This window comes from Engystomops pustulosus, chromosome 10 (assembly GCF_040894005.1).
Source record: "Engystomops pustulosus chromosome 10, aEngPut4.maternal, whole genome shotgun sequence".
NCBI classification, from domain to species: domain Eukaryota; kingdom Metazoa; phylum Chordata; class Amphibia; order Anura; family Leptodactylidae; genus Engystomops; species Engystomops pustulosus.
The window spans coordinates 37,769,897-37,834,626 of record NC_092420.1 but is presented as its reverse complement, the minus strand read 5'-3'; the positions used below and the strand labels follow the sequence as shown (position 1 = coordinate 37,834,626).

At 42.9% G+C, this 64,730-nt stretch overlaps 1 protein-coding gene across 3 annotated transcripts; it reads left to right on the top strand.

The window, feature by feature from the left end:
• Window positions 1-5,864: 5,864 nt before the first annotated feature.
• On the top strand, window positions 5,865-60,881 carry HEBP1 (heme binding protein 1). 3 transcript variants are annotated; one of them, XM_072126789.1, is made up of 4 exons: window positions 5,865-6,082; window positions 44,683-44,821; window positions 44,935-45,115; window positions 60,621-60,881. In XM_072126789.1, the coding sequence occupies exons 1-4, from the start codon at window positions 6,005-6,007 to the stop codon at window positions 60,793-60,795; spliced, it is 573 nt and encodes a 190-aa protein (XP_071982890.1). In that variant the 5' UTR covers window positions 5,865-6,004; the 3' UTR covers window positions 60,796-60,881. The 3 variants fall into 3 exon arrangements, with proteins under 3 accessions (XP_071982890.1, XP_071982892.1, XP_071982891.1); XM_072126791.1 differs by lacking the exon at window positions 5,865-6,082 and adding an exon at window positions 22,234-22,334; XM_072126790.1 differs by lacking the exon at window positions 5,865-6,082 and adding an exon at window positions 25,372-25,536.
• The last annotated feature ends 3,849 nt before the right edge of the window (window positions 60,882-64,730 follow it).

Sequence of the window (64,730 nt, the reverse complement as noted above, 5' to 3'; positions counted from 1 at the left end):
TTTATATACTGTTTATATATGTGTATATTTGCTTTATATACTGTTTATATATGTGTATTTGCTGTATGTATACTCAGCATGTGTGAAGATGTTGTACAGTATATACTGTATGTGTGTGAATATATATTTTTATGCAGTACACTACACGGTGGTACGCTGTATGCATTTAACTCTACATGGTGGTACGTCGTATGCATTTTATACTACATGGCCGCACGCTGTATGGATTTTACACTACATGGCGGTACGCTGTATGCATTTTAAACTACATGGCGGTACGCTGTATGCATTTTACACTACATGGCGGTACGCTGTATGCATTTTACACTACATGGTGGCACTCTATATGCATTTTACACTACATGGTGGTATGCTGTATGCATTTAATACTACATGGCGGCACTCTATATGCATTTTATTCTACATAGTGGTACGCTGTATGCATTTAACACTACATTGCGGCACGCTGTATCTGATATATTACATATATGGCAGCAGAAAGGCTTGGTACACCCCTGGGGACAATGACAAATTCTGGAGCTGGCAGCAGCCTGACACAGTGTGGAGGTGACAACAGCAGCAGCATGAGTTCAGAGAGTGGCACAATGACAAATTATGAATGTGGCAGCAACATGGTAGGCCACAGTGTGCAGGGCCGCATCTGCCATGAGGCGAGATGAAAATCTCGCCTCAGGCGGCAGATTGTGGGTCCCTGTACAGGGCGGCGAAATTCGCTGCTCTAAAGTGGGCGATTCGGGCGTCCATTATCGCCCGAATCGCCCACCAGCTAAATAAATCGCGCCTGTCTCTTTAAGACACAGGCGCGATTTATGTGCGGAGCGACGCAGCGCCTTTCTGGCTGCTGCGTCGCTCCGTTCTAATCAGTGACAAAGGCGTCATGACGTCACGACGCCTGTGTCACTGTGCGGAGCCGCGGCTCACAGGAGAGCCGCGTGAAGAACGGAGCCGCGCGCCGAGGGAGCAGCTGCCTGCAGGTGAGTATGATTTTATTATTTTCATGCACTTTCATTAATTCTAATCTGGCTGATAAGGAGGAGTGGGGGCCATAATTGTCATATACTGTGTGTGGAGGGGTGTATACGTTATACGTGGCCATACTTGTTTTATACTGTGGGGGGGGGGCTGTATGCATTATATGGGGCCATAATTGTCATATACTGGGGGGTGCTGTATGCATTATATGTGGCCATACTTGTTTTATACTGTGTGGGGGGTATATATTATATGTGGCCATAATTGTTTTAAACTGTGTGTGTGTGTGTGGGGGGGGGGGGGTTGATATATTATATGGGGCCATAATTGTTTTATACTGTGAGTGGGGGGGGGGAGGTTTGATATATTATATGGGGCCATAATTGTTTTATACTGTCGGGGGGGGGGGGGTGTTTGATATATTATATGGGGCCATAATTGTTTTATACTGTGGGGCGGGGGGGGGGGGTTTGATATATTATATGGGGCCAGAATTGTTTTATACTGTGGGGGTGTAAATATTATATGGGGCCAGAATTGTTTTATACTAGGAGGGATGTAGTATATACTATGTGGGGTCAGAGTCATTTATACTGGGGTGGGGGGTGCTATATATATTATATGGGCCACAATAATTTCATACTGGGGGGGCTATATATATTATACGAGGCCAGATTCTTCTTTTCCTGGGGGTGTTATATATTTATATGGGGCCAGATTTCAGCTTGGGGGTAAACCGTATATTACTAAGCTGGGAGGGAGCTGTATATGGGATTATGGGATACAGTACATTACTAAGCTGGGAGGCTGTATATGGGGTACAGTATAGTACTAAGCTGGGGGCTGTATATATGATATAGTATATTACTAAGCTGGGGGGCCGTATATGGGATACAGTATATTACTAAGCTGGGGGGCTGTATATGGGGTACAGTATATTACTAAGCTGGGGGGATGTATATGGGGTACAGTATATTACTAAGCTGGGGGGATGTATATGGGGTACAGTATATTATTAAGCTGGGGGGATGTATATGGGATACAGTATATTACTAAGCTGGGGGGCTGTATATGGGGTACAGTATATTACTAAGCTGGGGGGGGATGTATATGGGATACAGTATATTACTAAGCTGGGGGGCTGTATATGGGATACAGTATATTACTAAGCTGGGGGTGCTGTATATGGGATACAGTATATTACTAAGCTGGGAGGGGACTGTATATGGGGTACAGTATATTACTAAGCTGGGGGGATGTATATGGGGTACAGTATATTACTAAGCTGGGGGCTGTATATGGGATACAGTATATTACTAAGCTGGGGAGATGTATATGGGATACAGTATATTACTAAGCTGGGAGGCTGTATATGGGATACAGTATATTACTAAGCTGGGGGTGCTGTATATGGGATACAGTATATTACTAAGCTGGGAGGGGACTGTATATGGGGTACAGTATATTTCTAAGCTGGGGGATGTATATGGGGTACAGTATATTACTAAGCTGGGGGGATGTATATGGGATACAGTATATTACTAAGCTGGGGGCTGTATATGGGATACAGTATATTACTAAGCTGGGAGGGGGATGTATATGGGATACAGTATATTACTAAGCTGGGGGGCTGTAAATGGGATACAGTATATTACTAAGCTGGGGGCCTGTATATGGGGTACAGTATATTACTAAGCTGGGGGGATGTATATGGGATACAGTATATTACTAAGCTGGGGGGCTGTATATGGGGTACAGTATATTACTAAGCTGGGGGGATGTATATGGGGTACAGTATATTACTAAGCTGGGAGGATGTATATGGGATACAGTATATTACTAAGCTGGGGGGATGTATATGGGATACAGTATATTACTAAGCTGGGGGGCTGTATATGGGATACAGTATATTACTAAGCTGGGGGGCTGTATATGGGATACAGTATATTACTAAGCTGGGGGAATGTATATGGGGTACAGTATATTACTAAGCTGGGGAGCTGTATATGGGATACAGTATATTACTAAGCTGGGGGGCTGTATATGGGATACAGTATATTACTAAGCTGGGGGGATGTATATGGGGTACAGTATATTACTAAGCTGGGGGGATGTATATGGGGTACAGTATATTACTAAGCTGGGGCTGTATATGGGATACAGTATATTACTAAGCTGGGGGGCTGTATATGGGATACAGTATATTACTAATCTGGGGGGCTGTATATGGGGTACAGTATATTACTAAGCTGGGAGGCTGTATATGGGATACAGTATATTACTAAGCTGGAGGGCTGTATATGGGATACAGTATATTACTAAGCTGGGGGGCTGTATATGGGATACAGTATATTACTAAGCTGGAGGGGGTTGTATAGGATACAGTATATTACTAGGCTGGGGGGCTGTATATGGGGTACAGTATATTACGAAGCTGGGGAGCTGTATATGGGATACAATATATTACTAAGCTGGGGGGCTGTATATGGGATACAGTATATTACTAAGCTGGAGGGGGTTGTATAGGATACAGTATATTACTAGGCTGGGGAGCTGTATATGGGATACAGTATATTACTAAGCTGGAGGGGGTTGTATAGGATACAGTATATTACTAGGCTGGGGAGCTGTATATGGGATACAGTATATTACTAAGCTGGGGGGATGTATATGGGATACAGTATATTACTAAGCTGGGGGGCTGTATATGGGATACAGTATATTACTAAGCTGGGGGGCTGTATATGGGATACAGTATATTACTAAGCTGGAGGGCTGTATATGGGATACAGTATATTATTAAGCTGGGGGCTGTATATGGGGTACAGTATATTACTAAGCTGGGGGGCTGTATATGGGATATAGTATATTACTAAGCTGGAGGGCTGTAAATGGGATACAGTATATTACTAAGCTGGGGGCTGTATATGGGGTACAGTATATTACTAAGCTGGGGGCTGTATATGGGGTACAGTATATTACTAAGCTGGGGGCTGTATATGGGGTACAGTATATTACTAAGCTGGAGGGCTGTATATAGGATACAGTATATTACTAAGCTGGGGGGCTGTATATGGGATACAGTATATTACTAAGCTGGAGGGGGTTGTATAGGATACAGTATATTACTAGGCTGGGGGGCTGTATATGGGGTACAGTATATTACTAAGCTGGGGGGCTGTATATGGGATACAGTATATTACTAAGCTGGAGGGGGTTGTATAGGATACAGTATATTACTAGGCTGGGGAGCTGTATATGGGATACAGTATATTACTAAGCTGGAGGGGCTGTATATGGGATACAGTATATTACTAAGCTGGGGGGCTGTATATGGGATACAGTATATTACTAGGCTGGGGAGCTGTATATGGGATACAGTATATTACTAAGCTGGAGGGGCTGTATATGGGATACAGTATATTACTAAGCTGGGGGGCTGTATATGGGATACAGTATATTACTAAGCTGGGGGGCTGTATATGGGATACAGTATATTACTAAGCTGGAGGGGGTTGTATAGGATACAGTATATTACTAGGCTGGGGGGCTGTATATGGGGTACAGTATATTACTAAGCTGGGGAGCTGTATATGGGATACAGTATATTACTAAGCTGGGGGGCTGTATATGGGATACAGTATATTACTAAGCTGGAGGGGGTTGTATAGGATACAGTATATTACTAGGCTGGGGAGCTGTATATGGGATACAGTATATTACTAAGCTGGAGGGGCTGTATATGGGATACAGTATATTACTAAGCTGGGGGGCTGTATATGGGATACAGTATATTACTAAGCTGGGGGGCTGTATATGGGATACAGTATATTACTAAGCTGGGGGATGTATATGGGATACAGTATATTACTAAGCTGGGGGGATGTATATGGGATACAGTATATTACTAAGCTGGAGGGGCTGTATATGGGGTACAGTATATTACTAAGCTGGGGAGCTGTATATGGGGTACAGTATATTACTAAGCTGGGGGGCTGTATATTAGAGGGTGCTATATATTCACATTGGTCAGGGGAGCACTGTATGTAAAATCATGTAACATAATAACAGGGTGGGATATATTAGTTATAGGATACAATAGATTACTTTGCATAATTTAAGCTAAATGTTAGGGGTCTGTATTAATAAATTGGGGGTGTTGTATATTGATTGGTGTGCAGTGCATGCTATAATTTCAGTAGGATATATATAATGAAGGGATGTGTTATATGTGGGTAGCGTGCGGTCAGTTGTGTTGGGAGGGGTATATATTATTTAGGAGCACAGTGTTGTTATCCAGGAGACTTCATACTGTAAGTGACTGTGGTATTTTTAGGGACGCCGGGTGGAGATGCTGCACGGAGCTGAAGATATCCGGCCGTGAATTCAGCAGTGATACTTCATGGATTGGAGAACCCGGAATAAAGTCCTCCCGATGGAAGAGATTGTCATCTATAAGGTACTAGATGCCAGGGCAAAAGAAGCTAAAAGACCAGTATACCAGTATGTCTGTGTGCTTCTCTTAGAACCCTTCATCCTGGTGGTAGATGTCCTTTAAGCTATAAGCTATCTACGTCCTAAAGGCGTTAATGTTCAAAATAGGCTGTAGTAAAAGCAACAAAGCTATGTTTTCCAAGACTGTTTTGACTTACAGTATGAGGCCCAGGGAGCACAGAGAACATAGTGTAGCTATAAGTGTATATTATTTATATGAGACTGCACTTATATGCACAAAAATTGTCTCCTAAATAATGAGTGCAAGCACAAAATTCTGCTGAGCTCACTACTGGAGTCACGCTATTAGGCATTGCCCTGCCTCTATCTCCACCCAATAATGCACACAGGAAGACAAACAAGAATGCTGCTTTCTCTACTTCCCATTCAGTTCCACAACCCAGAATGGGGAAGGCAGGATAGTTATAGACACTTCAGATATATCAGAAAAGAAAAAAGTACTGAGGTCTGAGAATCAATCTGCTGTCTCTATTGAGATCCTTTACACTGAGCAGAAATGTTTGGTATGATAAAGAACTCACTTTTTGGAGGAGTAGAAGTTAATGATGGGACACTGATTAAGAAACAAGAAAAGGTAAGAAGCTACACACGTCTGTGCATTGTCTTTAATACACCTCTAGCCATTGCAATATCATAGATGACATCTATTCTGCATTATGATTGTGTGAATGCTTATTCACATATGTCACCGCCTGAATGAGATTAGAACTACTGTAGGATTGGGCTGAACCTTTAATGCATTAAATGCTTGCAAAATGGTAATCTTTTTCTAAAGAGGGAATGTTTGTGACAAAGATGTCCCAGTACTATACAGAATATTGCAGCTAAACTGTTGCTTTCATTAACTAGGGGCGCAGACAGGTAGAGAATTTCTTTGACTAGCAAATGAATGTTGTGTATTGTCTGAGTAGCTACACAGAAAGCAATCCCAGTAAAAACAGTGACAAGAATTTACGAGCTGTCTCTTTAAGGACCACAGCCATTCTAATATACTACAGCTGGTTTAGGAACAAAATGATTTAGTAACTACTTGTACAGAATGTATAAGTTTGTAGAACCATTCTCTTTCCGGCACTGTCACCCGATTGTGAATTGACTCAGTTTTGAAACAGAATTAAAGCGATCGGCAACCAGCCCCCAGTGTCTTTCATTTGGGCAATACAAGGCACCGGGGGCAGGTTGCTGATTGCATGCCTTCCCATAGAAATGCATATGCAATCGGCCATGGCACAACCCTGCGCAATCATGTAACGGCACCCTTAGAAGGTTTTGGATTAATAAGAAATTCCCTATAACTTCACGCTGAAAAATGTTCTTAAGAAATATTTTAGTGTGTAGGTGTAACGTAGAAAAGGGAACACAACAGATTGACATCACACAAATTTGTGCAAAATGTGTGTTTCATATCCAGAACATGTGCAATGACCCTCATCGAGACTGAATGTAGTGGCGGCCTTCGACCACCACTTTATTCAACTCCCACCGACTTAAAAATGCAGAATTCATAGTTGGGCACAGTTCACACCTGGGCTTGCCAGACTCTGTTACCCTCTCTGTTATGAATAGGAAGCAGCCAGCATCTTGTTTGCTGATATTGTGATGGACTTGTAATGGAAGGCATCCTTCCATACAGGGGCGTAACTACAGAGGTAGAAGCCATAGCAGCTGCTATGAAGCCCACAGTGTCAGGGGGCCCCGGCATCTGGGGTATTGCATTTGTGCTGTGCTCTAAATGTGTATGCAGATGTGATGTGTATGTACTGTATGTCTGTGTAAATGATGCATGGGTGTATATGGTACTGTATGTATATATGTATATAAGGTGTGCATATACTGTATGTATATTTTTAAGGGGTTTGTGGGGCCCCATTCAGAAGTTTGCTATATGGCCCTGCCTCTCCTAGTTACGCCACTGCTTCCATACATAGAAGTCAATAGGGAACAGAGGCTTTCCATCAATCTTCTATTCCTAGTGTCCATTCCACTCTCCTTAAAACCCCAGACCAGTTATTAATGGAGTCCCATAGAAGTAAACAGAAAGCAGGTTAAGCGTGCACACCTGCTTTTCTTTGTGTCTATAGTATCACAGGGGCAGTGGTAATGTTCAGTTGACTCCAATTCTCCATCTTTAACAGGTTGGATGAGTCAGAAGAATTAGGTGTAAGGTGTACAGGAAGAATCTGAATTGTACAATAGGAAAAATGTGAACTGTGTTTCCAGATATGTGAACATGTAAGGCTAAGGTTCATGTTGTGTCTATGCAAACAGTGAATACACTAAGTAATTATGTCCACATTTGTGTTGTAACTTGGCAAAAGGGCTTTTGTTAGTGTCTTTGTGCAGTTATTATTGTAGCTTGTATATACAATACATACTGTAATGTAAAAATGCTTCATGTACATATACTCTGACCTGTTGTATTACCAGCTGCAGACACTTCAATTGATCTGAAAATATAACAAAATGCAAATGTGCAGTAAAGCTGGTCTCTCCCAAAAATATCTCAATCTGGAATCTATGATTCTAGGAGTCTCTCTACTGAACTACTTATTATAGTATATGACAGTCCAGTACCACAGGGGGGCAGGCTGTTTATGAGACTGCTGGATGTACTGTAGCTTTAAAATTATTTTTTGGTTTTGGGTCTAAACATTTTTGTCTATTAATATGAAATAATTTTAATTGTCATACAGTACAAACTGTAGTACCTAATGCATTGTCTATGCAGAAAGGGAGAGAGAACATTTACTCTATAGAATGTATGCTCTCTAGGCTCCACTTGGCCCCCATTTATTAATATATTTGTGTCTGTTAAATCTCTAATCTATGGTGGGAACCACGTATTTATCAAGTGCACTAGAAATAAGAATCTATTTTTGCATGCGATTATATTAAATAATTGAAATTGCCATAAAGCATGTACTGTATTACCTAATGCGCTGCCTATGCAAAGAATGCAGAAAGGGAGAGGGAACATGTTAACTACAGAATGTGTGCTCTCTAGGCTTTACTTGGCCCATAATCAGTATATTAGTGTTTTTGTTAAATCTCTAATCTATGGTGTGACACACATATTTATCAATGGCACCAAAAATATATTTGTGTCATGCATGCCACTTTCTGAACACTTTCAAGATGGCTTATTTCTTGACTTTTAGCACTGTAAATGTGGATACATTGCAAATTACAATGTTGCCTGCAGAAAAACCTTTTTAAAAACATGGCTATATGCAACCAAGCAAATGCAGTCAGTATAAAGGGAACGTGCATCTGCAAAATACACCCAGCATGTATTTGGAGGTTGTGGTTGTTATCAGGAGATGCCTAGAACGCTGTCACTTAAAGATAATGTTTATTACAAAGTCTGTTATACCAGAGGTCTTGTTTAATACCATTTGTACCACTCACAGTGTTAAATTAAAAGGGTTGGACCCTTTATTTTTTGTGTTTTCTAACGTGTGTATGTGTGGGGGGCACGATATTCGGTAGTTTCCCAATATACTGTCAAAGCTCTGCACTGCTTTCTTGATGTGTAAAGTGAAGCCTCCTGTTCATTACCTGATCTATGAAAAATCTTGGACTCCAGTCACACTGCATAAGTTGCAAGGAAATTTTATTGACACAAACAACATGTGACGTTTCCGGTCAACAATAGACCTTTGTCAAACTCAGTCTGTCTAAGTGATATCAGATGAGGGAGGTTGCTTATAGCAATGAAAGCGCTGCCATGAAGGGATGGCGGCCTGTGCCGCTTAGAGAAGAGTGGCGCGTCACACTTCTCTAAGCGGCACAGACCGCCATCCCTTCATGGCAGCGCTTTCATTGCTATAAGCAACCTCCCTCATCTGATATCACTTATACAGACTGAGTTTGACAAAGGTCTATTGTTGACCGAAAACGTCACATGTTGTTTGTGTCAATAAAATTTCCTTGCAACTTATGCAGTGTGACTGGAGTCCAAGATTTTTCCTACACTATATGGGATTGGGACCCTCTCCGGAGCACCTGCACCGAATATTGATTACAGTGTGCAGCCAAAATCCAATTTTAAATACCTGATCTATGAGACATTCTTGTCCATAAAATGGCCGCAGATGGTGGGTCTTATCCATGAATCTTATATCCATGAATACTATCATAAGGTCATGTTTTAAAATTAGGTCTGGTGATCCCAATCCTCTGTAGACTAAACTGACAAAATACTTACCTCCCGACTTTTGGGCTAGAGAAACCACAGCCATTGTTCTGCCCCTTGCCTCACCCCAAACATAGTCTAATATTGACCTTAATGCCACACACATAGGTTAATGCCTCCTCCTGTGGCCAATCTTCCCACTGAGAACCCATATAATACCCCTTAATGCAACTTGGCAGCATATATATCTCCCCTCATGTTGTGGCCTCCTGTCCTTCATGATCCCCTCATATTGTGGCTCCTGTCCTTCATGATCCCTTCATATTGTGGACTCCTGTCCTCCATGTTCCCCTCATATTGTGGCCTCCTGTCTTCCATCTCTCTCATATTGTGGCCTCCTGTCCTCCATCTCCCTCATATTGTGGCCTCCTGTCTTCCATCTCCCTCATATTGTGGCCTTCTGTCTTCCATCTCTCTCATATTGTGGCCTCCCGTCCCCTGTGATCTCTCTCATATTGTGACCTCCTTTCTTCCATCTCCTCTCAATATATGTAGGACTGCATCTCTCAGTGCTACTTGTCAATTTTTTAGACACTCACTTATGAATTTGTTTTTCAGTTTATAAATACAAATATATAAAAAGTTATGTTTTTAAATCCTCTCTCTGTGAATTCAGTTTTCTTAAAAGACAGCATAGAGCTAAGCTTGGAAATCAATCATAACAATCAAGCATGAAAAATTAGGGACACTTACTTATAGAGCCAGACACTGTGACTGTGGTCATTTTATTATATTTGTTATTTATGGCCTCCTTCCTTCTAAAATCGACTTTTAAAAGTATGCAAATGAGCCTGAGGTGCTGCCCTTGCCCCACTCTAGACCCAAGCACATTTGAGATGCAGTTAAAGATATACACTCACCGGCCACTTTATTAGGTACACCATGCTAGTAACGGGTTGGACCCCCTTTTGCCTTCAGACCTGCCTCAATTCTTTGTGGCATAGATTCAACAAGGTTCTGGAAGCATTCCTCAGAGATTTTGGTCCATATTGACATGATGGCATCACACAGTTGCCGCAGATTTGTCGGCTGCACATCCATGATGCGAATCTCCCGTTCCACCACATCCCAAAGATGCTCTATTGGATTGAAATCTGGTGACTGTGGAGGCCATTTGAGTACAGTGAACAGCCTGAGATGATTTCAGCTTTATGACATGGCGCATTATCCTGCTGAAAGTAGCCATCAGATGTTGGGTACATTGTGGTCATAAAGGGATGGACATGGTCAGCAACAATATTCAGGCAGGCTGTGGCGTTGCAACAATGCTCAGTTGGTACCATGGGGCCCAAAGAGTGCCAAGAAAATATTCCCCACACATGACACCACCACCACCAGCCTGAACCGTTGATACAAGGCAGGATGGATCCATGCTTTCATGTTGTTGACGCCAAATTCTGACCCTACCATCCAAATGTCGCAGCAGAAATCGAGACTCATCAGACCAGGCAAGGTTTTTCCAATCTTCTACTGTCCAATTTCGATGAGCTTGTGCAAATTGTAGCCTCAGTTTCCTGTTCTTAGATGAAAGGAGTGGCACCCAGTGTGGACTTCTGCTGCTGTAGCCCATCTGCCTCATAGTTCGACGTAATGTGCGTTCAGAGATGCTCTTCTGCCTACCTTGGTTGTAACGGGTGGCGATTTGAGTCACTGTTGCCTTTCTATCAGCTTGAACCAGTCTGCCCATTCTCCTCTGACCTCTGGCATCAACAAGGCATTTCCGCCCACAGAACTGCCGCTCACTGGATGTTTTTTCTTTTTCGGACCATTCTCTGTAAACCCTAGAGATGGTTGTGCGTGAAAATCCCAGTAGATCAGCAGTTTCTGAAATACTCAGACCAGCCCTTCTGGCACCAACAACCATGCCACGTTCAAAGGCACTCAAATCATGCTGAAATAAAAGGTTCCCAATAGATACAAACAGGAAAGGTTGGTTTCATCAGCCAGGGAAGGTAAAAGTAATCCAGAAGGATATGAGTTACTGTTGTACAGCATAGTTACATGGGCTGGATTTCTTGGACTGGAGGCAGGAAGGTAGTGGGGGTCTTCCAGTCCACACCTCTAGTCCACTACAGGTGTTTCCCGTAATCCAATGTGTTCTCAGGTGAGGTTTGCTGAGATCATCAGTGGGGAATAAATCCATTGCACAGAATGTCAGTCTGGGGGAGTGAAGCCTAGAAACAGGTCATTGACTAAAAAACTATACAGGCAGTCCCTGGGTTACATACAAGATAGGGTCTGTAGGTTTGTTCTTAAGTTGAATTTGTATGTAAGTCGGAACTGTATATTTTATCATTGTAACCCCAGCCAGAACTTTTTTGCTGTCTTTGACAATTGGATTTTAAAATTGTTGGGTTGTCATAAGAATCAGTATTAAGACTAAAGCTTTATTACAGACACCTGTGATAACTGTTACAGCTGATTATTGTATCCTAGGACTAAAGTACAATAAATTACCAACATCCAGAGGTCCGTTTGTAACTAGGGGTCGTATGTAAGTCGAGTGTTCTTAAGTAGGGGACCGCCTGTATAGTGCAACATGAGGTATGGACTTTGAGATTGTATTCGGTGTCAGATATTAGGCCTGCATATAGTGATTTATCAAGCTGTAAAGTTAGAGCTGGACAGGCATAGGATTTTGTGTGGTACTAGAACCCAGGAATAAAAGCACAATTGTAATCTTCCTGCCTATGCAAACTCTGTCATCGTCGCTCTCCCTCATTTGAACTGAACCCTTACATTTACTTTAGTAAAATCATAGCTACAGGGGTTTTCTGCTCCACTGTGCATCTACTGTGTTGAAGTCACCTTCATTGTATGCATGATGTGTGGCCCATTATCAATTTAATCGTTAATCAATTGGCACCCCATAGTGGTACAAATAAACGATGCATATTTTTCTATAAAAACAGTTGCATTAACCCCTTTGCGCACCAGGACATACTATAACGTCCTGGTGCTGCGGGAGATGTATGGAGAGAGCTCACAGGATGAATAATAATAGCTGAATAATAATAATACAGCTGACATCCGCCTGTTAATGCCAGGTTAACTGATTAACAGGTTAACTGCCACAATCGGTGCCAGAACCGACCGTAGAAGTTAACCTTTTAATTATTATTATTAAAGGGGTATTCTGGGAATATGAACGTGCAACATCCCCACCGGGGCCTAGCCTTTTCTCGGGGCCTGGAGTCAGCCGGGGCCCGCAGTACCTGAGTGGCTGGCGGTTGCGGCCTAGGCACGTTAGTGTCACGGTGCTTGGTATGGGGGAACCGCAGGGCTGTCCTACAGCCTGGCAGGTCTCCAGCAGGTGGTGTTGGCAAGAAATGATGAGGGAGAGGCTGCTATAGCGGATCTCCCTGGGACAACCCTTTGGTGTCTAGAGTATTAGTCTCTGTGTGGTGGACAGGGTGCCTGTGATGATGGCAGCTGTAGTAGCAGGGACCAGACGGAGGCAGAGGTTGAACAAAAACAACTTACAGTTCTTTATTGGAACCGACAGGAACCGCAGCAACGTGCCTTAACAAAATGGTGGAGTACTGAGTTGCAGTTGGAGGGAGCCACAGGAGGTAGATCGCCAGCCTGGATGCAGAGGGCAGGCTGGGAGGTAGCTGTGTCCTAATAGAAAGCTTCAGCTTGTCCTGGAGTGCTTCAGGTATCACCCTTGAAGGTAGGATGATACCTCTTTCCTCTCTCTGTCTAACTCACTGCTTGATCTGACTGGCTAGTCTTTCTGACTGAATCCTGTCAGACTCACTTCTCTGCTTGAACTGACTGTTGGAAATCTCCAACCGTCACTTTTTCTCAGCTCTTGGTCATGTGGTGGTTACTCCTCCAATTACATCCCAGCTTACAATACATTAGGATAATACTTGTGATTGGATGACACATTTTACATCACATAAAGCAATTAACTCCTGCCTTACCAGGCAGGATCTACCACTGCAGAGTTCATCTGTGTTATCTAGTGTGATGTAGTGACATGCTGTGAGGCTAATCAGACCCTACACAGGCTGCAAGCTACATGGTGGGACGTATTTGCAAACACAGCTCTGCCTTGCATCGGCGAGGGTGTTGCATACCCCCGGGGCAATTGAAAGAGCCGCCCTCGGCTCGACTACAGACTGATTGGGGCGCAGAGGTAGATAGGGGCACTTCTGTGAAGTGCAGGCTACATGATCTGTAAGGACAAACCGCCCATGGTCCTGGAGACAGGCACCTGGGTTGGTGTCGGACTAAGACAAGGACATGTGTGACAGTTGGTTGCTGACGCCATTAAACCAAACTGTACAGTAGGAAAGGTGTGGTGTCATGTACTGTAATCCACTCCTTGCACCGGCGCCTGTATATTTGTTATATAAACACTTCTTCCCTGGCGACAAATATATAGTGTATATATGCATTACATTGGCATATGTGACACAATAAAACATTGTACAATGAACAAGTACCTGCCGACTAACATTCTTACCCTTGTATGGGTGGCATCCAGGTGCTAACTCTGTAACACCCCCGGTCCCCTAAGGACCCGCAGTTTACGGACTACCCCCACTTGCAAAGCTTTGGTTTGAGGCATAAGATAGCGGTCAAGGTTTACATATTGGAAGGTCCGACACAGCCACACTACAATCTGAAAAGCCTATAAAAGGTTAGTGCAAACTACAGACATAAATTGACAGTGTGCAAACATTTTGTAAACTCACATTGGCTTAGGAGCCCAATGGGTACACATCTTATAACATTACAAACGTTACAGATAGTTAGGCTACTCAGGGTAGCAGCATAAAATGTCTCTTTACCTGAAAAGGAAAGGCATAAAAGTGCATGTAGAATGTCCGTACCTAAAAGGAAGGCATTAAGTGCAATATAAAAATAAATAAAGTAGCAACTTTTCCTTGAGGTTGGCAAAAGTCTCTCAGAAGGTCTTTAATAGCAAAGTCCATCTTCTGGGTACAGCCCTTGAAGTGGGAAAAGTGCAATAAAGATGCAAAGGGTCTCCTCTATGTGTAGAGGGACAGAGTCCTTTTGTAGGGGTGCTATCATAGCACATGACAGTGGGCAGTTCAAGGTATGTCTCTTGACTGAAATAAATAAATAGGGGTGAGAGTCCCAGGAAAGTCTCTGGCTCTTGTGGAATGGTGGGCGCTCAGCACAAATGGGATAGCAGTAATAATATTTACAATATGTACAATAAGCAGAGTACCTGGTAAGGCTTTCAGCCCATCAGGGGTTACTCAGTATCTTCTTCGGTGGTAAGTACTTCGGTGTCAGAAAAGCGTACCTGCCTCCTCCTTCTGTGTGACACCAGTTGGTACTCCTGCAGGTACGCAGGAGCTTTACCTTTTGTCTCCCTTTGAGACCTCCGAAGTTCCGGCCTGGAGAAGATAACAACCTCCTCATCAGCCTCCTCTGAGTCAGGCGCTGGAGTCGGAGTCTCAGCTGCCTCTGATGCTTCAGGGGTTGCAGACACTGGAGCCGGATCATCCTCCACAGGCAGCAGTATTGGAGACTGCGGTGGGGATGATGGTCTCTCTGGGGTACCTCTTACTGGAGTGGAAACACAGTCACAAGTTCTAAGAAACTGGGGGTAGGTGAACACAAGGAGGTCTGTAAGTTGGGGGTCGAGGTGAGAGGTGTGGACATAGGGGCAAAAGGACGAAGACATCTCTTCAGCCGGTTCCTATGTACCCGGAGTAGTGGACGGTCTCCTCTTGAAATCTCGTAGACTTCAGGGGAGAGACTGTCCCTAACTAGGTATGGCTCACGCTCCCAACGCCCATCTAGCTTACTGGTGGGATGGTTGTTGCGCAGCCACACTCGATCTCCTGGGGCAAGAGGCTCAGCACAGGCATTACGATCGAAGTCCCTTTTTTGTTTCTCTCGGGCCTCTTCCAGCCGCAGATCCACAACTTCTCTGGCATCCGCCAGGCGCCTCTGGTGTTCGTGAACCCAGTCAGTCTGGGGGAGTAAAGACTGGGAATCAGGGGACTCCATGTCCCAGGTCATATCAGCAGGGAGATGGCCGTGTCTCCCGAACATCAGATAATACGGGGTGTATCCTGTGGAGCAATGAGTGGTATTTTTGTACAGGTACACTAATTCGGGCAACAGTTTTGGCCAGTCAGCCCTTTTTGCAGGGGTCAGAGTCCTCAGCATGTTGATTAGAGTCTGATTCATCTTTTCGCAAAGCCCGTTGCCTTGGGGATGATTGGCTGTGGTCCTCAGCTTTTTGCAGCCATATAGAGTGCACAGCTCCTGGAAGACTTGGGACTCAAATGCTGTTCCTTGGTCTGTAAGGATCTGGTCCGGACAACCATAGGGGAGGATGAAGCTCTTCCACAGGGCCGCTGCAGTGGTCCTTGCAGATAGATCTCTGACAGGTACTGCAACCACAAATTTGGTATAGTGGTCGATGATCGTGAGAGCATAACTGTGACCGGATCTGCTGGGCTCCAACTTCACATGATCCAATGCCAGGATCTCTAAGGGCCGTTGGCTCACAATGGGATGTAGAGGGGCCCTTTGATTGTGTCGCTCTCCTCGAGCGATGGCGCAGGCTGGGCATTCCCGACACCAGGCTTCGATGTCGGGCTTCATGTTGACCCAGTAGAAGCGTCTTCGGAGGGTGGCTTCAGTCTTCTGAGCGCCAAAGTGTCCGGACTGGTCATGGTACATTTCCAGTACTATCTTGGCGTCCCTCCTGGGAATCACAATCTGGTACAGCCGGTCATAAGTGATAGGGTCCAGAGTTCTTCTCTTTAGCAGACCCTGATGCATGTTCAGAGTCTTTCTCTGGCGCCACAATTGAGACAGTTCTCCATCAGCTCTTCTGCGGCGGATTCTTTCAGGCACTCGCCCACTAGAGAGATAGTCCATTACTTCTCCTATGGCGCGGCTATCAGCCTGAAGACTTATCCAGAGGTCCTTTTCCGCAGGGGGCTCTGACTCTTCTTGAGGAGTAGCTGGCGCTGCCTCTGACGGTAAGGAGTAAACTCTCTGGGCATCTTGACGCACAAACCGGGCGTAGAACGCTGGCATCTCCACATCTTCCCACTGAGCATCCGTGGAGGGTCCCTCCCACTGGTCAGGGAGACGTGACAGAGCGTCGGCGTTGTCATTGGTCTTACCAGCCCGGTACTTGATGGTAAAGTTGAAGTTGGCAAGTCTGGAGGCCCACCGTTGTTCCAGTGCTCCAAGACGAGCGGTGTTCAGATGCGCCAAGGGATTATTGTCTGTGAAGACAGTGAAGAATGATGCAGCCAGGTAGTCCTTGAACTTTTCGGTCACAGCCCAGACTAACGCCAGAAACTCCAACTTGAAGGAACTGTAGTTCTGGTCGTTTTGCTCCGGTTCTCGGAGGGAACGGCTGGCGTAGGCTATGACCCTTTCAGTTCCGTTTTGGAGCTGGGATAGTACAGCCCCTAGGCCTTGCTTGCTGGCATCAGTGTATAGGGTGAAAGGCAGACTGTAGTCTGGATATCCCAACACCGGAGGCTCAGTCAACCGTTGCTTGAGCCATCTGGAAGGCAGCTTCTCATTCGGCCATCCACTCAATGGATACTCGGGAACGTTGGCTCTCTTTTGGCAGGCCCCTTAGAAGCTCTTGCAGGGGAGCCGCCAGCTGGGCAAACTTCGGGATGAAACGCCTGTAATAACTGGCAAATCCCAGGAAGCTTTTGATGTCCCGTACGGTTGATGGGGTAGGCCAGTCGTGGACAGCTGCAATCTTCTCTGGATCTGGCTCAATTCCATGAGCGCTCACCACATGTCCCAGGTACTTGACGCTAGGTTGTAGCAGGTGGCACTTGGATGGCTTGACCTTCAACCCATGTTGGGTCAGGATTTGGAAGACTTCAGCCAGATGGAGGAGGTGGTCTTCATAAGTCTTGGAGTAGATGATGATGTCGTCCAAATATAGCAGGACGGTCTCGAAGTTGCGATGACCCAAACATCTCTCCATCAGCCGTTGAAATGTGCCTGGGGCGTTGCATAGCCCGAACGGCATGTTGTTGAACTCGAACAGGCCCATTGGGGTGGTGAAAGCCGTCTTCTCTCTGTCTTCCGGCGCCATGGCCACTTGCCAGTAGCCACTGGTCAGGTCCAGGGTAGAGAAGTAGGCAGCTGACCCTAGGGCTGCGAGGGATTCCTCGATTCGAGGCAGAGGATAGGCATCCTTGTGGGTGATATTGTTGATCTTCCTATAGTCAACACAGAATCGAAGGGTTCCAACCTTCTTTTTCACAAGGACCAGTGGGGCAGCCCATGGGCTGTGACTCTCCCGGATAACGCTGGCTGTCTTCATCTCTTGTACCAGCTTTTTCACCTCTTGGTAGCGGGCTGGAGGTATGGGCCGGTATCGTTCCTTGATAGGAGGATGAGAGCCAGTAGGGATGGTATGTTGGATCAGGGTAGTCTGCCCAAAATCCAGTGGGTGTTTGCTGAAGGCCTGGTGGTGCTTCATAACGACATCCAGGACACCTTGTACTTGGTCTGCAGGAGTAAAATCGTCATCTCCAATATTGAGCTCAAGCCACCAGGATTGCTCGGCAGGCTCACCTTCAGCACTTTGCTTCAGTTCCAACTTTTGGGAGGCAGACAGAGAGGTTTCCACCAAGTCTTCAGGATGGACGCTGAAGAGAGTGGCTACGGCCTGGTACTTTCTCAGATTCACTGGGGAGTCTCCCACATTTAGTAGTCGAATGGGTACTTGTCCTCGGGATACAGTGACTAGGCTCCTGGCGGCTAGAATGGGCAGGTCTTCATCAGCTGGTAGAGGTTCTACTATCGCCTGGTAGTCTTGACCTTGGACGCCCATGCAGGCTCGACACCATACTAACGTCTCAGTCCCAGGTTGAAGGCGGACAGGTTGGGGATCCTTGATCCGGGCTCTGCAGATTTCTCCATTAGGGCCAGCAAACTTCTGTTGCGCCGCTAGAACCTGCATAGTCTCCTGAATTACCTTCCGGGAACCATTGGACACTGTTGGCAGGGAGTCGTGGAGAGCCTTCAGCACTTCAGGGTAGCAGTTGCGGAGGACATTGGTACCCAGTACCAGGGAGAAGTTACTGTTTTCGGGCACTCGTGTCACCACTACGCCCTGTCTGGTTAACTCAGTGTCTCCAATGGTTAGCGTGGGTTCCGAGTAGCCACGGATGGGTACGGGCTTTCCATTTGTAGCAATAATGTTCAAGTAAGCCTTGGGCGGCTGGACTAAGGATGCTCCTCCTCGGCATTTCTCGAAGGCAGTACTCCGGAGGGTGGTCACTTGAGAGCCGGTATCAATTAAGGCCGGTAGGGTAACTCCGTTGATGGTTACATAAACTGGGCATCCAGTTAGCATCTCGGGGACTTACAGGTTCTTCCCTTGGAGGTCGTCCCTTAGCTCCAAGGGTTTGTCGTTTAACTGACGACATCCATCCTCTTCATGCCCATATTTATGGCAGTAATTGCACCGCTGGCGGGGTTTCTTCTGACTCCAGGTGCTTAACGACTTCGCTTCTCTTGGGCGCTGTTTGGCTGGGGAGTCACGAGGGGTAGCTGACCGTACAGAGTTCTCTGGAGGTTTCTTCCTCATAGCGGAGACAGTCACTTCCAACTGGGTCAACCGATCGAGTATTTTATGCAGGGTGTCCGCCAGATTAGGGATCTGTCCTGCTAAGCCAGCAACTTCCGTAGCCGCAGGAGTAGGTGATGTCGACTGCGTTGGATGGCAACCTAGAGCAGAGTCCTCCATTTCCACGGATTCAGGCTCTTTCTGCGGTCCAGTAGGCGGTCGGTCCCCTAATATGTCAATGGCAATTTCCTTAAACTCAAGAAAGGAGGCCTGGGCATGTTGAGAAGAGATGATCTTTAGTTGACACCTTTGATTTCTATCAACAAGTCCATTAATGAATTGTTCCCTCAGGGTTTGATCAGAGGTTTCAGCGTCTTTGGGATCAAGACGGGTTATGGCCTTCCATGTCTCCTGTAGGGAGAGGGCAAAGTCTCGGAGGGACTCTTGGGGCTTCTGTCTTTTCCCGAAGAATTGCTGCTTCAACTCTGTGGCAGTACACTTGTCAAAGGTGTTGCGCAGCCTATCAAGAATTTGGACCACATTCTGACACTGTTCTCGGGGCCAAGACTTGACTTCCCTGAGAGCGGGTCCTTTCAACTGCCCGGTTAGAATGCCCACTTTCTGTTCCTCTGTGAACGGGTACAGGGCGAAGGTGGCTAACAACTTGTCCCTGAATTCAGGGAGAGTGTGTGATTCTCCTTCGTAGTGGGGTAACCAGGGGGCCCCCGGATAGTATGGCATAGTCAGAGGCATAATGGTGGGGGTCACAGGGCCACTAGCAGTAGCAGGGCTGAAGGGACTCTCTGGAGGACTTAACATGCTCCGGTACCCTGAGGAGGAACCAGGGGACGGGACTTGTTCCAGTCCCGTATCTTCGTCCTGGGCGGACATGACTGGCCTAGCTGAGGGAAGTCTGTAGGGTTACACAATGTCCGTTGCTATGGGCGATGACTAGAATGGGACGTGGGCACTTTAAGACACAGTCACTATTCCCTGGGATGTGAGCCAATAACCTAGCGTTGGAAACAATCTCTACCCCCCTTTAACTTCCCCAGCGGTACTCACTCAGGATCAGCCGCGGTGACAGGACAGCTCCGGTGCATGAAGGACGTTCCCGATGTCCGGCAGGCAGCAGGGGCTCGGTGATGCTCAGCGGTGTTTTCCTCCAGTCGCAGGACACGTGCGCCGGAACTCCGGATGAGGCGCACGCTACTGGCAGGCTTCAGGCGCGGCCTGCGCCGAAATCCAAGATGGCCGATTAACCCTCTTCGTTGCCGGCCGCACACGCTCCAGCTCCTCCTCCACGGTGCTTCGCGCCACTCGCGCAGGGGGCGGAGCCTAGTGACGACTCTGGAGTTCCCGCCAGTGAGGATTTGGCGGGCTGGAAATACTTGCTGCGCCACAGCCTTGTGAGGTAAATGCTTCAACCGATCTGCACCAACTGTAGTTGAGCTAACAGAGTCCGTTGGCAGGGATTAACCCCCTGATTGCTGGAGCGATGCTTGACAGCGCTTGGCAGCAGTAATAAAGTCAATGTGAAATATAGCACAAAATCACTTGAGCCTATACCCGAATGGTAGCAGGGTTAGGCAGCACAGTAGTTTTTCAATAAAGGATAGTCTCTAGTGCCAGAATAAGGCACAGAAGTAATGATCCTGTGTTCGTGACGCCACTTGCAACATCCCCACCGGGGCCTAGCCTTTTCTCGGGGCCTGGAGTCAGCGGGGGCCCGCAGTACCTGAGTGGCTGGCGGTTGCGGCCTAGGCACGCTAGTGTCACGGTGCTTGGTATGGGGGAACCGCAGGGCTGTCCTACAGCCTGGCAGGTCTCCAGCAGGTGGTGTTGGCAAGAAATGATGAGGGAGAGGCTGCTATAGCGGATCTCCCTGGGACAACCCTTTGGTGTCTAGAGTATTAGTCTCTGTGTGGTGGACAGGGTGCCTGTGATGATGGCAGCTGTAGTAGCAGGGACCAGACGGAGGCAGAGGTTGAACAAAAACAACTTACAGTTCTTTATTGGAACCGACAGGAACCGCAGCAACGTGCCTTAACAAAATGGTGGAGTACTGAGTTGCAGTTGGAGGGAGCCACAGGAGGTAGATCGCCAGCCTGGATGCAGAGGGCAGGCTGGGAGGTAGCTGTGTCCTAATAGGAAGCTTCAGCTTGTCCTGGAGTGCTTCAGGTATCACCCTTGAAGGTAGGATGAAACCTCTTTCCTCTCTCTGTCTAACTCACTGCTTGATCTGACTGGCTAGTCTTTCTGACTGAATCCTGTCAGACTCACTTCTCTGCCTGAACTGACTGTTGGAAATCTCCAACCGTCACTTTTTCTCAGCTCTTGGTCATGTGGTGGTTACTCCTCCAATTACATCCCAGCTTACAATACATTAGGATAATACTTGTGATTGGATGACACATTTTACATCACATAAAGCAATTAACTCCTGCCTTACCAGGCAGGATCTACCACTGCAGAGTTCATCTGTGTTATCTAGTGTGATGTAGTGACATGCTGTGAGGCTAATCAGACCCTACACAGGCTGCAAGCTACATGGTGGGACGTATTTGCAAACACAGCTCTGCCTTGCATCGGCGAGGGTGTTGCAAACGTCTGACACAAAAACCCTTAATGATATAAATAAATTAATACAACAATACTCAATGTCATTAGTCACAAAACGGAGCTTAAATAGTTTGATTTTATGATTTACAAAATTTATGGCCTCTCTAAAGTAGGTGGAGTTATCACCCAGATGGTCGCCACTGGAAACTACAAGTTCCATGATCCTTTAGTTCTCAGTAACTCCTCCTCCCTCTTATGCTCTGCTCCCAGTGATGATGTAACAGACTTTCTTGCTCTGTTACCATAGCAATGATGTGTAACTGCCATCACCACAATACCGGCCATACTGGATGCACTTCAACCAACCGACTACAGCCAAATTGAGGGGTGATCATGTGACCCGCCCTGGCAGGTGCAGGACATGTGATGTGGACATGTGACCAGTGGCCATCTTCTGTCCTGTGTCTTCTCCACAACGGACCGTGCGGAGGAAATTTACAAACTGATTAAAGGGTCAGCAGCATTTTAATTCTTCATTACAGTCTATGTCACCAGCATTTTCTGCTAAGGGGAGCAAAATTTTAAATGACAACTAATTACATATAAGGTTATATTTTAAGGACCCATTTGTATATGAATTATGCTGATTCCTGGAATACTCCTTTAAGTGCCGTGGTCGAACCTAATTTAGGTTTTAATGGGCGCTGCCCCCCCCATCATTGGAGGGTGGCAATTGGTTGCCATGACAGCCTACAGTCTCATGGAGACTTGTAGGCTTGCTATGTGTAATGATCTCTAATAGCCAGCAGATAGCAGGCTATTACAAATCAGCAGTACAATTGCTATATACTGCAATATATACTGGAGGGTCTGAAACAATGGTAAAAAAATCTTTTTTAAAAATGTTAGAGAATTAAAAGTTTAAATAACCCATTTTGCCTAGATCATATTTAAAAATAAACAGTAAAAATCATAAACATGATAGATATTGCACTGTCTCAAAATGCTCGTTCTATCAAAATATAAAAAAGATTATTCATGGCTTTGAACACTGTAAAGGAAAATAGAGGCCAAATCTCTGAATCGACACTTTTCCCCCATTTTTCCATCCATGAATAATAAAAAACTGAAAATATTTTTTAAGTACAAAAGATTTTAATTTTTTTAAAACTCTCTATAAAAATTTGGTATCCCTTTGATCGTACCAACCCAAAGAATAAAAAGAAAGTGTCATTTGTCCCGCAAATAACAAGCCCTTATACAGGTACATCTCTGTAAATGTAAGAATAAAAAAGTTATTGCTTTTGGAATGAGTGGAGTAAAAAACAAATGCAAAAATGAAAAACTGCTTGTCCTGTAAGGGTTAAAAAAGCCAAAAAGTTTGAAATGGGACAATGCTAAAACCATATTTAAAAAGCAAATATGTTAAACGCTACAAATTGAAAAAAAAAATAAAAAACATCAACTTTTCCATATGTGACACAAGGATTTAAAGGAAAAATAAAGTGAGGAATGAGAAGTAGATCTGATGGTAGATCCATCCTGCCTGCCTCTGCCCTAATCTGCAATTTAATAATAAGGCTGTACTAGCATATACTAGCATTATCTCCCAGTGCCCTGCCAGGCTAGTACACGCCCCAGTAGCCTCTGCAGTTAATTTACATATTTATAAAATAAAGTTTTAAACAAGTAAGTTCAAAGATTATTAAATTACAGGTTAGGGCAGAGGCAGGCAGGAGGAATCAACCATTAGATCTACCGTATACACTCACCGGCCACTTTATTAGGTACACCTGTCCAACTGCTCGTTAACACTTAATTTCTAATCAGCCAATCACATGGCTGCAACTCAGTGCATTTAGGCATGTAGACATGGTCAAGACAATCTCCTGCAGTTCAAACCGAGCATCAGTATGGGGAAGAAAGGTGATTTGAGTGCCTTTGAACGTGGCATGGTTGTTGGTGCCAGAAGGGCTGGTCTGAGTATTTCAGAAACTGCTGATCTACTGGGATTTTCACGCATAACCATCTGTAGGGTTTACAGAGAATGGTCCGAAAAAGAAAAAACATCCAGTGAGCGGCAGTTCTGTGGGCGGAAATGCCTTGTTGATGCCAGAGGTCAGAGGAGAATGGGCAGACTGGTTCTAGCTGATAGAAAGGCAACAGTGAATCAAATCACCACCCGTTACAACCAAGGTAGGCAGAAGAACATCTCTGAATGCACAGTACGTCGAGCTTTGAGGCAGATGGGCTACAGCAGCAGAAGACCACACCGGGTGCCACTACTTTCAGCTAAGAACAGGAAACTGAGGCTACAATTTGCACAAGCTCATCGAAATTGGAGAGTAGAAGATTGGAAAAACCTTGCCTGGTCTGATGAGTCTCGATTTCTGCTGCGACATTCGGATGGTAGGGTCAGAATTTGGCGTCAACAACATGAAAGCATGGATCCATCCTGCCTTGTATCAACAGTTCAGGTTGGTGGTGGTGGTGTCATGGTGTGGGGAATATTTTCTTGGCACTCTTTGGGCCCCTTGGTACCAATTGAGCATCGTTGCAACGCCACAGCCTACCTGAGTATTGTTGCTGACCATGTCCATCCCTTTATGACCACAATGTACCCAACAACTGATGGCTACTTTCAGGAGGATAATGCGCTGTCATAAAGCTGGAATAATCTCAGACTGGTTTCTTGAACATGACAATGAGTTCACTGTACTCAAATGGCTTTCACAGTCACCAGATCTCAATACAACAGAGCATCTTTGGGATGTGGTGGAACGGGAGATTCGCATCATGGATGTGCAGCCGACAAATCTGCGGCAACTCTTTGATGCCATCATGTCAATATGGACCAAAGTCTCTGAGGAATGCTTTCAGCACCTTGTTGAATCTATGCCACGAAGAATTGAGGCAGTTCTGAAGGCAAAAGGGGGTCCAACCCGTTACTAGCATGGTGTACCTAATAAAGTGGCCGGTGAGTGTATATACTCGGGTGTAAGCCGACCCGACTAGCCGAGCATCGGGGGCACCAGAAAGTGAGTATGTAAGTTCTTTTTTTTATTGATTTGGTTTATTAAACCGAGGTGAGGTTTTTCAGCAGATTTTTTTGTGCTGAAAAACTCACCTTACACATGAGTATATATGGTACTTCTGATAGTAGATTCCTCATGGTAGGTTTCCTTTAATAAAATAATCTGTAAGTAGTGTAGTGCTATTGAAAAACAATTGTTTCCCTTAAAAATTGCTATGTCACAGTTGGTCTGAAGAGGATAATGATACAAGTTAGCTGTCCTATTAACCTGGATAGTAGACATATAACATGTTACCCCCCCCCCCCCCCTTGCAATTCAAGAGTGTTTTTTTTTCTATTTCGCAACTCCCTGCTACATTCCAAATAGATTGTCTCATCAGTTAAAATTTTGTCCTTATTGGTTACTAAATAACATGGTCAAACATTTCCAGGAAAACATGTTACCCAATGTAGTGAACATATATTAACAAACTACAGCAGTGTATGCCACAAAAATTTCTTTACAGACATACAGAAATTTAAAGACTATACATACTCCGATTGGGAACTCTGCCTTTCAGCGCTGGGGTCCTTGGTTCAAGTCCCAGGGTCAACATTTGCAAAGAGTTTGTATGTTTTCTTTAAGTTTGCGTGGATTTCCTCCGGGCCCTATGGTTTCCTCCCACACTCCAAAACATACTGGTAGGTTGATTAGATTGTTAGCCCCATAGGAACAGGGACTGATTTGGAAAGCACTGCGTAATCTGTGTGCGCTATATAAATAAAGGAATTATTATTATCTTTATATCTGTCTATCTAACCAATTAGCTATCTAGCTTTTTTGTCTTTTTATTTATCTATATATCTTCTATCTACCTATTATGTATCCATCTATCAATCGATCTTTTATGTGTCTTCTACTGTATCAATCGATCTCTTATATCTATCTTCTATCATCTATCAAGCTGTGTGTGTATATATATATATATATATATATTGTGAGACACTGAAGGGGTTAACTGTGGATGGGCGGTATGTTTCCCCTAGGTTTTCATACTATGCGAGGCCTGAGTGCTGAGGTTGTGGTGTCCAGCACCTTGGACACAGGTGGTGGGAGCAGCCTAATCAGTCTGCATAAAGCCGCTGAGCAGAGCTGAGAGTGTGGTCTCTCTGAAAGGAGGCTGGGGAGCACACAGCCCTGACCTCTGTGCCTGGAGCAGCGACTTATTTTAGGTACTAGTGGTGAGTTAAAGAAACTCTGTTTAGTTAGATCCCTGACGGGTAGGATTTTGTTTGTTTAATGCCTGAATGTAAAGGCTGTTTTATTTTGCTGCTGCAATAAACGCAGGCGAGACCTGTTTTGGACTGTACCTTGGTGCCACTGTCTTGAACTGCATCCCAACACCCCGCTACCACGGTCTCTACTGGGCCAAATCTCCCACATATGGTGCTTCGGATTGCGGGCAGTTCAAAAGACACACACCTGAAAGGCTTGCTACATCCTGCAACATTGCAAGGCCTGGGTGAAAGCAACAGGCAAATTGCAGGATAAAGCCAAGATGGAGGACTTTATTAAAGCCATGCTCCAGCAGCAGGAGGAGAGATCCCGCCAGCAGCAAGCCATGCTCCAGCAGCAGGAGGAGAGATCCCGCCAGCAGCAAGCCATGCTACAGCAACAACAGGAAGAGTCCCGAGCTAATTGACAGCTGCAGCAAGCCATGCTCCAGCAGCAGGAGGAGAGGTCCCGCCAGCAGCAGGAAGAGTCCCGAGCCATGTTCCAGCTGATGATGGAAAAGTTTTCCTGCATTATGGCGGCATCGCAGGCGACGGCTACTGAGGGGTCCCATGCTGGTTTGCAAGGGTATCCGGTTGTCCAGCATTCCGCACGGGCTGCAGTGCAGAAGGCCTTACAAAAGATGACGGCGACCGACGACGTGGAGGCGTATCTCACTGTGTTAGAGCGAGTAGCTGAGCGAGAGGAGTTACCAGCTGAGCAGTGGGCAGATATCCTGGCGTCGTTCCTGACAGGCGAATCGCAGAAGGCCTACTACGACCTGAGTGAAACAGAGGCCCGTGAGTACCCCCTGCTAAAGGCGGAGATTCTGGCTCGTCTTGGGGTCACCATACAAGTTCGTTCCTGCCGGGTCCACCAGTGGGCATACTCTGAAAATCTACCCCCGCGCTCCCAAATGCATGACCTGATCCATCTTGTCCGGAAGTGGCTACAGCCCGAGGACTGCACTCCAGCACAAATGGTCGAGAGAGTGGTTCTTGACAAGTTCACCCGTTCTCTGCCCTCTCGGCTCCAGCAATGGGTTGGACAGGCCGGTCCCACAAATGCTGAGGAACTCGTGTCCCTAGTAGAGAGATATCAGGCTACGGAGGATCTTCTACTTATCTCTCCCACACGAAGCAGTGCCAGTGACAAGGACATTAAACCATCTGGTAAGACTGCTACTGCAGAAAAAGGGAAACAGGTCAGGTTGGGAGGGGGTCCACTGGGGGGCTTGGATACACAGAAACCCAGTGAGGCTCGTGACAGAGGTCATAGCCGTATCCAGTGCTGGCGATGCCATGAAATGGGCCATATTGCTGCCAACTGTCCCCTGTCAGTGGAGCCAATGGACTGCAACCAGACCCGGCGAATGTCACTGTTTGCCAGGCCGGTTCTGGCAGCCGAGTCAGTCACAGATGCAGAACCCCAAGTGTGTATGGTCACAATCGGTGGTCACACGGTGGAAGCCTTGCTAGACTCAGGGAGTCTGGTCACCCTGGTGCGGGGAACTTTGGTTGATCCTGGACTGTACAGTGGGCGTAAAGTGGGAGTGTTATGTATACATGGGGACACTCGCGAATTTCCCACTGCCGTCATCAACCTACATACACCTTGTGGTACTGTCACCCATGAAGTGGGGGTGGTGGGGTCCCTGTTTCATGAGGCTATTATCGGCAGAGACTTACCAGTGTTTTGGGACCTCTGGAGACGAAGACCCACATCAGGTGCTATTACAGATAATGGACATCGGATATGCCTGGCCTTGGCCCCTGAACCCTTCGAGGCCAATGTACCCACGCCAGCAGTAGGGGTGACCCCAGGGGATGAATTCTCTCCCCTAGAGGTCCTAGCTGGTGAGGTCGAGGGTCACGAGGAGGGGGCCGACATGCCGGACCTTGAGATTTCCCGTGAAAATTTTGGGGCTGCACAGCTACAGGACCCTACCTTATTTAAAGCACGGGAGAATGTTAAAGTGATACATGGGGTACTCCAAATACCAGGGGCTGACAAAATATACCCCCGAATGGTGATTGTTGGGATACTGTTGTACAGGGTTGACCAGATACGGGGTGAGGAGGTTGAGCAACTTGTAGTACCCCAATCTCACCGTAGGCTGGTGCTAGATTTGGCACACAAACATGTGCTGGGAGGGCACTTAGGTGCTGAGAAGACCCGAGAGAGGATCCTGCAGAGATTTTTCTGGCCTGGGGTGTGGGAGGAGATAAACCAGTATTGTAGCTCCTGCCCTGAGTGTCAACTTACTGCCCCGGTGTCCCACTTCAGGAGTCCTCTGGTCCCATTACCAATCATAGAGGTGCCGTTTGAACGGATTGCAATGGATTTGGTTGGCCCCATAGTCAAATCCACAAGGGGGCACCAGTACATCCTGGTTATCCTGGACTACGCTACATGGTATCCAGAGGCGATTCCATTAAGGAACACCTCCTCCAAAAACATTGCTAGGGAGCTGTTCCAGGTATTCTCCCGCATAGTCCTCCCCAAGGAAATCTTGACTGACCAGGGAACCCCATTCATGTCTAGAGTAATGAAGGAGATGTGTAAATTACTGCAGGTTAAACAGCTCCACACCTCTGTATATCACCCCCAGACAGATGGCCTGGTCAAGAGGTTTAACAAGACTTTGAAGGGGATGCTAAAGAGGGTGGTCAGAAAAGATGGGAAGGACTGGGATTGTTTGTTGCCTTATCTGATGTTTGCCATACGTGAGGTACCCCAGTCTTCCACAGGTTTCTCACCCTTTGAGCTATTATATGGCCGTTCCCCGCGTGGACTCCTGGACGTAGCTAAGGAGACCTGGGAACAGGAAAAGACCCCCTACCGTAGTGTGATTGAACACGTCTCCCTTATGCAGGACCGCATAGCGGCAGTAATGCCCCTTGTAAAGGAGCACATGACAAGGGCACAAGAGGCCCAGTCTAGGGTCTACAATAGATCAGCCAGACTCAGGACCTTTAACCCAGGCGACAGAGTGTTAGTTCTTGTGCCCACCGTAGAGAGTAAGTTCTTGGCGAAATGGCAAGGTCCATATGAGGTCATGGAGAAAGTGGGGGAGGTAAACTACAAGGTATATCAGCCGGGAGGAGGAAACCTGAACAGATATACCACGTGAACCTCCTAAAGCCATGGAGGGAAAGAGAGTCCCTGATAGCCGTGGGAGTAGGAAAAGCGTCTGTCCCCAAGAAGGTGACACCCGAGGTAGGTGTACCCGATGCCAAGGTGCCTGAAGTACGGATCTCGGAGTCCCTCTCCAGGGCCCAGATTCAGGAAGCGAAGGAGTTTGTGCTCCGAAACGTTGATGTGTTCTCTAAGTTACCGGGTCGTACTTCAGTCATCAAGCATGACATCATAACCGAACCCCACATCCGGGTACACCAAAAACCCTACAGGGTCCCTGAAGCGCGCCGGCAAGCCATAACCAAAGAAGTCAGGCAGATGTTAGACCTGGGGGTTATCGAGGAGTCTAAGAGTGACTGGTCGAGTCCTATTGTGTTGATTCCCAAACCTGATGGTTCCCTACGGTTCTGCAATGACTTTAGGAAGTTGAACGAGGTATCCAAATTTGATTCTTACCCTATGCCTAGAGTTGACGAGTTGATAGAACGACTTGGACAGGCTAGGTTCTTCTCCACCCTTGACTTGACGAAAGGGTATTGGCAGGTACCCCTTACTGACAGGGCCAAAGAGAAGACCGCTTTTGTTACTCCTGATGGGCTTTTTCAGTATGTGGTACTTCCCTTTGGGCTACATGGGGCTCCCGCCACATTCCAGAGGTTAATGGATCTCGTGCTAAAACCTCACCGGAGATATGCCTCGGCCTACCTGGATGACATCATAGTCTATAGTAACGATTGGGAGAGTCATCTAGCCAAGGTACAAGCAGTGGTAGACTCTCTGAGGGCAGCAGGGTTGACAGCGAACCCCCAAAAATGTGCACTTGGTCTGGAAGAGGCCCGTTACCTGGGGTACCGTATTGGGCGAGGTGTCATCAAACCCCAAGTAAATAAAGTGTAGGCGATACAGCAGTTACTACGACCTATGAGCAAGAAGCAAGTGAGGGCTTTCCTAGGCATAGTGGGCTATTATCGCCGATTTATTCCCGATTTTGCGACAATAGCGGCACCCCTGACTGACCTGACCAAGGGTAGCAGGTCCGTAATGGTAAAGTGGAGTGAAGAGGCTGAGGGGGCGTTTCAGCGACTTAAGACGGTTTTGTGCGAGGGACCGGTACTGATCACCCCTAACTTCACCAAGACCTTTATTGTGCAGACTGACGCTTCTGACGTGGGCTTAGGGGCTGTCCTGTCCCAAGTAGTGGAGGGTGAGGAACATCCCCTGACATTCCTGAGCCGCAAGCTCACACCTCCTGAGAAGAACTATAGTATAGTTGAGAGGGAGTGCTTGGCGATCAAATGGGCTCTGGAATCCCTGAGATATTACTTGATAGGGCGACTAGTAACCGATCACTCTCCCCTCACCTGGATGAGTCAGGCTAAAGAGAGGAACGCCAGGGTCACAAGGTGGTTCCTAATGTTGCAGAATTTCAAGTTCACGGTAGAACATCGAGCAGGAAAGCTGCATGGGAATGCCGATGCCCTGTCTCGTACCCACTGTCTGATGGCCAAAAGTGTTCGCCTCAACAGGGTCAAACAGAGGGGGAAGGTATGTGAGACACTGAAGGGGTTAACTGTGGATGGGCGGTATGTTTCCCCTAGGTTTTCATACTATGCGAGGCCTGAGTGCTGAGGTTGTGGTGTCCAGCACCTTGGACCCAGGTGGTGGGAGCAGCCTAATCAGTCTGCATAAAGCCGCTGAGCAGAGCTGAGAGTGTGGTCTCTCTAAAAGGAGGCTGGGGAGCACACAGCCCTGACCTCTGTGCCTGGAGCAGCGACTTATTTTAGGTACTAGTGGTGAGTTAGAGAAACTCTGTTTAGTTAGATCCCTGACGGGTAGGATTTTGTTTGTTTAATGCCTGAATGTAAAGGCTGTTTTATTTTGCTGCTGCAATAAACGCAGGCGAGACCTGTTTTGGACTGTACCTTGGTGTCACTGTCTTGAACTGCATCCCAACACCCCGCTACCACGGTCTCTACTGGGCCAAATCTCCCACAATATATATAAATATATATATATATATATATATATATATATATATATATATATATATATACTTTATATTTCTGTATCTATAAATCTATCATCCATCTATAAAACTATATCATGTTTCATATTTATCTTCTATCATCAATCTATCATCTGTTTATCTTCTATAAAATTCTCCTGCTTTACCATACTACTGGAGCCCCACCAACCGGACCTGCTCATCAGTACAGTGTACAGAACTGGTTTGGCTAGTTGTGAGGGCAGGGCAGTTTCAAAGTAAATTTGCCAACAGGGAGAAATTTAATAAATGTTCTATTCAGGAATACAGTAACAGATCTGCATGTATTTATACATATTTACCAATAGGTAAAATAAACTCATTGTCATGACTAAAACATGTCCATTTATGTTTAATTTCATGTTTCTTTCAAAAAAAGATAAAAGTGATGGTATGTTTATATGTGTCCTGAAGTGGTACATGCTTTATTCTGTATCAGAAAATGTCCTCTACTGGTAGAATATGGGTATTACTCAAGGAGATTTGTAATTTGTATATACAGTTAAGTTAGACATATGAACAGCAACTGTAACTTTTAACTGTTTAGAAGTCACAAATCTCCTTGAGCAATTCCCACTTTCTACAAGTCAAGGGCAATGCTATCTGGATGCTTTACTTAAGTCCCAGGCTGCAAGGATGTAATGAAGTTTTATTGATAAACCTTGTTCCAATTACAGCAAAAATCTTTGAAAATTTGAGATAAAAAAATTGTCTGGAGCTACAATTCTAAAATATACAGTTCAACTTAAGAACAAATCTAAAAAATCTTGTACGTAATCCCGGGACTGCCTGTATATAGGAATATATATAACCAAGCTCTGTACAGAAATACAGATTCAGAACCTTGTTCCATACCAAAATACTGCATCAGAACCAGGTTACATAAAGAAATACAGCATCAGAGCTAGGTGTCGTACATAAATACAGTACATAAAACTAGCTCCATAGAAAACTAGAGAACCAAGAGCTAGATCTGTATAGAAATACAGCACCACAACCTAGCCATGTACAGAAAAGCAGGACCAGAACCCAGCCCTGAACAGAAAGTAATACCATAACCAAGCTCTTCAGATAAATACAGCACCAGAACCAAGCTCAGTATATGTACAGTACAGTATCAGAATCAAAGATACAACATCAGAACCACGTTCTGTACAGGAAATACAGCATCAGAAAGTTGCTCCACACAGGAATATAACAAAGCTCCAAACCTGGGATCCGAATAGAAACCCTGCGTCAGAGCTAAGCTACATGAAGAAATACAACACCAGGGCCTGGGTCTGTACAGAAATACAGAGACATACAACATTACAGCAACAGAATCTAGATCCATACAGAAATACAACATCAGAACCATACTTCAACCAGTAATACATCCATCACCAAATATGTACTCCAAACAGAAATACAGCACCAAAACTATGCTCAGCTAAAAAATAAAGTACCAGATCAAAGTTCTGTACTGAATTACAGCACCAGAACCTACTTTGTACGGAAATAAAGCATCAAAACTGGTCTGCATACACAAATTACCATCTGAACCAGGCTGCATACAGGAATGGAGCATTAGAACCAAGAATAATACAGCATCAGAATCTAGGTCTGTACATAAATACATCACCTGATAAGTTTGTCAGCAATGCAGTTTGGGACCTGAACTTTGGTCCGAACTTGTAGCCAAACAGAAACCCCATTGAAGTCTTTGGGGACCCAAATTTTAACACCCTGAAATGGCGGTAAAATGGGGCTGATAAGGGCTAGAGGGCTGAAAAATTGTGGGAATAACAAAGTAATTGCCCTGCCCACATTGGTACTTGAAACAATAACATAGCAAAAATAAACAAAGACTGATGATGTCACTGTGGTTAACCCCTTAATGACGCAGCCATTTTGTAGCTTAAGGCTCAGCCCCATTTCTTGCGTCACTTTATATGGTTATAACTTTTGAACACTGTTACTTATCAAAGCGATTCTGAGATTGTTTTTCCCCCCATGTTGTACTTCATTTTAGTGGTAAATTTTGGCTCATAAGTTTTGAGTTTATTTACAAAATAAAGAAAACATTTTTTTAGGCAGATAGATTTACCACCTAAATAAGTTGCTGAATAACATTTCCCATATGTCTACTTTACATTTTAATAATTTGAAGACATGAAATGTCTGGATAATTTGTTTGATGTTACATGGCTTACAAATAATGATTTTCTGTATTTTCAGAATTTACCATTTTAGGGATAATTACCGTTTTGAATGAAATTTTAAATATTTAGCGTTAAAAACCCCCTATATAATCAACCCATTTTGAAATCTGCACCCCTCAAACTATCAGAAACCGCTTTTAGGAAAATTGTTAACCCCTTGAGATCTTCATAGTAATTAAATCAAAATGGAGGAAAAATTTAGAATGGTAAAATTTTGTCGGTTATACGTTCATTTAGCCCTAAAATTTACACATTTCCAAAAGAGAAAAAGAGAAAACTGATCTTACAATTTGTTATGCAATTTCTCCCGAGTACAGAGACCCCCCACATGTGGCCTTTTTTTTAGGGCAGGAGTAGAAGCAGCATCAATTCTGTACTGGATTTTTTCCTTTTTTTTTGGTGTTCGCCGTATAGCCTAATAATCATGTTATCTTTATTCTATGGGTCAATACGATTACGGGGATACCATACTTGAATATTTTTTGTTACGTTTTACTAAATTTGCCAAGGAAAACCCTAATGTGGGGAAAAAATCTATCATTTGTGCATCGCCGTCTTCCAAGTGGCATAAAATTTTTACTTTTTTGGCTACGGAACTGGTTGATGGCTTGTTTTTTGTGGGACATGTTGTACTTTGCACCAGTATCATTCTGGAGTACATATGTTTTTTTATCACTTTTTATTGCATTTTTTGTGGAATTAAATAGGTAAAATCATAATTTTTGGCATTTTTTACGGCGTTCATTGTGTGGATTCAATAATTATTTACTTTTATTCTATGAGTTGTTACAAACTCGGTGATACTATATATGTGGGGTTTGTGTTATGATTTAAACTTGTTTGCACATTATGTGTCTCTCTATATGGGCTTATGAATATTTTTTATTGATTTATTAATTTATTATTGAATAACATTTTTTTTTACACTTTTTTTATTTTCTCTACCAAAGGACATGAACAAACAATCATAGGCTGACACTGTGCGTTTAAGATCACATAATAGATGCCCAGGCAGCCCTGGGGTCATGATAGGGCCGCAGGGCTGCCACAGGAACGATCATTACCCCCAAAGATGGCCCGGAGAGAGCGATTGTGGGGGAAAGACCCCCCAAAGGCAGTTTAAATGCAGCGGTTTCATCAATCCCCAAATTGAAACATTTTTGAATTTCATTTAATCCAGAATTGAAACATTTGAATTTGAAGCTCCATTCATCCAAATTGGAAAACAATTTAAGTTAAAGTTCCATTAATCCGAAATTGAAAAATAATTAGATTTAAAGTTCCATTAATACGTTACATGTTGATTGTGAGCCCTCATGGGCAAAGTCCTCCTCCCACTTGTTTTTGTATTTGTACATACTATGGAATTAACGGTGCTCTACAAATAATAATAATAATTACTCTGGAATTGAAACATTTAAATTTGAAGTTCCATCAATCCGAAATTGAAAAAGAATTGAAGTTCCATTAATCTGGAATTTAAAAGGAATTAAAGTTGAAGTTCCATAAATCCGGAATTGAAACATTTGAATTTGAAGTTCCATTTATCCAGAATTTAAAAAATGTAATTTGACGTTTCAAAAAAAGAATTAAAGTTTAAGTTCTATTAATCCAGAATTGAAAAAGAACTGAATTTGACGTTCCCGGAATAGTGAACTGAAAAATTGGAAAGTTAATGTGGAACTTATTCAGACACTGGCAATACCAAGTTGCGTGCAATCCATGCTTTGTTCATCTTAAAGGACATCTACCATGAGGGTCAAGGATTTTAAAAGTACACTCATATGCTGGTGTGTGTCAGGATGCACTCTTTTTTTTAGCTTCTTATGTACTGTTTTTTTTTTTTAAAGACTTTTAAAATTATGCCAATGAGCCTTAGGGGCACCCGACTCCATAGGTGTTAATGGAGCCTGGAGCCTCTTTTGCTCATTTGCAGAATATTTGAAGCCATTTTTTCTTAAAAACCAGCTCATGAAGCTTAAATAATAGCAGATCATGCCAGAGGGCCCCATTTCAGTATGTCAGTGTGCTTGGTTTAAAATCCTTCATCCTGGTGGTAGATGTCCTTTAATGAATGTTAGGATGTCCATGTTGCTTGTAAAGAGGCGGAACCTCTTGTCATTGATGACACCATCGGTGGTACTGAAAATGTGCTGCTGTGATAGCACACTAGCCATAAAATGCACCTGCAAAACAAAGAGCAAGTTCTGGCCACATGTCCAATTTTCCCACCCAGAAATTGAACAGGAAGCACCCATCCTTCAGTACCAGAAGAGGTGTGGACAGATAATCTATGAGTCATAGTCTACCTGCTGGAGACTATGAGGCCCATTTGTTGTTAGTGAAGTGCCTCTACTTTGACTCACCCAGGCAGTCTGGAGCTGATATTCCATAATTGCTACTGTTGTTGACACACATCCTTCCTGGTACAGGCGGTCCCCTACTTAAGGACACCCGACTTACAGACAACCCATAGTTACAGACGGACCCCTCTGCCCACTGTGACCTCTGGTGAAGCTCTCTGGATGCTTTACTATAGTCCCAGACTGCAATGATCTGCTGTAAGGTGTCTGTAATGAAGCTTTATTGATAATCCTTGGTCCAATTACACCAAAAATTTTGAAACTCCAATTGTCGCTGGGGCAAAAGAAAAAAAATTGTCTAGAACTTCCATTATAAAATATACAGTTTCGACTTACATACAAATTCAACTTAAGAACAAACCTCCAGACCCTATCTTGTATGTAACCCGGGGACTGCCTGTATATGAAAAGTGGAATTAAACCTAGTTGATACATCCCATATATATCAACTAGGCAAAATTCTTCTGCAGTGTAGCTAGGTCAGCAGCAGCAGGGTGTAAACCACATGCTCCTTTAACTGGTGGTCTCGTGACTAGGGAGGTGTTAGAAGAGACTTGGACAACTGAAGCAGCTGGAGGAGCCTTTGATGTTTCCACAGATGCACCCTGCATTATACATACATTATGCATTTAGCGCAGTTTGCACTATTCTTAGTAAATGTGCCCCAATATTCTCTGACAACAAGACTTATGAACCACATAGAAAAATGCATTTTTTTCTGAAAACAGGACTTCTGCACTAGGGTTTTGTGTTTGCTACTGTCACTGACCACACTTTTCTTAACCAGGTAGAAAGACACAATGGGGCAAATTTACTAAGGCCCGTGTGCCAGTTTTCTGTTGGACTTTTCATGCTCTTTCTAGTGTAAACTGCTTGCACAGTTATTTAAGAAGTGTCTGAGACTAAAGTGCATCTCAAATCTGTGCAAATCCCTTAGTAAATGTGCCCCTTTGTGGTGCATGTTGCACTATACCCAATGCTACACAAAATTCTGCACAGAAATGGACATTTCAGTGCTCAGTCAGACCGTGTGCCACATTTTACATGCAAACTCTGTCGGAGCAGTGCAGAGGGTGCCAGATTCATGAATCCTTCACCCAATGCACTATAAACAGGCAAACTGCACCCAGTGTAGTTTTCACTTTTTAGTAAATATGCCCCAATATTCTCTGACAAGACTTATGATTCATGTAGAAAAGGGCAATTTTCTCTGAAAATAGGACTTCTGCACTAGGTTTTTGTGTGTGCTATTCTCACTGACCACACTTTTCTGAACTAGGTAGAAAAACACAATATTCTCTAACTAACTTTGCAAACAAAGTATAATTTATGCATGATGATGATTAATGATTTTTCTGTGGCTGAATACTAGACAGAGAGAGGATCTTCAAGATATGGTCTGGTCTTTGCAAGTGCAACACCCCTTCCAATGTGTAGGCAGGTGAGAAGTTGAGAATAGCGCCCTCTCTAGGTTAGGAGCTGTTAGAGAGATTGGTCACCTCTCTTAGAAGGTTCTGGAATCTAGACATGGTGTAATTGCAGCTGTAGGCAACAGTTAATGCTGTTTTTACATAATCCAATGATAATGGATGGAAGCTGGTTGGAGGAGTTCTACCAGGGGAGTATAAAAAACCTCTGCTGGGGGAGAGCACAGGATCTTGGAATTCAGTCAGTAGAAAGTGAAGCAGGTCCAGTGTGCAGCTCCCTCCAGAGCTGCTGTCCAGACCCACTACCAGGAAGGAGACGCATCTCAGGCCGCTGCCTGATAGCTGAGGGCGAGTTAGGAGACTGAAGCCCAGAACTGCAGCTTCCACTATTGGACACAGTTCTCCATAAATCAACCCAGCCTACATCCTCAACCAGGCTGAGTGTAACCTTCCTGCGGACCAACTACCTCCCACCAGCTCACCAGCTACCGGAATCTACTGCTGTTATTGTTTGGCCGTTGTCTGCTGTTCATTTAAGAACTGTAAGTTGATTTGCACAACGTTGCCTCCATCTGATCCCTGGATATGGCTGTTTACCACCACAGGCTTCCCCATCCATCACACAGGGACTCAACCTACAGACACCCAGGGGTTGCCCCAGGGAGAAACCAGTACATCAGCCTCTTCCTCCATGTTTCTTGCACACACCACCTGCAAGAGACCTGCCAGGCCGTAGGTCAGCCCTCCAGTCACCATACCAAGCACTGTTATAACAGCGTGCCCTAGTCCACAATAGCTAGCCACTCCAGTTGCCTCCAGGCCCCAAGAAAAGGCGGGGTATGTTGCACAAGTATTGTTGTAGAATCCTGTGTAAGCAGTTAGCATATCTCTTATAATAGCAATGTAGAAGAAAAGTAAAAGAGGAGTACACGAGGAGCGCTTGTAGTGCCAATACCCCAAAAGATCCACAATCCCAATGCAGTAGTAATCTTAAAAATAGCAATCTTTTAATGCTTTTTAAGCTACAAATAGAATACAATTAAAATGTCCAATATAACGCGTTTCGGGTTCAAGACCCTTTTTCAAATAACGGACCAAGCAGTAATTTATAAATACAATACAATACAAGTGTCTTATAAATAGTACAACTTACATGTAGGCAGGTGTATTACCTCTCCGCTAAACGCGCGCATCCACAGCGTTTCGGAGAGCCGGAGGGGTCATGCGCATGCGCAGTGGCTCCAGTGGTGTCATGCGCAGAAGCACATTAATGCTGGTGCCGTCTCGCGCATGCGTTATAGCCCCGGGGGGGGGCGAAAGTGGAAAGCGCATGCGTGATGGGTAATTTAGGATGGATGGTAATAGATCCTAAGGGATATAGTAATAGTATGTAAGGCCGGCGTTGTAAGTCATTAAAGCCAACATAATACAATACAAGCGCTGTTATATGATCCATAGGCACAACCTCACAGTGTGCCGTAACGATAATAAAATTAATGGAAAATTGAACATTGGAAATTAGAAATAGTAAAATTGGAAATATAAATATATAAGATTTCCAATTTTACTATTTCTAACTTCCAATGTTCAATTTCCCATTAATTTTATTATCGTTACGGCACACTGTGTGGTTGTGCCTATGGATCATATAACAGCGCTTGTATTGTATTATGTTGGCTTTAATGACTTACAACGCCGGCCTTAGATACTATTACTATATCCCTTAGGATCTATTACCATCCATCGTAATTGCCCTTCACGCATGCGCTTTCTACTTTCGGCCCCCTGGGGCTATAACGCATTAATGTGCCTTCTGCGCATGCGCGTGACACCACTGGAGCCACTGCGCATGCGCATGACCCCTCCGGCACTCGCGGCTCTTCCGAAACGCTGTGGATGCGCGCGTTTAGCAGAGAGGTAATACACCTGCCTACATGTAAGTTGTACTATTTATAATACACTTGTATTGTATTGTATTTATATATTACTGCTTGGTCCGTTATTTGAAAAAGGGTCTTGAACCCGAAACGCGTTATATTGGACATTTTAATTGTATTCTATTTGTAGCTTAAAAAGCATTAAAAGATTGCTATTTTTAAGATTACTACTGCATTTGGATTGTGGATCTTTTTGGGTATTGGCACTACAAGCGCTCCTCGTGTACTCCTCTGTTACTTTTCTTCCTCATTGTTTTACCGGCCCCTCTGGGAGTCCGGGTTATTTGGAGTTGAGTGAGCTGCTCAGTATAGTAGCCTACCCTACCACTTTACCTACGCCTAAGGACGTCAACAGTCTGGACTGGGGGACCTAACTTTTTTGTGGACTTGGACCTTTATCCTTCATTATATTATGTGCCTTGATACCAAGAAGAACTAAGGTGAGCACCCCTAAGTATTGCATCTATTTACCGATTCCTGACGATATCACCCGAGGCGCCGTCCGGTGTTGTTTTCCCCTTTTTTCCTCTACCTTCTGTATCTTATAATAGCAATTATTTCAGATTTCCATCTGTCCCTAATAATAGGAGCCCTGGCCAGGGCCAATTGCTGTTGTGTTACAACATATGACTGATCCTATGATGAGTAGCAAGCTCTACCTGGCTTTCTCCTGTGTGTAAATGAGTCTGGCCATGTGACCCTGCTCCTATCCTGCAGAGTAACATGTCCAGCCCAACCAATTACAGACGTGCCTACAGCAGACATGACTTTGGCTGCTGAGGGGGTGGTAGCTGCTTGATTGGTGACACTTTTTCCTGAACATGGACCCAGATACCAATTAATGATGTCTGTTTGTTCTGTCTCTGGTTCCTGGTTTGCTTATCACTAATCACCAGGCTCCATACAGAAATAAAGCACCAGAACCAAGCTCAGAAAGTGAATACTGCATCAGAAGGAGGCTGGCTTATATAGGAAAACATTTTAAAAACTATGCTCAGTAATGATTTTACAGCATCATAACCAGGCTCTCTACAAATATAGAGCCAAAACTGGGTTCCTTTTTTTTTTGTTTGTTTTTATACAAAACAAAATTACCAATATACACAATACATCATTACCAATCTACAATAAAAAGGAAAAGCACCAGTTGCTTTCCATTATGGTGTACTATATAATCTACCTTCTGTGTTCAATTCCCCTAGAGAGTAGTAGATGAAGAGAATATAAAAAACAAAAAAAAGATGAGGAGAGAAAAGTAAAAAGGACAGAGAGAAGAAAGGAAGAAAAAATAGAAGTTGACAGATATTCTATTACCACTAAGTAATTACATAATAATCTTTTCATAACCTGGCCAGGGGTTCCACAGGTCGTCTAGATTCTTTATATTTATAATATCTTGTTCCCATAGACTTTGTTCCGTTCTCCATGTAGAATTAACTAGAGATATAACCTCATCTATAGTTGGGGTAACTTCCGCCTTCCATTTTCTAATCAATGTAAATTTGGCAGCAGTCAGTTTTTTATTGATTACCCAACTATATTCACATATTTTTTTGTCGAATTTCTTGTCATAATATTTAGTATTGCCAACTCTGGAGATAATGTAAAGGGCTTTTTAATTACTAGTTCTATAATTTTGGCAACACCCAGCCAATACGGATTTCGCTTGGGACACTGCCAAAGTATATGAAGTAGGCTTGCTTTATGTCCACACCGTTTCCAACACTGATCAGAGCCGCGCAGGGGGGTTGTACCATCTTGTATGTAACTTAAATAAAATCTCATTATAATTAGTACAGGCAATATTTTTATTGTCAATCCTGGTGGCATTAAGCCACTCTACTAAAGAGAAGGACCTCCCAAGATCTTCTTCCCATTTGATCATATAACCAAGTTTCCCTTTACCAGGGGAGTCCAGAAGCTCTGAATAGAAATCCCCCCTGTAAACTTAATTTTTTATTTTAGAAATCTAAAAAAGGTAGATCGATTTACCTCTTTATTTTCTGAAATAAAGCTCCTAATAGTCCTTAAAGAGGATTTCAATTTCAAATATGTTAGGAATTCTGATGGGGGGAATGTGAAACTTCTCTATTATAAATTCAAATGGACTTAAACTGGGTTCCATACAGAAATAAGTTTCAAAAATATCTTACAGAAATATATTACGAGAACCTAGGGCCATACAGAAATACAGCACCAGAACCTAAATCCATACACAAAATTTAGCACCAAAACCTAGATCAGTACCGAAATACAGCTCTAAAATCTAGTACCATGTATAAACATAGCACCAGAACCAAGTTCAGTACAGAAATACAATATGAGAGCCAGGCTGCATACTGAAATACATTTCTAGAACCACGCTCTGTACTGATATTAGAGCATCAGAATGGGTCTTCATGTAGGAAAACTGCATCAGAACCAAGCTATGTAGAAGAATACAGCATCAGAACCTTGCTTGGTACATAAATATAGCAGCAAACCATACTCCAAACAGAAATTCAGAACCAGAACTGCACACCAAAAAGAAGCACCAGAAACAAGCTCCAGAAATACAGCACCAGACTCATGCTCTATACATAAAAACAGCACTACAACCTAGCTCTGTTCAAAAATTCATCACTGGGCACCATACATAAATACAGAACCAAAACTGGTCTCCATACAGAAATAAGCATCAGAACCGGACACAAAAATAATAATATATCAGGTCAGAAATATTTGACTTCTACTAATATTAAAAACAAATCTATTTATAATGTTATATATATATGTTTGGGACCCTAGAAACAATATTATGATAGTTTTTTCATAGCTGTTACTTTGCAGCTCCATACCTGCACTTTTGTTTATCTTCCCTCCCCTTCCGTTTGTCTTCCTGGGTGCTTCCTAGTTTAAAACGCCCTGCAACTCATTAGACAGCACACTGTTATGAATAAGAACTATAAGTTCGAAACGCATCAACAGACGTGCTATACTTTTTCTTTTTCACACAATCACATTTTTTAACAATATGAATTAATCCTCTTGGATTTTAAGTCCTGTATTGATACATATCTACATTGTCTGCAAATGAAATATATTGTCAATTAAAATAAATAACAAGTAAAATAACCAAACAAATTGATTTGCAAATATTAAAAACAAATCCTTTAAAAATATTTGAATGCAAGGGGACCAAAGGAATAGCATAAGAGTAAGGCCCTATTCCCAAGTGTTAATATTTATGGAGGTCTAAAAATGTCACCTTTTTGCATTACGTATAATTCATAGTTCTTTAGAAGTAATCGGTTGCAGTCCAAAATTTTTTTTAAATGTCTTTAAAGAGAATGGGGCAGATTTACTTACCTGGTCCTGTTGCGATTCCCACTGTGCGATGTCTGACGAGGATTTGGAGCTGCCGCGATTCACTAAGGTCGTGCGTCCAATTTCCTTCATGTGTTGCTTTCCCCGCTGAGGTCCGCCGGAGTTCACCTTCTTCTTCCTGGTGCATGTAAGTGCTTGATCTTGCGACGCAATTTCGTTTTTAAATTCCGCGGTTTGTCCGAATCAGTCAGGTTGTCCGATGGCACGACCCCCCAATTTGTGTCGCATGCAAGCCGGCGCCAATGCGCCAATATCCGATCGCGTGCGCCAAAAACCCTGGGGCAATTCAGCGCAAAATGGAAATATTCAGGAAACCCAACAGAATCGCCGTCCGCGGACCCTTAGTAAATGTGCCCCATTGTGTTGTAAGGCCTCATTCACACGGCCGCCTGTGGGGATGTATATGTGGCTGGAAATTTGTATCCCCATAGATGGCAATTGGGGAACACATGTGTTCCACGCCGTATATGCTTTACTCAGATATGAAGTTTATCAGCATGGATGTCGCTGACATTACTGGATATTATACTCACAGGGTATGTTGCTGTTGTTGTTAAAAGTAGTACTCACACCTGGAGATTGTCTTCGGTAGGAGTGATGCCTGACCCAGGGATTCAATGGGTGGCTACCTCAGAGTCTCCATCTCAGCGAAATGTGGTCTTCTCTCTGCTGTGGGATGTTTCCGCTGTTACTCCTCCTGTGGCATGTCAACTTGTCAAGTAGTCATTCAGCGGCTGTGAGTAATCTCCTTACATCTATAGAGTCTGGCTACATTGGTATTGCACAAGGTTTTTTTGGATTCTGTTCTGGACATCTTGTTTATATAGTTAGCCCCTCATTAATCTTTCTTGATTGATTGTACAGCACAGAACTAAAAGGGGTATTCCTCTTTAAGCAAGTGAATGTTATTGTTTGTATTATAAAAAGTTATACAATTTTCCAATATACTTTCTGTATCTATTAGTGTACAGAAATCGTGGTCACACAAGTGCACAATATCACAGAGCGTAAGAAGAGCTGTGTGTTATAACGAGCCATGCACCTGTGTGACCATGGACAGATTTCTGTCTATTGATAGTAAACTGTGAAGCTTTCTATGGATGAACAGCAAGCAGAGATCTAGAAAACCCTGAGGAATTGATACAGAAAGTATATTGGAGAATTGTATAACTTTTTATAATACAAACAATAAGATTCACTTGCTGAAATGGGAATACCCCTTTAAGGTTCACTGGAATGTAATTACGTTTTTCTTTAAAATGTTGTGTCAATGAATGGTTGGCAAAGACTTTTGTGATGTTTCTCAGATGCTCTTCTGTTGGTTCTTTCAAAAGTAAGGATGGAAAAGTACTGGATACGAGTGTGTCCTCTCGAGGGAGGCTTTCCACTCGTGCAGGGTGGGATGGACCACAGAAAAAGGAGAAAAGAGAAAGCACAAAGAGACTCAAGTGTTATTTTACTACATATAGTGAAGGGTCTAGGCGTATCAGAGAACCAAGTTTCTCTTTGGTATTTGGAGGTCGAGAAACGCTGCTTGCCACGAGATTTTTTGGTCCGCTCACCCAGGATACAAATGATGCACAAGGAGTAGATGGTCTCGTCTGTAATGGCGCTGCGTCATCCAGTAACTGGATGGTTGACACTAGAATACAGCAGTTCCTGGTGAATAATGGCTAAATGGTAGCATCTGGTCAACAAATGTTGCGCCTATCACTGGGTGCTTTGTCAGGTCAAGGGCGAAGCGCTCAGTGATAGGCGTGAAACGCGTTGTCCAGATTTTGATTATTTATTCTACATGTACCTTTTAAGTTCAACATTAAAATGGATTAACCATCATAGCTATTCTAGCTTTTTTGACCACTTGGTTTTGCTCCTTGTAAGTTCCTTTTTTCTTCCTGGGATCTACTGAGAAGACTTTCCCTGAATACCCCGGATTTCTCTGGCAATAACCCCAAATATTATTGTTCAAGTTCAGCTTCTTTGTTATGCCATTAAGTAATCTTCAGTAATAGCATAGTTTCCATAACAATATGTATTACCTTGTATTATAGGCTATAAAATACAGTACTATACCTAATCTTAAATTTATGAACTTTCAGGATGGAATGACATTTGAAGAGAGATCATATGATGGTGGAAAGTTTGCCTCAGTAGAAGTATCTGACAAGCCATTTGATGAAGCATCGAAAGAATGTGTTCTAAAACTCTTAAAATATGTTGGAGGCTCTAATAATAAAGGTAGGTTTAAAGTTTAGTCAGGATTTTATATTGTCACATTCTTTTAACCATTTATTTTTTTGGATAGAAATATAAATACAGACAAATGTGATTGCCATTTTTTTCCATTAAAGGTGCAGGAATGGGAATGACATCACCTGTATCAATGATTAGCTATCCTACAGAGGAAGAGTCTCTCCAACCAAAAGTTAAGGTCATACTTCGAGTTCCAAAGCAGTTTCAGGCTGATCCCCCACTTCCTACAGATGAAAGCATCCAAATTGAAGAGAGGGGAGCACTGACTATCTATGCAATGTAAGAAAATGACAATACATATAAAACTTGATGCATCAGACTTTAAAAATGCTCAATAATCAATGTATTTCTGTCCAACAATTGGTATAAGGTACAGCTTTCAAATATGAACTAAACTTGCCATTATGTAAGATATTCTATGCTGTTTTAAGCTGTTTTCATGTACGGGTAGTCCCCGGGTTACATACAAGATAGGGTCTGTAGGTTTGTTCTTAAGTTGAATTTGTATGTAAGTCGGAACTGTATATTTTATCATTGTAATCCCAGCCAGCACTTTTTTGGTCTCTGTGACAATTGGATTTTAAAAATGTTGGGTTGTCATAAGAACCAGGATTAATAATAAAGCTTCATTACAGACAGATTTTATAACTGTTACAGCTGATGATTTTAGCCTAGGACTAAAGTACAATAAATTACCAATATCCAGTGGTCCGTTTGTAACTAGGGGTCGTATGTAAGTCGAGTGTTCTTAAGTAGGGGACTGCCTCTATCTGCAAATGTTTTTGAACAGTATTTAGTATGCAGCTCCATCTTGCCCCCAATGGTGGCTATTTATCAGGGTTTGTACACCACTTAAGTTTTCTGGCACATTATGCGATGCAACTCTACTCTAGGCAGGGCCTGGCATAGAGTAAACAATTGGCACAGTCATCTGTGCAACCTCCTGCCTGGATTTATCAGGAGGCCAGCGCCTCTATATATATCCTGCGTGCAAAGGGGTGGAGAGTCCATCTAAATATCTAAATAACCCCTGATCTAATGTATAAAGCTGAGTGTGTGTGTATGTATGTATGTATGTTCGCTAAAGGAATCTCTACTGTTGCGTTTACAATCTCCAAATTTAGCACAGTCGTGCCTGTTACTCAGGGAACCTTAAAGGAAACCTACCATTTAGAATGGCAGGGGTAAGCTGTAAGTACCGAGCACCAGCTCAGGGTGAGCTGGTGCCGGTACTTACTTTCGTTAGTGTTATAAACCGCGGTATCGCGGTTTTAACACTTTTTAAACTTTAGAGCAGAAGGGGCTTCGGCGCTGCGCGCAACCGTGCGCGCGCAACGTCTCCGCTATTTTCTATGTAGGCGCGCGCACGATCGTGCACACGCAGTGCCGAAGCCTCTTCTGCTCTAAAGTTTAAAAAGTGTTAAAACCGCGATACCGCGGTTTATAACACTAACGAAAGTAAGTACCGGCACCAGCTCACCCTGAGCTAGTGCTTGGTACTTACAACTTACCCCTGCCATTCTAAATGGTAGGTTTCCTTTAAAGACTAGGTTTTGAGCCAAAATTTTCACTACGCACTTTGCAAAATCCACTTATTACCTACCATATACAGAAGCCATTGGCTGCTGCTGTGGCAGTTGGAAGCTGAGCTGTAATTGGTTGCTGTTCTGCCACAGGTCATTAATATGAGCTCTGAGCTTGGTTACTATAGGCAATGAGTATAAGACGCTTATGTATGAAGTAAGCTGGATAGGGATACAGAGATAGGGGGAGATTTATCAGAAATGTCTGTGCTAAAACTGACATTGGAAACCAATCAGAGATGAGCTGTAATTTTATAAACATCTGTGGGAAAATGAAACTTGAGCTGATTGGTTGCCATGGGCAACTAGAGCAGTTCTGCTCAGACAATTCTGATATATCTCCCAAAAGACAAAGTGACAGTCAGTAACAGAGACAGTCACTGGAATGCGTGTGTCAGAGACAGAGACAGTCGCTGCAATGAGACTGTCAGAGACAGAGACAGTCGCTGGAATTAGTGTATCAGAGACATAGACAGTTGCTGAAATGAGAGTGACAGAGACAGTCGCTGAAATGAAAGTGTCAGAGAGAGACAGTCGCAGGAATGAGACTGACAAAACAGTCACTGGAATGAGATAGGCAGAGACAGACAGTTGCTGAAATGAGAGTGTCATAAAAGTTTATTAAAAAAAAGTGACGGTCAGTGACAGTCTGACACAGTATATAGATAAACAAACTATTTTTTTAACCTATTCTATTTTGTTGCAGCTAAGAGCAGTTATTTACTGTTACGGGCAACACCGGAACAGCTAATCTAATATATAAAGCTGAGTGTATGTATGTGTGTATGTATGTATGTGTGTATGTATGTCCACTAAAGTAATCTGTACCATCGTGTTTACAATCAAATTTATGACAATCTCTGAAGGGAAGAGATAAGATCTGGAGATATTTTTAGTTATTGTGGTCGGGACCTATATTCAAAATCTATTCTCATATTCCTTGCATTTCTGCAAGGAAAAAGAAGGTCCTTAGACCCAATTTAAAACTTAACTTTTAATGTTCCTTATTGTTATGAACAAATTGTATTTTATATAATATTTATACAGAAAATTCGGTGCTAGCCTATATTAACGTGAGTTAAAATCGTGTCGTGGTGGGGGTGGGTACTGGATTCTGCTGTAATTAGGAGATAGGAATTTTGGATACTATTCAGAGTAGATTTGTATATGCGCCCTGGTGTGTGTAGCCCAGGTGGTATGGTATATGTATCCCTTCAAAAAAGGTAGCAAGTTCTTTTAAATGAAAGGCTCCTTGGAGACTCTCTTGAACTAGAAAATGATCTGCTCTCTTATCATGTGGGTGATGAGGTCGCCGCTATTGCTAGGCTGCTCTAATAGATCGTAGTTCCTATAGATTCTCTCCTGATTTCATCACTAGTTGCAGTGTGTCGCTGCAGATCGGCACACTGCTAGGTAGTGTTTGTACCCCTACTTTCCACCACTTCTTTAAAAGTATAGGTGTTCATACAGCCCCCCCGACATGTTTCGCCATGTCTATGGCGTCCTCAGGGGGTATCGGGGCTGAACTGACGCGTTCGGCGTGTTTCCATTCCCCATATAACCTTGTGACGTGACGTCATTAGTGGGTGCGTTCGAAGGACCCAATCGCCTGCCAATAGGATTTCGTAATCCGTCAGCTGTTCCACTTGCCTACCATACTTAGTTTCTAATTGGTTGTTTATTCTTACCTCATCGTTAAGGGACTCGTATTGTCATGGTTACCAAAGGGGTTGAGGATTCTTGCGCATGCGTGCCTACTTGGAGAGATCTCGGTGCCGATCCCTCCATGTAGTTGCGTCGGCAAAAAGGTATATCCACGCATGCGTGCCGACTTGTAATTTTTTCGGCGTAAATAGATGTGAGCATGTGCGCCGACTTAGAAGTTATCGGCTCAGGTGAATGTACGCATGCGTGCCGACTTAGAGTTTTTCTGTGCAGATGTATATGTGCATGTATGCCGACTTAAAGTTTCTCAGCACAAGTAAGTATACGCATGCGTGCCGACTTAGAATATTTCGGCACAGGTAAGTATATGTATGTGTACCGACTTAGAATTTCACCAATGGGTGAGTAGAATTGTAAGTCCCTATTGTTGATTTGGCAATTCGTTGTCAATTGCAATTGATGTATTAATCCTAAAGAAGGGCTGTTGTAAGCTTAGTGGATGTAAATCAACAGACTTTTTAGCTCCAGTTGGAGTCTATATTTCGGCGAAGGTTTATGAAAGTATATAATTGTATAAGTTATTTTATGGGGGTTTATAGAAAGATTGTAACGTCCACATCTATAGGTTAAGGGTTCAAGGAGAAATAGTACAGTTATAAACGTAGTAGTTGCTAACACCTATATTACATTTCGATATTTTCGAGTGTGTAAGTAATGTACTTGGTACAAGGTTGCTACAGTGTTCGTGGAGCAGTTTCACTGTGGGTTTTAGTACGATGGAAGTTATAAAATTTGGTGGTCCTAGATGAAGGGGGTGAAGGTGAAACCTTCGTTCAGTCCATGTGGGCTCAGACTTTTAAGTTGATAGATCCATTTGGCCTCTAGTTGCATCAGTTGGCGATCTAAATTGCCTTTTCTTGGGCCAATTTTCAGGGTATCAATTCCCAAGAATCTTAGATGTTCCATATCGCCATTATGTTTAAGGCGTATATGTCTAGCTAGAGAAGTATCTTTGCCAGTTCGAGTGGCACTGAGGTGTGAGGATATTCTTCTTCTCAATTCTTGGGTTGTCTTCCCTACGTACAATTTCGGGCAGTTGCATTTGGCGACATAAACCACGTTGGTGGTTTTACAGTTAATGAATTAGCGGATTTCATATGTTTTTTGATCTGGTGGATTTATAAAAGTTTTGGTTTTTGCCATATATTTACAGAAGGAGCAAGTTCCACACGAGTAGGATCCTTTTAATGAATGTTGTAGCCAGTCGCTGCCTTTAGATACTTTATCTGAGAGATGACTGTGTACTAATAGGTCTCTTAAATTCTTTCCCCTCCGATATGTGATGGTCGGGAAGGATGGTAGGATGTTTTTTAATTCTTTGTCATTGCTGAGGATGGGCCATAGCGTTTTTAGGACCCCCAAGACTTCTTGTGAGTGGACATCATATGTTCCAATGCATCTAACCAGATGTGTATCAGTCTTTTTATGTCTATTTACAAGGAGGTCCTCTCTTTTTGTAGTTTTGGCTCTGTGATAGGCTTTGTGTAATGTTTTTTTTGGATAGCCCCTTTCTCTAAATCTGGAATAGAGATTGGAGCATTCTCTTTCAAAATCTCCTTCTCTGGAGCAATTACGCCTTGCTCTGAGATATTGGCCCACCGGTATACCACTTTTTAGAGAGTGTGGATGCCAGCTCTCCCAGTTTAAAAGATTATTTGTGGCAGTTTCCTTCCGGTATATTGTTGTGTGTAAGTGACCTGTGTGATCTTTGCTGATTGTGAGATCCAAAAAATTAATGCTATTTTTGTTGATTTCTGAGGTGAACCTCATGGCAATGGTGTTTTGATTTAGCTTGTGAACGAATTCTTGGAAGGTGGGGATATCTCCCTCCCAGAGGACCAGCACGTCATCTATATACCTTCCCCAGAATAGTATGTGTTTGGTATAGGGGGTAAATTCTTCTATGAAGACGTGCTGGTCCTCCCACCATCCAAGAAAAAGGTTAGCATACGTTGGTGCGCAGGTGGTGCCCATGGCGGTACCCTTCAATTGATGGTAAAGGGTACCGCCAAAGAGAAAATAGTTGTGAGTCAGTAAGAAAGTGAGAAGTGAAATGGTGTATTGATTGTGCTGTTGAAACTGTATGCTTTTTGTGTTCAAATAGAATTGAACTGCTTTCAAGCCCAATTCGTGCTGAATACTGCTGTACAGTGTCTCTACATCCAAACTGGCTATGTGAGTCTCTGAGGTGACTGTGATGTCGTGTAATTTGGTTATCAGATCCTTCGTATCTTTGAGAAATGATGGTAGGGACCAAACAAATGGTTGTAATATTTTGTCAACATAGATACTTATACCCTGAGTGAGGTTTTCGTTGCCAGAGACGATTGGTCTCCCCGGGACTGGTCTTACTGCCTTGTGAATTTTGGGGAGAGCATAAAAGGTAGCCACTGTTGGTTTGAGATTTAGCATGTATTTATATTCATCTGGGGTAATTAGTTGATGTTCTTTCGCTTCTTCCAGTATTAAAGTCAGCTCAGTTAGGTTTTTAGAGGTTGGGTCATATTGAAGGATTTCATAAGTTTCTCGATCATTTAGTATCTTTTTTGCCATTAGGATATAGTCCACACGATTCATAAGTACTGTATTGCCACCCTTATCAGAGGGTTTTATTATTACTTGGTCTAGAGCCCTCAGCTCATCCAAAGCTTTTTGTTCGGCTTTATTCAAATTTGATGTAGCTCCTGTTTTGGATAGATGTAAATCTTCCAGCATTTGGGTGGCTGTATCCACAAAAGTTTGGATGTTTGGGTATTGGTTTTAAGTTGGTAAGTGGTTGGTAAGTGGTGGTTGAATTGACTCGGGGGTTACGATGTTTTCTTCTTCTAATTGTTGTAAGGTATTGAGGACTATGTTATCATTCTTCTCTATATTTTCTTGATCTTTGTCTAATGTGATATAATTTTTATGTAACGCCAGCTTACGGGCAAAGAGGTTGATGTCTTTAATCCAAAGAAACTTGTTAAAATGTGGGATTGGTGTAAAGGATAGACCTCTCCTCAAAACCTTTAGTTGTTCTAAAGTTAGGGTATGTGAAGATAAGTTGATAACAAGTTTATCTTCATCATTTAATGTAAAGATGTCCGTGTTGTCTTGCTCTAGTTCACGTTGAAACCCCACTTGTTTCTTTCTTTCGGGATTGGGTACTGTGTCCCTCCTCCTAAAAAAGGAGTCCTTGGTGGTGCGATTGTACTCTCTGCTACAACTAACGGGAGTAGGGTACCCGTGGCTGTAATATTTGGCATAATTTGTGTTTGGCTCTCCGTGTTTATCGCTGGTGGACACAAGAGTGAGGTCGTTTGGGATTGAGTAACGCCCGGCCTGGGGATATTTACACTTGTTTGGGAAGTAACAAAAGATTGTGGCTGCGATGAGTAATTTCTGTAAATTGAGGGATTTTCTGATTGCCATCTTGGTGTATGTCTGTTCTGAGGCGTTCTTTTTGATTGTTGGTTATTTCTATTTCTGCCTTTTCGTTTGGTGCCTCCCCTCAATGAAGATACGGAGGCAGTGTCATCCGTACCAGAGGTTTCTGTTTCGGATACCTCTGTGTTTTGTGAGACGTTATTTGATTTCGTGTATGACTGATGTTGTTGTCTACGTGTATAAATTTGACCTGTCTCGAAGTCGTTTTTATCGCGGATGTATTTTCTGTGTTTTCTTTCTTTTATTTCGCTTGTGAGAGTATTGATATGCTTTTGTAACTTATCTTCCCAGTTTTTAAATTCTGTATGTGTTCTAAAGATTTGTATATCCCTAATTTTCTTTTCTAGTTGTTCTCCGGTTTTTTGCATGAAGCTCTTTTCGTATTCACATAAATAGCTCATAAGCCGTAGGGAGCTCTCCGTGAGGATTTGTTGCCAACCTTTAATAAAATTGTTGTCCTCTTGATGTGCGTTGGGGAAAAGGTTGATACGTAGCCCTCTATAAACTATCTTTTGCTGTAGGTATGTTTCCAAGCTTAATAGCTCCCAATTGGAGCGTATGTACTGTTTGTAAGTTTTTGTGAGTTCTTTGAATGCAACTTGTATGTTAGATTGACTGATGGGGAGAGATTCCCTAGAGAAAACTTGGGATGCCCCTATCGTGATAGGATTAAATTCAACTTTTTGTGAGAGAAAGCTCGCCATTTAGTTTTAGATAGTCAAACCAAAAAATTATAACTTCAAACGTAATCAGATCTCCTCTTTGGGGGGGTTTACCCAATTCTAAATCTATGACAATCTCTGAAGGGAAGAGATAAGATCTGGAGATATTTTTAGTTATTGTGGTCGGGACCTATATTCAAAATCTATTCTCATATTCCTTGCATTTCTGCAAGGAAAAAGAAGGTCCTTAGACCCAATTTAAAACTTAACTTTTAATGTTCCTTATTGTTATGAACAAATTGTATTTTATATAATATTTATACAGAAAATTCGGTGCTAGCCTATATTAACGTGAGTTAAAATCGTGTCGTGGTGGGGGTGGGTACTGGATTCTGCTGTAATTAGGAGATAGGAATTTTGGATACTATTCAGAGTAGGTTTGTATATGCGCCCTGGTGTGTGTAGCCCAGGTGGTATGGTATATGTATCCCTTCAAAAAAGGTAGCAAGTTCTTTTAAATGAAAGGCTCCTTGGAGACTCTCTTGAACTAGAAAATGATCTGCTCTCTTATCATGTAGGTGATGAGGTCGCCGCTATTGCTAGGCTGCTCTAATAGATCGTAGTTCCTATAGATTCTCTCCTGATTTCATCACTAGTTGCAGTGTGTCGCTGCAGATCGGCACACTGCTAGGTAGTGTTTGTACCCCTACTTTCCACCACTTCTTTAAAAGTATAGGCGTTCATACAGCCCCCCCGACATGTTTCGCCATATCTATGGCGTCCTCAGGGGGTATCGGGGCTGAACTGACGCGTTCGGCGTGTTTCCATTCCCTATATAACCTTGTGACGTGACGTCATTAGTGGGTGCGTTCGAAGGACCCAATCGCCTGCCAATAGGATTTCGTAATCCGTCAGCTGTTCCACTTGCCTACCATACTTAGTTTCTAATTGGTTGTTTATTCTTACCTCATCGTTAAGGGACTCGTATTGTCATGGTTACCAAAGGGGTTGAGGATTCTTGCGCATGCGTGCCGACTTGGAGAGATCTCGGTGCCGATCCCTCCATGTAGTTGCGTCGGCAAAAAGGTATATCCACGCATGCGTGCCGACTAGTAATTTTTTCGGCGTAAATAGATGTGAGCATGTGCGCCGACTTAGAAGTTATCGGCTCAGGTGAATGTACGCATGCGTGCCGACTTAGAGTTTTTCTGTGCAGATGTATATGTGCATGTATGCCGACTTAAAGTTTCTCAGCACAAGTAAGTATACGCATGCGTGCCGACTTAGAATATTTCGGCACAGGTAAGTATATGTATGTGTACCGACTTAGAATTTCACCAATGGGTGAGTAGAATTGTAAGTCCCTATTGTTGATTTGGCAATTCGTTGTCAATTGCAATTGATGTATTAATCCTAAAGAAGGGCTGTTGTAAGCTTAGTGGATGTAAATCAACAGACTTTTTAGCTCCAGTTGGAGTCTATATTTCGGCGAAGGTTTATGAAAGTATATAATTGTATAAGTTATTTTATGGGGGTTTATAGAAAGATTGTAACGTCCACATCTATAGGTTAAGGGTTCAAGGAGAAATAGTACAGTTATAAACGTAGTAGTTGCTAACACCTATATTACATTTCGATATTTTCGAGTGTGTAAGTAATGTACTTGGTACAAGGTTGCTACAGTGTTCGTGGAGCAGTTTCACTGTGGGTTTTAGTACGATGGAAGTTATAAAATTTGGTGGTCCTAGATGAAGGGGGTGAAGGTGAAACCTCCGTTCAGTCCATGTGGGCTCAGACTTTTAAGTTGATAGATCCATTTGGCCTCTAGTTGCATCAGTTGGCGATCTAAATTGCCTTTTCTTGGGCCAATTTTCAGGGTATCAATTCCCCAGAATCTTAGATGTTCCATATCGCCATTATGTTTAAGGCGTATATGTCTAGCTAGAGAAGTATCTTTGCCAGTTCGAGTGGCACTGAAGTTAATATAGGCTAGCACCGAATTTTCTGTATAAATATTATATAAAATACAATTTGTTCATAACAATAAGGAACATTAAAAGTTAAGTTTTAAATTGGGTCTAAGGACCTTCTTTTTCCTTGCAGAAATGCAAGGAATATGAGAATACAATCAAATTTAGCATAGTCGCTGTCTGTGACTCAGGGAACGTCATAGACTAGGTTTTGAGCCGAAATTTTAAGCCTGTGCTTTCCAAAATCCACTTATTACCCACAATATACAGAAGCCATTGGCTGCTGCTATGACAGTTGGAAGCTGAGCTGTGATTGGTTGCTGTTCTGTCACAGGTCATTAATATGAGTTCTGAGCAGTGATTGGTTATTATAGGCAATTAATAGAAGACACTTATGTGTGAGGTAAGATGGATAGAGATACAGAGATGGGGTTTATCAGAAATTATGTAAAACTGTTCCAGTTGCCCATGGAAACCAATTAGAGATCAGCTATAATTTTATAAACAAATCAAGTGAAGAAGACGGCACTCCGTTACTCCAACGGTGCTCAGGGTCAGGACATGCCAATATAATTCAAAGGAAATTGAAGTCCCGACACTCGTTGTCTTTATATGCTGTTGAGTTTATTTAGCACATCGGAACAGCCACAACACAGTACCAGGTAGCTGCTACCTGTTACTGTGTTGTGGCTGTTCCGATGTGCTAAAAAAATTCAACTGCATCTAAGGACAACGAGTGCCGGGACTTCTATTCCTTTGGATAATTTTATAAACAGCCATGGGAAAATGAAACTTGAGCTCTGCTTGCCATGGGCAACTAGAGCAGTTCTGCTCTCTGACACTTCTGATAAACTGAATCAGAGAATGTGTTATTTTGTTATCCTGAGTACATTTAAGAAACTTGTCTTCGTGGGAATACCCCTTTAAGTAGAAGATTCTTGGTCCTGTACTGGTACGATATGAACATATGTTTTCGTATCCTACAAAGAATCTCATAGACTAGGTTTTGAGCTGAAATTTTCTTGCTTTCCTAAATACACCATCTACAGGAGCCCTTGACTGCCAGCTGCTGTGGCAGTTAGCAACCAATCAAAGCTCAGTTTCTATTTTGCCACAGGTCATTAATATAAACCCTGAGTTTTAATTGGTTACTATAGGCAATGAGTTTAAGACAGCTTATATGTGAGGTTATATGGATAGACAGACAAAGGGAGAGAGACATGGCAAGAGAGATATAAATGTACAATATATATGGTGTGTGCGTGTGTGCGTGCGTGCGTGCGTGCATGCGTGTGCGTGTGTGTGTGTGTGTGTGTGTGTGTCACAAAAAGAATAAAAAATCAGCAACACCACCAAATCTAATGGATAATCTCAAGATTAATTTTAGGTCAATAAGATTAGGTCAATTTGATAAGGCTAAAATTACATCTAAAATAAACTCTGGGTCTAAAACAGAAGGTATGTAAAATAATAGTTACCATTCTGTAGAGCTACATTATAACTGCAAGTTTCTAGATTCAGTTCAAATTTATTTAACATTGTTTATGATGATTAAACTTTACACTTCACTTAAATAAAGGAAACTTCCAAATCATAATAAAAAGAGGACAATAATAGTTACAATGATGTAATACTAAAGCATTACTAAAAGTATTACTATTACTATTATTTTACATATCTTACATATTTTACATTTTTATGTATTTTATTATTTTTGTTTATCTTTACCTTGATACCAGATTTTGTCTACCACCCAATCCATATCTGGTATTGGTGAAGCTCTTCCTGTACATTCCTCCAGAGATAGATAGATAATATATTTTGTTAACCCATTCCATTTTGTTATAGCTAATAGCAGGGGGGCTACATCGGGGCTACAGCTAGTATGTTATATAATCCCTTCGCAGATGCAGAATCACTAGAGAAGTGCACTGCAACCTAATTCTATATTCAGTTCAAATTTATGTAACATTGTTTATGTTAAATAAAAAGAACTGCATCATAGGATGATTAAAGAGGACCTGTCACCTGTTACTAAAGTAAGCAGCTCCTAGGGCTTGAACAAGCGCCGCAGTGTTAGAGTGATAGCGTTACCGGAAACCTCCGGTAATGCTATCTAACACTGCGACAGGGTACAGTGTAATCATTGAGGTGCTGCCTCTTCCCCGGACCGCCCCGCTCGTTCCATAGGCCCAATCCGTCCCCTCATGAATACGTCGGACAGCTCTGAGAGCGGTCCGACGATTACATTGTACCCTACTGCAGTGTTAGATAGAAGGTTTCCGGTAACGCTATCCTTCTAACACTGCGGCGTTTGTTCAAGCACTAGGAGCTGCTTACCTTAGTAAGCAGCTCCTAGTGCCGAAATTTTGGGTGACAGTTCCTATTTAAGCTTTACACTTCACTGAAATAAAGCAACCTTCCAAATCATAAAAAAAGTTGCAGAAAATGCGTAATGCTTAGTGCATAATGCTTAGTAAAAACGTATGTAAAATAGACACCAACTTTTATGTACACCAGGCATATTGCCTCCCCCCCCCCCCCCCTGCATTACAAGACCAGCTTGGACACAGACACTTCTGGCAACTAAGGAGCGTGCAAAGACTTAGTCTACTAGCTACAGACAGATAGTCTTTATCCAGGGGATGGGGAGAAAGGCATATAGCAGAGCTGACTCTGTGTGTGTTATATTTGATTTAGCAGTGCTGAAAGTGCCACTGTGTTTTATATCCATCTCATGGATCTAATCCTCTCTGATCTGTCTCATCTCCCATTTTCTTTGTGTCAGATACTAGTAGAATGTTCAGATGCTAAATAAAAGTGCAGATCAATTTTGTTCCCTGATGATCTAAGCACATTGTCAGCACACAGCATCTGATAGCACAAAGGGATCATGAAGTGTCTGCTTAGATAGACCCTGCCCACACCCTGGAATTTTACAATGACCATCATGGGAGCTAAAACCGCAAACTGAGTAAAATTGTAAAGGTAAAAATTATCTTTATTATGTAAACATCACTAGGGGATTTAAATTTACAGAATTTCTTTCATGGACACACCCCTTTAACCCCTTCCAAACATTTGACGTAGTAATACTGCATGGCTGGAGGTGCGTTCCGTTCTCCTGAAGGTATGGGGTGCCAGCTGTATGTTTCCTACAATTAACCCCTTACATGCCATGGTCACGTGTCACCGCAGCGTGCAAGGGTCCAATGCGCCAAATCGCCCTCCACCCCCACCGTGCGGCGCTTACCACTCCTCCACTGGCTTCCCCGGGGCACTGGCAGACCCTGGGGATACGCGGCTTCTTCCGCTAATACAGTGTAATATATCTCTATTACTCTGTATTAGGTGAAGAAGAGCTTGAACAAGCAATCAGAGGATCGCTTGTTCAAGCCAACCTGTTAAAGTAGAAAAAAAGTTTTAAAAACACTTGATATAAACATTTATTAATCAAAATAATAAATTAAATAAAGTTAAAGTCCCCTAAACACAAACATTCCCTATACATATCTAATAAAGTAAAAAAAACACAAAATCACCGGAAAAACCCACATATTTGGTATTGCCACGTCCGTAATAATCTGTACTCAGTAATAACTCAGTAACATTATTGGACTCGCTTGGTGAGCGCCGTAAAAACAAAACCCCAAAAATTCGCCAAAATGTAAATTTTTCATGAAATCCCTTCACAAAAATGTTCTAAAAAGTGATCAAAAAAGATATGTATGCCAAAATGGTATAACTGAAAAGGACAACTCAACAAACAAAAAATAAGCCCTAAACCAGCTCTGTCAACCAAAACATATTAGCGTTATATCTCCGTAAAGATGGCGATACGAAAATAAATGAGATTTTCTCTGTATTACTTTTTATTCAGTAAAATTGTAAAAGTATATAAAAAAAACTATATAAATGAGGTATCACCATAACCGCAGTGATTCATAGAATAAAGATAATATGTTATTTTTATGGTACGGTGAATAGCCCCAAAAAATACAAGAAAGGAAACCAAAATTTACAATGAAATAGAAGTAGGAATTAATAGCACTGTGTCTATTTTTACAGATGACACCAAGCTGTGTAGTGTAATACAGTCTATGGAGGATGTTCATAGGCTGCAGAGTGACTTGGACTAACTGAGCGTTTGGTCATCCACTTGCAAATGAGGTTTAATGTGGATAAATATAAGGTTCTGCACCTGGGGTCAATAATCCACATGCAGCATATGTCCTTGGGGGAGTAAATCTGGGAGAGTCACTTCTTGAGAAGGACCTGGGCGTACTAGTAGATCGTAACTTAAATAACAGCAAGCAATGTCAATCAGCTGCCTCTAAAGCCAGCAAGATCTTGTAAGGTATCAATAGTGGTATGGACTCTCAGGATAGGGATTGTCAGGCTTGGAGGTAGTGGATCCTCTCAATCACCGCGGACGATGACACAAACCAACACCTGGGACCGGAGTCTAAGTGGCACCCGGTTTCCACCAGAGCCTGCCGCAAAGCAGGTTGGACTTGCCGCGGCGTGGTACCACCAGGTCGTTCCACAGACGTGACTTGTCCGCAGTGGCAGTCAAGATCAAGGTACAGGAACTATGTAAAAAGAACGAAAAAACAACAAGAGAGGACGGCGCCTTGTGTAATACTATTGGGATCAATGGTTGGTGAGAGCCCACCCTGGGGAGGGGTTCCGGGTCGTATGGCTAATTGAAGCCAATAGCAGGAGTAGATGGATGGTTTGTTCTAAGCAGCTCCCACAGCTCCAAAATACCCGAACCTCGAATAGAGGCCGGTGTAGACAGTGGAGTAAAAAACTGAAAAAAACAGGAGAAGGAAGCTATCGTGGGGCGCTAATAGGCCAAATCGTATCTACAATAGTGATAAATAGCTGGAAATAATCTGTATTGAAAATCTTTTATTATATAAAACAACAAACAGTGATAAAAATAAAAGTCTAGGTAACGTGTTTCGGTTATAAAAACCTTCTTCAGACCAAAATAGGCAGATAATACAACCGGCAGATCACCTGTATGTAGATAAAAATAGATACTTACAATAACTGAAATTACATTATATGAATAGTTTGAAAGCAAGGGAGAATAATGCAAAATGCTCATTCCTTACATCATATTGCATTATTCTCCCTTGCTTTCAAACTATTCATATAATGTAATTTCAGTTATTGGAAGTATTTATTTTTTTTATCTATCTACATACAGGTTATCTGTCGGTTGTATTATCTGTCTATTTTGGGCTGAAGAAGGTTTTTCTAACCGAAACGCTTTACCTAGACTTTTATTTTTATCACTGTTTGTTGTTATATATAATAAAAGATTTTCAATACAGATTATTTCCAGCTATTTATCACTATTGTAGATACGATTTGGCCTATTAGCGCCCCACAATAGCTTCCTTCTCCTGTTTTTTCCTTTTTTTACTTCAAGGTACAGGAACGGCAGACAGAGGCGGGAACGTAGCAATAGGTCAGGGCAGGCACCGGAGGAGCGTAATCAGAAACAGAACTGGGGTCACAACGGAAAATCACAATAACAGCGCAGGGCATCAACCACAGCTTTCTCTAGGGTGCGAGGCGCAAAGATCTGGCAGGGTTTGCAGGAAGAGGCAGGCTTAGTGGAATCAATTAATGGCGCGCTGGCCCTTTAAATTCAGAGAAGCCAGCGCGCGCGGCCTAGGAGTCGGGGACGCGTGCACACGGCGGACGGGACCAAAACAGGAGCCGGGACGGATAAGCTGCGCGGGTGATGTGCAGGCAGGGGCAGATGAGCACAGGTAAGCCTGCGATATGGGCCGCGGGACCACCCCTGACAGGGATGTAATATTACCACTGTACAAGGCATTGGGTTGGCCTCACCTGGAATTTGCCATCCTGTTCTGGGTGGCAGTGCATAAAAAGGATGCCCTGGAGCTAGAGAGAGTGCATCAAAGAGCCACAAAATGATACGGGGTATGGAGGGTCTCAGTTATGTGGTAAACAATTAGGATTAAAATGAAAATATTTATTTTGGCTCAAAAAGAGGGAATTCATATAAATATATGACTGGTCCATATAAAAAATATGGTGAAAATTTGTCCCAGGTTAAAGCAAATCAAAAGACAAGGGGGCACTGTGTGCATCTGGAATAAAACAAGATGGAACCACCAGAGGTTTTTACTGTAAGGATTTTACTGTGATAACTGTAGAAATAGCAGAGAGTTTCAAGAAGGGTCTAGATGCCTTATTACATCTAAATTACATTGACGGTTATGTTATAATAAAAAGTTATTTCCCTTACATTCCTTTCTAATCCAATCTCTTTCCTTCCTCGGTTGAACTTGATGGACATATGTCTTTTATCAACCATATAAATTTTGTAGCTGTGTAACTTTGTGACCCTTTCTCTCTCGGTTTTAACCAACAGGCAGTTTGGAGGATTTTCTAAAGAAGCAGACTATGTATCACATGCAGCAAAACTTCGTTCTTGTCTTGGACCAGAAGCATCATACCATAAAGACTACTATATTTGCTGTGGCTATGACCCACCTATGAAACCTTATGGGAGGCGAAATGAAGTTTGGTTTGTGAAGAACACCTAAAATTGTAATATATTTGTTTGTGAAGTGGTGAATGAGTAAAAACTAGACTGGAACCAATAAATTTAAAAATAATTTCACAGAAACAACGCTTCATCTACTTTTTTAAATAATATTTTAATAAAATCATGTTGTAATCTAGAATATTTTAAATATTTAAAAGTCGTAAATATATTAATTAATTTTTAAAGTTTAATTTCATTTGAGTAAATTCATGATATAGCGGCTTATTTACTAAGGGTCCTGCGGCCGCATTTTTGTTGGTTTTGCGGACTTTTCGGCAAAGCGGGGGCGGGCCGTCGGACGATTGACAGATTTGGACTATGCCCAGGATTTAACATTTATTTAAGAAAAAGTAAGCACAAATTTAAAATATACCATTGGCATGGTAGTAATTTAAACTAAATATACTTACCTGTCGGCATCTTCTCCCAGATAAAGAACATGTCTACATTAGTCTTGACATGCCTGGGTCATGAATGAGAGTGAAAGCTGGTTTAGATTAGGGAATGTTATAGGCCTGCCTGATGAAGTGGATCAGTGCAGTTAGAGAGAGGTGAGTAGTGACCGCTGGGGAGACGACGTAAGGAGATAGATTTTCTGATGCAGTTAGTGAAATGAATAGTTTGTAAATATAATCCTTTATACATAACATTAATTTGGATATCTGTTCTTTGGAGACATTTTGAAATTGACGATCAGTTCTTAGAGGCCATCAATATAATATTTCTTTTGATCCAACTTCCTGACCATTTAGCTGTACTGATGGTGCTGGACGCAGGAGGCTCTGTGCACTGTAAAGTGCACATACTGCTTCACCACAGCTTAGTTTATATACACCTTGATGAGTTCTGAGCTCTGCTGCACTCTGGTCATCAATATCAAGAATCTTCTAAAGTCCAGACAAATTCATCAAGAGAAATATTTTCAAACCCGCTAAAAGTATTTAGCAATACTTCTACATGCAATTTTACCAATGTACTTTGTAACCTCCATCATTTTATTGGTGGAGGGCAATGCTGGACACAGGTGCAGATAAAAATAATATTTGTTTTTGTAATGAAACCTTTGTGTTCCTTTTTGTTGATTACCTTTTTTTAAAGTTGTGTTTTTAACTTGGTTAAGCAGCTGCCTAAAGATGGGCAAGCGATGGGGTGGCCGTAGGCTGCTATTTGGCAGTCATGCTCCTTTAAAGGAAACTTCATTTTGACTAAAGACAGATTGTAAAAGCCCATAACACCTGCAGTGCAAATATACCTTTCTACTTTTTCTAAGCTTTTGCATTACAATATAGTTGTGTGTTATAACTTACTCTTGCACCCTGACGAAATCCTGGGGTAGTCACAGAGGCTGGGCTTTGGTTTTGATGCATTTCAAAAAACAACTTGTGACTTGTCTGAGCTGCAGGCTGCCTCCATTTTTGTGCTCCTGTACAGCTCATCCCTCCCCCAGGGATGTCATCTCACCAGGCTGTGACCTCTGAGAAGGAGCAGGAGGTGGAGCTGTACAGAAGCACAAAGGTGGGGGCTAAGATTTGAGGAGTGAGTAACACAGACAAGGCACATGTTGTTTTTGAAAATGCATCCAAACCAAAGCCCAACCCCTTTGATTACCCCAGGATTTTGTCAGGGTGCAAGAGTAAGTTAAAACACACAATTATATTGTAATGCAAATGCTTAAAAAAGGCAGAAAGGCATATTTGCACTGCAGGTATAATAAGCTTCAACCTGTAATGAGGTCCCTGGTGACAGGTTCCCTTTAATGTACCTGAACGCTTATTGAAATAGGGGAGGAATACGCTTTTTCTCAATTATTTGTTTATTAAAAAAAAAACATCTACTGGTATTATGATTTGGTACCAGGCTAAAAGGCCTCTTTACCAGCTAACACTAAGGTCTGGTTGTATTAATGGCCATCACTAAGGTGAAATTCACACATTTATGCAACAAATAACTATTTTATTTTAAAGAACCCAAAGGGTTCATTAAAAATAAACAAATATTTTGAAATTCTTGTAGTCCAATGAATACAAGGAAGTAATACAAGAACATTGAAAAATGTTACCTTTTAATTAATTAGCAATGTGTGGAGGCTCCTGTAAATCATAAATAAGGTATGTACCGTATTTTTCGGACTATTAGACGCTTCTTACTATAGGACGTACCCCAGATTTAGGCTTCCAAAGAAAGGCAAAATATATTTTACACCAATTAAAATATCCCTGTTGGTCGCACTAAAGCACAGCGCACACAGACATAGATTTACACACTCAGCCCTGCATCATCCATCCACATACACACTCAGCTCTGCATCATTCATCCACATACACACTCAGCTCTGCATCATCCATCCACATACACACTCAGCTCTGCATCATTCATCCACATACACACTCAGCTCTGCATCATCCATCCACATACACACACAGCTCTGCATCATCCATCCACATACACACACAGCTCTGCATCATCCATCCACATACACACACAGCTCTGCATCATCCATCCACATACACACTCAGCTCACCTATACACACTCACTCAGCTCACCTATACAGACACACACACAGAACCACACACATACATACTCACCAGGTCACCTATACACATACACACATACTTCCCCCATTCCTCTTCTTCTCACCCTGTCCCAGCGCAGCATGACAGTATGAGACCTGCGGTGATGTAAGAAGCATGTGATCAGTCACATGATTCTGACATCACCGCAGGTCCTGTACCAGTAGGACATCGGGGAGAGGTGAGAGCAGTCCGGAGGCTCCTCTCTGGGAGATTGGGTGAAGCTTTATATCAGGGCATCACCCAATCTCCATTACAGGGGTCAGGAGGGTCTGGCAATGCTGGATCCTCCTGACCTCCGGACTATAAGATGCAGGGACTTTTTAGCAAGATTTTTTCTTGCTAAAAAGTGCGTCTTATAGTCCAGAAAATACGGTATACACATTGGAGATTTCTTATGCCATTTTTTAAGCAAAAACTAGAAGTGGATAGTAAGAATGAGAAGTACTGCTTTTACTACTTTCTGGCTTCAAAAACTGCTTCAGAAAGCCTGAATGTATTCATTAACCCTAAACCTACTAACTAATAGGTCACAAACCCTAAACTGTAGCCTTATAATCCTCTTGCAAAATGAAGACAAAGACGTATGCTATATGACCAAAAAATATACAAATTTATAAGTATTATAATACACCACAACAAAAACAGGCAACAGTAAAAACATCTAATAGTGTATACAAAGCACACAAATCCAACCAAGAAAAGCGACCAAGCATATGATAGTGCTGGTCACTCTGCAAACCACCAGCTTCCCCTACCTACAGAGAGACCCCTCCTCTCCGAAAAAAATGTGAAGATATATGCAAAGCACCGTGCTCATCCACAAACCAATTGCTTGGGTAATATACTCGATTAGCCCCATATATTGCTCAAGCATTTACCTTTCTATCGGGCTCTGATATTTATGTGCCGGCCGCCCGGATACTTTTACATTACCGGCATACATAGTAAAACGGAGTTACATTGCATGCATTAGCACAGATGTTTTTCCGTGCGGTGTGGTGCAGGCGCAAATACTTGCACTCGTTCAGGATTGTATGTGCATGATAGTTTCAAGGTAGGAATTCATTAGGCGACACGCATGCAACTTCCGCCGGAAGTCAGATGACCCGATCCAGCTGACACATGAGGGACGCTTCCCTATATAATGGACATTTCACAACAGTAACAGCACCCCTGAGGAAGCTAGGTTGCTAGCGATAAGCGTGGGGTCTTCACCCCCACTGCCTCCTACTGCATGATTTTTCACCATTACATGTAAACCTGCGTTTTTTCCGTGCTCTTTCCCATCTTACCCAGTAGAATTACTGGGACTGACTTCCCAGTCAAATACACATACATATTCATGTAACTGCTTTTTGG

What these genes read in the sequence shown, in the direction of transcription:
- HEBP1 (XM_072126789.1), top strand. Translation starts at nt 6,005, where the DNA reads ATGTTTGGTATGATAAAGAACTCACTTTTTGGAGGAGTAGAAGTTAAT. An exon ending in TGATTAAGAAACAAGAAAAG is followed by an intron (nt 6,083 to 44,682) that starts GTAAGAAGCTAC and finishes ATGAACTTTCAG; the next exon opens with GATGGAATGACATTTGAAGA. An exon ending in GCACTGACTATCTATGCAAT is followed by an intron (nt 45,116 to 60,620) that starts GTAAGAAAATGA and finishes TTTAACCAACAG; the next exon opens with GCAGTTTGGAGGATTTTCTA.